At 34.4% G+C, this 72,089-nt stretch overlaps 3 protein-coding genes across 3 annotated transcripts; 2 read left to right on the top strand and 1 right to left on the bottom strand.

Moving 5' to 3' along the window:
• The first annotated feature begins 22,683 nt into the window (after positions 1-22,683).
• Positions 22,684-35,668, top strand: LOC139855494 (IQ domain-containing protein IQM3-like). Its single transcript, XM_071844722.1, has 9 exons — positions 22,684-22,984; positions 23,574-23,688; positions 23,898-23,963; positions 24,071-24,159; positions 24,778-24,865; positions 24,943-25,080; positions 25,452-25,544; positions 34,544-34,645; positions 35,084-35,668. The coding sequence occupies exons 1-9, from the start codon at positions 22,776-22,778 to the stop codon at positions 35,546-35,548; spliced, it is 1,365 nt and encodes a 454-aa protein (XP_071700823.1). The 5' UTR covers positions 22,684-22,775; the 3' UTR covers positions 35,549-35,668.
• Positions 35,669-35,855: 187 nt separating this feature from the next.
• LOC139855095 (subtilisin-like protease SBT4.15) lies at positions 35,856-40,182 on the bottom strand. Its single transcript, XM_071844345.1, has 11 exons — positions 40,090-40,182; positions 39,900-39,994; positions 39,714-39,811; positions 39,492-39,638; positions 39,301-39,406; positions 38,594-39,098; positions 38,403-38,500; positions 37,930-38,151; positions 37,660-37,771; positions 37,243-37,459; positions 35,856-36,409 (listed from the first exon to the last, which is right to left on the bottom strand). The coding sequence occupies exons 1-11, from the start codon at positions 40,180-40,182 to the stop codon at positions 35,856-35,858; spliced, it is 2,247 nt and encodes a 748-aa protein (XP_071700446.1).
• A 1,370-nt stretch (positions 40,183-41,552) lies between these two features.
• Positions 41,553-44,891, top strand: LOC139855493 (FRIGIDA-like protein 4b). Its single transcript, XM_071844721.1, has 3 exons — positions 41,553-42,482; positions 43,691-43,845; positions 44,321-44,891. Exons 1-3 carry the CDS (start codon positions 41,630-41,632, stop codon positions 44,681-44,683), a joined length of 1,371 nt encoding a protein of 456 aa, XP_071700822.1. The 5' UTR covers positions 41,553-41,629; the 3' UTR covers positions 44,684-44,891.
• The last annotated feature ends 27,198 nt before the right edge of the window (positions 44,892-72,089 follow it).

Below are 72,089 nucleotides of genomic sequence, written 5' to 3'. Positions count from 1 at the left end.
TTGTTGTTGGTATTATTGATGCCGGTGATTCTGCTGGTGCTTATAACCTTTGCACCATATTCTCCAAAGCCACTACCCGAGTGCGAAGCTCGTTGACTTCTTCTACTACACCGGGATGATTGTCGGTTCGGACGAGCAGATGAATAAGATTCAGAATTCGAGATAGTATATTATCGTGACGAGATACTCTGGAAATGAGAGAGAAAATAGTGCCTCGAACAGGTTCGCCGGTAAGTGCTTCAGGTTCTTCGCCAAGAGGGAAATGTGGTTAATGGAAGGGATCACCTTCTTCTTGTCTCCAATGACTAAGCAGGCTACGAACCCATCCCCAATTCATCCAGAATAGGTGATGGCTGATTGGTTGATCCATTCCGGTTACACTGTCTTCGGAATTCAGGTGAATATCCATATCGGAATAGCTGTCAAAGTTTAAGGAATTTGAACTAGATACTGGATCCATCTTGTATAATTAGGGAGATGATTTTTGATATGAATCATATTATAGAATTTAGTTTGGTATTCTTCAATACATAATTTACATATGTATATATAATACCAAATTCCATAAATCACGGAGAAATTTTCGGAAGATGTCAGGAAAAGTTTACAGTAACAGATACGCTAAGATATGAATTTTTGTCTATACACTATTTATGCAATAAATGCAGGAAAACGTGTCTAGACTTAAGAATGATAAGCATGTAATATCCGACAAGAAATGATAAGCAAAACTTTTAACATGCAGACACGGTCGAAGTCCAGACTTACTAATGCATCCTAACAACTATCAGTTAGACACACTCGTGCAAGACCTGGTTCACTAGGACCAACGCTCTGATACCAACTGTGACGATCGCTCCAAATCCATATGGACGAACACGTCATTCATCGATTTCATTGCGAGGTATTTGACCTCTATATGATACGTTTTGTAAACATTGCATTCTTTTGAAAAGGCACATCATAAATGAATATTTAAATCAAAGGTTTTCGACATCTGATGATTTCTACATATAGACAATCACCGTAAATAATAGTTTACAATAGTACTTCCATTGACAATGCAGTCAAAATAAGATACATGGTGATGATTTGGTGAATGCAACGTTTCCTTGATAAATATGCCATGTAAGACTCCATTCACATAGCTTGTCTAACATATAAGTAAACAGCGGAAGACTTCTAGGAACCTGAGAATAAACATGCTAACAAGTGTCAACACAAAGGTTGGTGAGTTCATAGTTTTAGTGTTTCGCATAATCTGTATATAAAGGTGGATCACAAGATTTCAGTTGTTCAATCCAGAAACGTTTATCAAAATATTCTGCGAAATTGAGCACCCTGGTAACTAAACTTAACGTATATATAATTTGTACCCTTTGTATAATCATCTTAATAATACACGCAAACCAACGTGTACGCTTCTCAAATAGCATACGTCTGTTAAAAGGCTAGTGCTCTAGCTCGGACGGGGATATCAAGCCCTATGGATCCATATACAACTACTCGCGCCCACCAGTTCTTATAACTGGCAGTTACTAGTTACCAAAGCTAAGGGATTTTCGGTTCAAACTCAGTGTAGAATTTAGTATGTACTTGTATCCATTGTGTTTAAAATAAAGTGCATGTATTCTCAGCCCAAAAATATATATTGCAAAAGCAATTAAAAAGGGAGCAATGAAACTCACGCATATAAATATTGTAAAACAGTTAATAAAGCATTTGCATGTATTCTCAGCCCAAAAATGTAGAGAGTAAAAGGGATCTTATGAAACTCACCTTAGCCGCATAAAAAGTCGTTCACCAAAATGTGACCGAAACTCGGATTACCAAATAACCGTAGATCTCAACCTAGAGAACATATGTTGGTCAATAATTGTTTATCAAGCTAGGTCAGGTCATAGTGTATCACAATCCTAATGCTCGAGATCGACATACAATAGTTATCAAAAGTTATTTCAAAAAGTCAATCTGACTCCATACAATAGTTGAATGATCATGGCAATCGAATCATTTTAATATTTTACATAGTTTTCCAATTCTTGTAAAATTAAACTATAGTTTTTATAAGGCTTTAAAATATGATAAAACAATCAGTTTTGACAATTGTTCAATAAAACGAGACGTGCCTTATATAAGATTTCAGTTACTCGGTTGGTAATATTTAAAAATCCATTTTATCAATCTCGTAAACAAGTTGTTTATATCTTAATTGCAGATTCAAAAGCAATTTCAATTAACGTCAATCATAATTCAGTTGATCATATCTTTTAATCCGTTCATCGAAGCTATTCGATATCTAAATGAAAAGTTATTGATTTTTCGCCAGCTTTCCAAAAACATGTATATCATATACCTTTTACCAGTAATATATGTATTTAATTCGTGATTCATTATAACTGTTTAACGATGAAATTTAGCATACAAGCATGTATAAATATATATACTCGAGCACTGGACATGGATACACAATTAATATATAAAAGATAAAATATGAGTGCTTACGTATCAATATTGAGATTCAATATTGTAGGAAAGTACGTAAACGTAACGGAGATGATAAACACTAGGTTTGACTTTACGAGCATAATCCCCAAATCATACCCATAAGTTCCATAGCTATAACTCATAATTTCCTTAGCTCTATCCCGCTCGAAAAACCATTTTGAAAGTGAGAAGCTCATGACCTCGTCGTAGTATTTTATGTATAATATTACTAAAAATATTAAGATTAATAATAATAATAATAATAATAATAATCTTAATAATATAATAATAATAATAATAATAATAATAATAATAATAATAATAATTAATATAAATAATAAATAATAATAATATTACACATGGAGTAATATGCAGAAACTGGACTTTTATAGGCAACTTTTTGAAATCTGATGCCCATGCGATCGCATGGGTTTTTAGTGTATTTGCCATGCGATCGCATGGCCGCCTGATCCAGCTCAAAATGTTTTTGTTTTCTTGTTTGTCGACATATTATTATATAATATATATAATATATATAATTTAAATAATTAATTATATATTATATTAAATTCATGTGCATAGTTGACTTGTAATTTTCGTTCCGATGACCCGTACGTTGTCACTCGACTTATGTCCCGGTTCCGGTTTCTCGAACGCATTTTTGTACGCTTAGAAAACTCGCAATTTACGTTTTGTGACTCGTACCTTTGTCAAAATATAGTCTTAAATTATCAATAAACTATATCATTCAAAGTGTATCTTAAACTTTCGAGTGTTTTGGTCATTTACTTCTATAAATCATTGTCTCGCTATTTGTTGATATATATATATATAATAACAAATCGTTTTATCACCAAGTTAATATATATTTTCAACATTCATAAACACGTTTTAAATATACGTCGCAAGTTATTCATACAATTAATATTCCATCTTATCATATATATTCAAATAAATATTTAAACCAATAAGTTTAATGTACGGTATTAAACAATTAAAACTTTATTACGTTTTCAAGTTATAGTATATATATGTATCTATTTACATGTAATGGTTCGCGAATCGGTGAGAACAACCGAAGGGTACTTGAATAGTTCAAAAATTTTGAGATTCGGTTTTACAGACTTTGCTTATCGTGTCGGAAACGTTAAATCATTTAAAGATAAAGTTTAAATTTGGTCAGAAATTTCTGGGTCATCACATCATGTCGACACATCTATATATATTTCGGAACAACCATAGACACTCTATATGTGAATGTTGGAGTTAGCTATACAGGGTTGAGGTTGATTCTAAAATATATATAGTTTGAGTTGTGATCAATACTGAGATACGTATACACTGGGTCGTGGATTGATTCAAGATAATATTTATCGATTTATTTCTGTACATCTAATTGTGGACAACTAGTTGTAGGTTACTAACGAGGACAGCTGACTTAATAAACTTAAAACATCAAAATATATTAAAAGTGTTGTAAATATATTTTGAACATACTTTGATATATATGTATATATTGTTATAGGTTCGTGAATCAACCAGTGGCCAAGTCTTACTTCCGGACGAAGTAAAAATCTGTGAAAGTGAGTTATAGTCCCACTTTTAAAATCTAATATTTTTGGGATGAGAATACATGCAGGTTTTATAAATGATTTACAAAATAGACACAAGTACGTGAAACTACATTCTATGGTTGAATTATCGAAATCGAATATGCCCCTTTTTATTAAGTCTGGTAATCTAAGAATTAGGGAACAGACACCCTAATTGACGCGAATCCTAAAGATAGATCTATTGGGCCTAACAAACCCCATCCAAAGTACCGGATGCTTTAGTACTTCGAAATTTATATCATATCCGAAGGGTGTCCCGGAATGATGGGGATATTCTTATATATGCATCTTGTTAATGTCGGTTACCAGGTGTTCACCATATGAATGATTTTTATCTCTATGTATGGGATGTGTATTGAAATATGAAATCTTGTGGTCTATTGTTACGATTTGATATATATAGGTTAAACCTATAACTCACCAACATTTTTGTTGACGTTTAAAGCATGTTTATTCTCAGGTGAATACTAAGAGCTTCCGCTGTTGCATACTAAAATAAGGACAAGATTTGGAGTCCATGTTTGTATGATATTGTGTAAAAACTGCATTCAAGAAACTGATTTCGATGTAATATATTTGTATTGTAAACCATTATGTAATGGTCGTGTGTAAACAGGATATTTTAGATTATCATTATTTGATAATCTACGTAAAGCTTTTTAAACCTTTATTTATGAAATAAAGGTTATGGTTTGTTTTAAAAATGAATGCAGTCTTTGAAAAACGTCTAATATAGAGGTCAAAACCTTGCAACGAAATCAATTAATATGGAACGTTTTTAATCAATAAGAACGGGACATTTCAAAAATCTTGTATGCGTGTCCCGATATTTAAATTGCGTAAAAAAATAACAGAAATTAAATGAAGATAAATAAAATTGCGAGAATTAAAATTGCGATAAATAAAATGCTATAATTAAATTGCGATAAATAAAATGTAATCAGTTAGCTAGGAACAGTTAGCGTGGATTCTTAACAAAATTTCTCATAATTAATTTGTTTATTTCTAACAAATTTTATTTTGTCCAATGTTTTTTTCATTATGCCACTTGTTGGATTCTGATAAATCAAAATCCAAATATGAAATTGAATGAAAATGGTTATTCTGTGGTGAACGGATTCGTATATCTATGGATGTAAGTAGGATAGTAATTAACTGTTGAATCACATTCGAAGAATGTAGAGTGTAACTTATTAATGTGAAATCCAAATATTCCTCGGGTATTACCTACCCGTTAAAATATTTTCACCATTAACAGTTTGTACAAAAGAATTTTTAATTACAATCTTTATGAAAACATATATACATATATATTTTTTTCAGATGTAATCATGGATTTAATGAGTTAATATGATATTAATCTCATTTGATTTATCGTTAGAACTAGAATACATAATCTCTAAAACATTAGAAATTATCTAATCTTCATGTAGAACGAAGATAAATGATGAAGAACGATTCGTAGAATGATGATTATGCTCGAGGTGCATAATGAGATGTTGAGACGCGTGATGTTAAAACTTGGGTTGTTGGTGGTACTGTTGATGCCGGTGATGTTGCTGAAGCTGGTACGTTTTGCACCATATTTTCCAAGGCTACAATTCAGGCGTGAAGCTCGTTGACTTCTGCTATTACTCTGGGATGATTGGCGGTTGAAACAAGCGGATGAATAAGGTTCAGAATTTGGGACATCATATAATCGTTGTGAGATATCCTGGCAATGAGAGTGAATATGGTGTTTCGTACAGGTTCGCCGGTAAGTGCTTCAGGTTCTCCACCAAGAGGTGAATTCGGTTGGTGGAAGGGATCGCCTTCTACGCGTCTCCATTGATTAAGTCGACTACGAACCCATCAGATGAATTGGGGATGGCTGATTGATTGATTCATTCTGGTGACACCGCTTTCGGAGCTTAGGTGAATATCCATGTCGGAATAGCTGTCGGAATAACTATCGGAATAGCTATCGAAATCTGAGGGACTCGAACTGGTCGAGGGATGCATCTCGTACAATCAAATGAAGGATTTTCGATAAGAAATAGATTATAGGATGTAGATTAGTACCCTGCAATACATAATTTACATATGCATATATAATACTAAAATCCCATAAGTTACGGAGGAATTTTCGGAATATGTCAGGCAAAGTTACAGTAACAGATACGCTAAGATATGAAGTAGCAGATACACTAAGATATGAATTTATCTATACACTATATATGCAATAGAGGTAGTAAGACGTGTCTAGACTTTAAGGATGATAAGCAAATAATTTTTCGACACTAAATGATAAGCAAAACTTTTGACATGCAGACACGGTCGAAGTCCAGACTCACTAATGCATCTAAACATCTATCAGTTAGACACACTAATGCAAGACCTGGTTCGCTAAGACCACCGCTCTGATACCAACTGAAAGGACCCGTCCTAATCCATCCGGACGAATACATTACATTTGGTTACATCGCGAGGTACTTGACCTCTATATGATACATTTTACAAACATTGTATTCGTTTTTAAAAGAAAAACTTTCTTTACATCGAAAGTTGACGGCAAGCATACTATTTCATAATACCTCCAACTATAATTGACTTAATAATAATCTTGATGAACTCAACGACTCGAATGCAACGTCTTTTGAAATATGTCATGAATGACTCCAAGTAATATCTCTAATATGAGCAAATGCACAGCGGAATATTTCTTTCATACCTGAGAATAAACATGCTTTCAAGTGTCAACCAAAAGGTTGGTGAGTTCATAGGTTTATCATAAAACAATAAAATTCATCATTTTGATAGACCACAAGATTTAAATCCTGCATGGTACAAATGGGCCCGAATCCTATACCCACCTGTAATGTACATGCGATATCTTTTAAATACAGTACACCTTTCTCGTGTACGAAATCATCTTTCATAAATCTTAGTAACCGTACACAAATCTCGTGCATAAAAATAACATACACATAACTTGTGTATAAAATCATTCTCTCGATACATAACATTCACTTTTCATTGCTTTCATAGCTTGGCTTGGTAACCGACCTTAACATATAATGCGCATAATAATATCCCCAAAACAGAACATCTCGTCTGTATAATAATCATATAAACTTCGAAGTACTAAACACCACGCCCACTAGCCCTTCCGTCTAGTGAACATTCTGGGTGGGGGTGTTAAACCTGGTAGCTACCTTTAGGATTCGCGTTAATTAGGCGTGCACAAATTCTCAAAATTAGTGATGTTCCCTAATTCTTAGGTTACCAAGCAATAATAATCTGGGGAAAATATTCATATCAATTGTGGCAATTATCACGTCCACATAATTCAATGGTGGCAATTATCACGTCCACATAATTCATTCGAGGAATGTATTGCTTGTGTCTATCTAGTCAAACATTTATAAAAGCATTTCATGTATTTGCAATTCAAAATATATTTCGAAAGCATTTAATAAAGCAGTTGTAAAAGTAGCGCATGTATTCTCAGTCCCAAAAATTTAAAGAGTAAAAGGGAATAAAATGAACTCACGCATAAAAATATTGTAAAACAGTTAATAAAGCATTTGCATGTATTATCAGCCCAAAAATGTAATGAGTAAAAAGGGAGCAAATGAACTCACCTAATGTATTTTGTAGTAAAAATACATATGACGACATTGAACAAGTATAGGGTTGGCCTCGGATTCACGACCCTATATCATTAACACATATAATTGTAATCGAACGAATTTATATATTATTAGTGATATACTTGTTATTTTAATAAATTTTATGTTATATGTATTAAATATAGTTTTATGTAGCTAATTATTATTTGGTAAAATAATATTAATAATAATAAATAAAAAGTTGTTTCATTCTATAATAATAATAATAATAATAATAATAATAATAATAATAATAATAATAATAATAATAATAATAATAATAATAATAATAATAATAGTTATAATAAAAATGATAATTTTTATAAAAATGATACTTTTAATAATAATGAATACTAATAATAATAACTACAAAAATAATGATTTTACTAATAATAATACTAATACTTATGATAATAATTATAAAAATAAAATGATAAGAATAATAATAATAATAATAATAATAATAATAATAATAATAATAATAATAATAATAATAATAATAATAATAATAATAATAATAATAATAATAATAATAATAATAATAATAATAATAATAATAATACTAATACTAATAATAATAATAAAAATGATAAAAAAGGCTACCTTAATGTAACAAGCCCAAAAAAATAAACACCTCTGCCCAGGCTCGAACCCGCGACCTCTCGCTTAACAAACACACTCTCAACCACTGCTCCACTGGTTACTTTTTGTTTTAACCCACTCGATTATATATTTATTGTATATGAACCAGCTTAATTTCCTCTTAAATTAAAACCCAAATCATCATCATCTAGCCACATCATCTTCTATCAATATCATTATCATCATTAATCTTTTCATTAAATAAAAAAAAAACGAGGTAGCAGTACTCGTCAAGCAACAATAGTCGACCCAAGGGGAGTGTTGGGCCAATTAGAAATAAATTTTAAAATTAAATGTATATTGGGCTTCGGCCCATGCTTCATTAAGGTCCAAAACATAGTAATCCAATTTACAAATTCGTGGGTTTTGAGTTTGGTAACAGAAGAAGTTTTTTTTTTTTTTTTTGAACGGTTGTGGAAGTAGAAAGAGGAATAATTTCATACTGTATATATAATCATCAACCTCGAGAAATCATCATCTTAATTGTATAGTGGTCATCATCACCCTTATTAGTAACCATCATCACTCTCAAATATCATTCTTCATCACTATAGAAACAGGAAACGAGTAGCAACTATTATCGTGAAATATTATTTTTTTCTTCTTTCATAATTTCAGAAAATAGGAATAGCAGTTGAGTGCGTACGTGGTGATGGTTTGTTTTGATGGTTGATCTTGATCAAGGATGGTGTTTGTAGGTGGCGATAGGTTCATGATCATAACAGAAACAGAATTTAGAAACTTAAGGTGGTGATAGTGATTTTGTTTAATTATAAACCGGAATAAAAAGGTGGCGTGACCATGGTGGTTAATCTTGCAGCTCACGGTGGTTTAGTGATTACTATGGTGGTTAAATGTTGTCTTTGTTCCTAATCTGTCAACCAACACAGAAATACAATCGAGGAGTAGTAGTAGTTTTCAATGGAGATTGTCATTCGACAAGAGGAGAGGGAAAAAGATGGCAAGGTTGTGGTAGTGATCGTGGTGGCTTATGTTGATGGGTTGTCGAACCAGTTGTTAAGTAGCAACAAGGTCGCAGCTGTAATTTAAGCAGTAATAGAAAAAGGGAGTTTCAGGCTGATCGAATAAAAGGCTAGTATACAGAACCGAACAACAGGTGATGTTGGTGTTGTATAGAGACGAAAAGCAGCAGTAGAGTAACCATTATTTGTGTGGTGTTCGATGGTGGAGTTGGGGAGGTGTCGTAGTACAGTTGTAGTAATGGTAATAAAAAGTAAACAAACCAAAACTCAATGGTTGTCATAGTCGAACCATAGCAGCCTTAATAGGTGGGTTTGGTCTTGCAATTGTAACAGGAACACAAGTATAGTTGTTTTGGTGATGATGAATTATAGAAGAAAGGTGATGGGTCTCAAGTAGTGCATAGCAAAAATAACACTATAATAATTGAATGATGATAAATGCATGTATGTGAAGGTACTTTTGTGATGGAGTCAACAATACAAAATAGCATAGAGAAAAATATAATGTGGTGGGGATATAATTTGGGATCTTTTCTTTTTCATTATGTGTCTTTTATAAGATTAAAGGTTACACTAAGAAATGTTAAAATCATACAATAATAGTAAGTCTTGTGATCCATATGCATGAATCTGTATTGGAAAGAAAAAATAATAATAATTTAACCATTCATCTATTTCCTTCGGTCCACCATTTAATTTAACTTATACATAAAAAAAATCTTTGCAACATGCTTTTAGAAAAGAAAAAAAAAATAATAGTTCATAGTGCAACAAAGGTATGAAAACAAAAGTAGAAACTAATTGTTAAAAGTATACACATGAGTAGAGATAACAAGGATGGTAGTGGGTTAATTTCATTCAATAACATAGTGATGCAGTGTATGTATATTATATTGGTTAAAGATTGAGTGCAACCAAAAATAATAATAATAATAATAATATTATAAATATCTAGGATAAAATAAATAAAAATGTGAATACAATTTAGATTTTAATATTATATGCCGACACTTTAATAGTTTCAATTTCACGGACTGAAATATCGGGGTTCGTTGTTAATCAGTGGTAGATAAAAGTCTTCGAAAAAATCCTAAATTTTTAAATTAACTATATTTATTTATTTTGGTCATTATGGTATAAAATTCAGTCATTAATTTAATAAATAAAAATTACATCAACTGTCCCTCTCATTTATGGGTAAAATATAAAAAGTGTTAAAATTAAATATTTAGATCCTAAATATACTTTTAATGAGCCTATAACTTATATAACTCATTTTCGGATCACCCTTTATTTAAAAATCATATAAGTTCGTTTTTAACTTGATTAATAACCACCAAGATGATAAACGAGTACTACGGGCGTTTATTAAATAAATTCTAAATTATATATATACAATGTACTTTTCATATATAGATAGATTTATAGTAATGTCATGTATTATTTTATTTACACCAATAAACTAACTCATATAAGTTTCTATTTCAATATATATATATATATATATATATATATATATATATATATATATATATATATATATATATATATATATATATACAGATAGTGGTTCGTGAATCGTCAGAAATAGTCGAAGGTCAAATGATTTCATAAACTGGTTCAAAAATTTTGAAATTCAATTTAATAATCTTTGCTTATCATGCCGAAACCATATAAAGATTAAGTTTAAATTTGATCGGAAATTTTCGGGTCGTCACAACTTCTAATGGTCAATCCAAGGCTTTGACTACTACTTATACTGATGAAGTGTGTGATTGGTCGATCTCAGTTGATACTGAAAAGGCTAACGTGGTTTTTGTTGGTAAGAGTGAAGCTGAAATAGAAGAAGAAAGGGTTATCAGAAGAAATGCTGGTTGTATAGGTAAAAATGATCCTGCTTGCACATGCTATGTATGCAAATGTGACGCACGTATGAAAAGGGTTGAAGCAATAATGTAGATGTGTCTTAGAAAGAGAATTAGTGATAGGTTGTATGATAAGTTCCACAAAGCCAAGGATATGTCTGATCTTGAATTCACAACTGACTCTTCAGATGATGATGAATCCTCAGGGATGAATTGTCATACAGGAACCTGGTTTAGAAAAGAACTTGCACATTTGATCAAGGGTGATGTTGAAGGTACTGATGAGAAGATAGTCACGGTGACAAGTTCGGATAATCCTGCTAAAGTTGAGGGCAAAGAAGGTTATGATGCTGATTATTCAGACAGTACAAGTTCAGAGTCAGAATCAGAATCAGATACAGATTCACTGGTCGGTAGAAAAGATTACGATTTTGTGGCTAACACATCCAGCAATGACAAGGTATGTAATGATTCCGATTCTTTATGTTTAAAATACACTGACCTTGAACAGGAAATAGCTAGACTTAAATGTGTGGTCTCTAAGCTTAACGAGATACCTGCTACTTGTGAAACTTGTCCGAAACTTAGACTTGAACTTAAGAACTTGAGTCTAGAAAATCAGACACATAGGAAGAATTATGATGATGCTCTTTTCTACCTTAATAAGCAGAAAGAGTATGTTGATGTTATTAAGTCCTTAGAGAATCAGGTAGGTCATTTAAAATCAACTATTGTAGATGATGAGAAAGTGATTCACCTGTATTTGAGCTAGATACAAGCACTTAAGGCTGAAAAAGATTCATACAAGTTAAAATATGAGTCAGAAAAGGCTAGGATCGATAACTGGCAGAGAATATCATACGTGACTCAAACTTTGAAACATCCAAAAAACCAAGGGATAGGCTATAATCAGGTTGCACCACCACTTCTAGGAGAGTTTGTAAATAAACCTGTTGAGAAAATTAGGGATCCGATTGTAGAACTGAAGTATGGTAAGCCTGAGAAAAATCCTGATGAGTGTAAAAGTGAGAATGGTGATGGTAAGAAGCCATTAGATGTTGTTTATGAGACGGAGTCCGACACTGATGTCGACACTGAAAAAGACGGGAAACCTTTTGTTGTTGTGACTAAGCCCATTACTATTTTGAAGAATCCAAAGAATGAGGCAAATAGGAGTGAGAGTCAGAAGTTTGAGAAAAGGAGTGTTAGAAAACCGAAACAACCTAGGAAGAAAAACACTCAGCTCACCTCTATTAAGTTTGTTAAGGATAGTAGTACTGTGAATACTCAGGTCATTGATTCCAAAGTTGAACTTCCACCAAAAGGTGAGAGTTCAAATTCAGGAAGCGTGACAAAATATATTCCGCCTAATCATCGACAGACCGTTAAACAGCAAGTCACGTCACCCCCTCCAGCTAGGCAACAGAATACACCCCCGAGGAGACAGTATTCAACTTCTAGGCGTCAAGTGTTTAATGCTAATGGTTTTGATAATGTTAACTGTTTCAATTGTGGGATATTGGGACACATGGCTATGAATTGCAAACCCATTCGACAGACACCACACAAGAAGATTGATCTTAGTCCCAAAAGTACTTTTGATAGAAGATCATCTCCACCTGTGTTTAAACCTACTTCTGTCAAATCAACTGAAACAAAAGTTTTTAAAACAAATGACTATTACAGGAAACCATTACCAAAAAATGTTGTTTGGAAACGTAAATCAGAAGTGAAATGTGTCCAAAACTCTGAAGGTCATATATATATTCTGGATCTAAGGGACAATGGGTGGAATTGCCAGTGGTTGGCATTGATGGGAAACCCACTGCCATTCGGGCATGGGTGGCCCTTTCTAACTAATCTCCTTATTTTTATGTGCAGGTCGCCTACAATCCTCGTTGCAGTACATGGATTGTTGATAGTGGGGCATCCAGGCATATGACAGGGAACTTGTCATTACTTTCTAATGTGAAAACAGTGGATGGAGGACCAGTTTCTTTTGCAGGTAGTGAAGGAGGTTTTATTACTGCGCAAAGGGTGATTGTTAATGAGAATGTTAGCTTCAATAAAGTCAATTTTGTGGAGTAAATGTCAAACAATTTGCTTTCAGTTTCACAGGTTGCTGACAAAAAGTATACGGTTGCTTTTGATGATAAATTGTGTTATATCTTGAGAAAAGAATTCGTAATTCTGGAAGACATGATTTTGATGACCGCTCCAAGATGTAAGGATCTCTATATTCTTGATATGCGAAAGGCTCATGTTAAAGTAGCTACAAGCCATCAGACTTTTGTTTTGAAAGCAACTGAACAGGAGTCCATCATTTGGCACAATCGTATGGGTCATCTGAGTCTAAGGAAGATGAATAATCTAGTTCACAATGGACTAGTTGATGGTGTTAATCTCAAGAGCTTTCATATTCTTGAAGGGTGTCTTCCTTGTAGGAAAGGGAAACAGACAAAGAAGTCTCATGTTACCAAGAAGCATCATTCTGTTAATATTCCTTTGGAGTTGTTGCATATGGATCTCTTTGGTACAGTTAATTGCATGACTATCACTCGAGAATCATATTGCTTGGTGGTTACAGACGAGTATTCACATTTCTCTTGGGTTGTGATGCTGAAGCATAAATCAGATACTTTCGAGCACATTAAAGTCTTGATTCTGAAGCTTGAAAGTTTGTATAAATTGAAGGTTAGAAAGATTCGTACCGACAATGGTACGGAGTTCAAGAATAACAACATGCTGCTGTTTTGTAATGAGAAGGGGATACAACAACAGTTCAGTCCTGCTTATACACCTCAGTCGAATGGGGTTGCTGAAAGAAAGAATAGGACGTTAATTGAAACTGCAAGAACTATGCTAGCTGATGCATGTTTACCTATTGTTTTCTGGGGAGAAGCCGTGAGCACAGCGTGTTATGTGATGAATAGAGTTCTAGTGGTGAAGAGACACGGTAAGACGTGTTATGAATTGTTGTACAAGAGAAAGCCTAACATTAAATATTTTGAACCCTTTGTTGCTCCTTGTACTATTCTAGTACGCGACATAGGGGGAAAATTCAATTCTAAGGTTATCTCAGGTATCTTCTTGGGTTATGGGAATCCAAATAAGCGAGTGTATAATATTGAGTCAAAATGCGTTGAAGAACGTTTCGAGGTTGATATTCAACGTAACGCTCCAGCTCGTGTTAGTAAAGGATTCGCATGGCAATTTGAATATGATAAACTGTTTGACTCTTTTAACTTTCCACTGGAGGCTACAGACGATGAGATACTAACTCATATGCTGTATGATTCTCAGAACTCCACAGAGAATGTTATCTCTATTCCTAGCCAGACTCATGTTCAGACTCGAAGTTCTCATCAGAGTCTGATTCAGAGTCCGCGGCAAAGTACGCAGTGACAATCCTAATGCTAATCCTAACGTGGAAATGGTGTATGCGACAGATGAAGATAGTGATTCAGAAGAAGATGAGGGTGTTAATTGAGCACGGTTGATAGAAGAGCATTTAAATCCTCTTTATAATCAACCTCCAACTATAACATGGTCTGAACAGCCAACTGAAGCAGGAGGAGTACGTAGGTCAAATCGTGTTATCATGCCTCCAAAACGTTTAGATGACTACTATGTTGATACATGAGGCATACCACATATTGGGATTCCTCATGCCACGACTAATGAAGCAACTACGTTTGAAGCTCCTACTACATCTGAGGCTCCTGTAGTATGTGAGAGTCAATCGGTAGCAGAAGGTGTCGAATCAGAAAGTGCGAATGTGGTAACAGCTTTCTATTCCTCGTTGAACAAGACATGGAAAGTATTTGTGCATGCTCATTCATGCTATGTGTGTCAAAATGAATCGAAAGATGCATTTGAAGCATTGAAATATGATGAGTGGGCTAGTGCTATGCAGGAAGAGCTGTTACAGTTTAAACATTTGAAAGTTTGGAGACTAGTCAATCTACCGCATGGTTGTGAACCCTATGGTCTTCGATGGGTGTTGAAGAATAAGAAAGATGAACAGGGTATCGTCATCAGAAATAAAGCTAGATTGGTGGTAAAGGGATATCAACAATCCCCGAGATTGACTATGATGAGGTTTTTGCTCCGGTTGCTAGACTGGAAGCAATTCGAATATTCTTGGCTTTTGCGTCCTTCATGGGTTTTAAAGTATTTCAGATGGATGTTAAAAGCGCATTTTTGTTTTGAGAAATTAACAAGACGGTCTATGTTGAGCAACCATCTGGTTTCGAAGATCCGCATTTCCCAGAAAAGGTTTATCGACTTGAAAAGGCACTTTATGGTCTTCACCAAGCTCCTAGAGCGTGGTATGCCACGTTATCCAATTATATGATTGAGAATGGTTTTAGGAGAGGTGTCATTGATCAGACACTTTTCATTAAGAAAAAGGGGCAACATCTTATGTTAGTGCAGGTTTATGTTGATGATATTATCTTCGGGTCAACGGATCAGGGAATGGTTGATGAATTTGAAAAGGTCATGCAGCGAAAGTTTCAAATGTGTTCCATGAGAACTATAAAGTTTTTCCTAGGTTTGTAGGTAGCTCAGACGGATAAAGGCATCTTCTTGCATCAGACCAAGTATGTTGCCGATATTCTGAAGAGCTTTTAAGTGGAAGCAGAAAGACTGGCTAAGACTCCGTTGTCAGTGAATCATGGGATCTCACTGGATTGTGAGGGTGCTCTTGTAGATCCTACGTTATACAGGGTGATCATAGGTTCTCTAATGTATCTAACTGCTTCTCGACCATATATTATGTTTGCGGTTTGCCTGTGTGCACGTTATCAGGTGAATCCGAATGTTCATCATATGCTTGTGGTTAAGAAGATTTTGAGGTATTTGAAAGATACACCGAGTTTAGGGTTATGGTATCCGTGTGAGGATGGTTTTGATCTCACAACTTATAGTGATTCTGACTATGGCGGCTGCAAGAAGGACTTCAAGTCAACATCAGGAGGTTGTCAGTTCCTTGGTAGCAAGCTAGTTACTTGGCAGTGTAAGAAGCAGACAGCAGTGGCGCAGTCCACTTGTGAAGCAGAATATATTGCCGCGGCCAGCTGTACATCACAGGTTATCTGGATTCAACAGCAGCTACGGGACTACGGTTTGCATATTTCTAACACTCCTATTTATGTTGATAATACTGCTGCTATAACTGTCACTAAAAATCCCGTAAATCATTCTAAAATGAAACATATAGGGATTAAATACCATTTCATTAGAGACTGCTATGAGAAAAAGTTAATAGATGTAGTGCAGATAGACACTTCAACCCAACGGGCTGATCTCTTCACTAAAGCTTTTGATAAACCACGCTTTGAGTTCTTGTTAAAAGAAATCGGAATTAAATTGCTAACTGATGTGGTTCCTGAAACTGAGGCTCCTAACACAGAGGAACCTCCCAAAGAAACTGAGTTGTGAATGCCCTAGAACTGGCTGTATAGTATGTGTACTTTGTGCATTTTGGTTAGTAGGTAATTTGCATGTTTAATTTTCGCTTGCATGATAGATATTTATTTTCTGATGGTATTACATGCTAGTTTCTGTTTTACTTTGTTTTTTGTATTTTTGTACAGATAAAATCAAAAAAACCCATAAAAAATTATAAAACCAGAAAATCAATTAAACAGTTGAATAATTGAAAAACCCATAAAAAGTGAAAAATTCAGAAAATGAGTTGTTTATTCTATTTGTGGGGAAGTGATTGCAATACTGAACTGACATATATAGAGAATGCTTAATAGTATATTGGTAAACTTTATTGATATAATTCTATATAGAGATGATGATAATAACAACGCGTAAATATCATGATGAGGAAATCATGGAAAGGTTTACAGCGGTTGAGGGTAGTCACCTACTTATCATTGAATATGTACTGAGAAATGATTGTTCAGAAACTCAACAGACAGTTGAGGTCTCCCCTATTACGATTTATACTCGGTAGCAAAGGATAATTTTGTGAGTCCCCAAGGTGAGCATACTTTGTCTAGAATGCATACTTGTTTCTATCTACCTTTATTACTTGGACCGAAAGTCAACAACATATATGTCGGGTATCCAAAGGGAGGTGTTCTCTCTAGATGGGTTGAGAAAAGAAATTCTGTATCACTGACATAGAATGATTTGAACAACGCAACGTCATCGGGTTATAGACTTCAACATCAGAAGATTGATTTTCTGTGCAGACACCACAAAAGTCAAAGACAATGGTGAATCATCATGTTCAGTTATATTTATTTTATTTATTTTGTTTACTTTTTGTAATCTAGTATGGAGATAATTGCAACATCAGAAAATAAAAAAAATAAAAAAAAAATGAACAAGTTTATGGTTTGTTACTCCAGTTGTAAATCCATCAATGCACCTTATTATTGCAAGAGAATCATGGATCAAGAATTGAACAAGTTTGAAGGAATCAAATACGATATTTACATGCGAAAACGGTTTTGATGATTTAGTTATCTACATCCGAGGGGGAGATATATAGCAGATCTTCAGATTTAGAGAACTTAAATCATTCTGTGATATGGGATTATACCTATTGACCTGGATAGCAGGGAATATCATCTGGAGGATACCTTAGCGTTCCATCACTCAAATATATATCACTACCATCCATCCAACATCATACATCATATGATTTCCGTTTAAGTATGGGGTTTATAGCGGCCGGTATGCGTCTTTTCAAAGTATGCAATAAATTTGAGATAAACAATGTTATCTGAAACGAAAGGTATAAGTTTAAGGTAGAAGCTCATGGCTGACAGGGTTGCTAGAAACATCGTGAGATGGTTCTGTTCAATCAAATTGAAAGTACATTGATGTGATAAGAGGACAACGTCAATATATTTTTGCTTAATTGTTCTACCTGAAACATCGTGCGATCTCAAATGAGGACTGACTTCGTGATCAAAATCTAACATTGTAAGATGTTAAAGTAATTAATCTAACGTGATCATCAAAGTCTAGGGTGAAAGTTGGTAAATGTTTATTGATATATTTGAAAGTTATTCTGTATATGTTTTATCATATACGTTATGAAGTGTGGAATAACATGTCAACATAGTTCAGTTCTGATCCCCGAATCAAAAGATTAAATCAATTTGATATGTCAACTCACAAAAATATGTGTTATGCTCCTCGTAGTGTGATTCATGATAAGCTGTATCACTTGTTTTCATGCTAATAACATCATTTATCTGCTTACGCCATCGTTTAATGAAATTGATGTTAGAAGGTGAATTATTACAGACCTGTAAGGTTAAATGTTATTTACTATGTCTGTCATAATACTGTTGATCATGACACGCTGGATCTTGTACAGTTGTTCGCTTTGTAAATTTGCATGTGCATACATATCTGAAAAATCAAAAATATTTGCATTCATAAGTTAGTTGCGTGTGCATTTCTGTTTTGTGTATTAAGCTTAGCAACTTAGTTCTAGGAAACGTTTACTGTGAAAGGAATCCTATGTTTTACGTTAAACTTGAAAATAAGTTGTTCGGATCTTAAAGGAACAAATCATGTTTGTTTTTATACTGTAGAGATCAGTCCCAGGGGGAGTGGACAGGAAAAGTCAGTGATGTAAAATGTTAAAGTTTTTAAGTTTTAAAGCTAAAAGACAGTCGGCTGAGTGAGTATACACACACGACCGTGTGACTCTCTCACACGACTGATTGAGTTGGTAAAATAATGTGTTTTATTTTATAAACACACTCGGCCGAGTATGTATACTCACATGGCCGAGTGAGTGACACACTCGACCGAGTGAGTGACACACTCGACCGAGTGTGTCTGAGGGTATAAAAAGGATTGAGTCACGAACGGCTCAGAACACTTGGTGATTTTGAGTCGAATTTTACCTAGATTTTTCGTTGTTAAGGAAGGAGGTTTTGATTCAGTATTCTAGATACAACTTTCTCTTGTAATTCCAGCGCCAGTAACGAGGTAATCTAACTCGTTTTCATGTGCCCTAAATCGTTGATTTTTTGTTCGATGTGTAAAACTCTAATCGAGTGCTTTTTAGACTTAAATTGCTAAAATTGATGATATAAGTGTGTTAATCGGCCTATTTAGAGGCTAATGTGACCAGAAATCGAATCAAAAACAACAGATTTGATCGATTTGAAAAGTTGGGTGAACACAGATCTGAAGAACACACTCGACCGAGTGTGTGACACACTCGACCGAGTGAGTTCACACACTCGACCGTTTGTCGACACACACGACTGTGTGTGTATACACACTCGACCGAGTGTATAGAAACCCTAATTTTTGAATTTTGCTATTTTTGATTATTTTGTTAAGTTCATGCCATATTATTCTGAATGTTCTGTATAGTATTGTGTAAGAATGTCAGGTGGTTCTTTTGTTGGACAATGGATGTTTGACATTGAGCGTAGGAGAATTCTAGCTAGTAATCGATGCATTCTAGTGGAACAGAAAGTCATTGCGACTCGACAAACCTATGCTCCTTGGGAACAAATTGAGTGTCAGGCATTCCTAGATATTGGAGATTACTTTTGTCCAGTATTGGTGCATGAATTCTATGCCAATGTGGCATTAGAAGATGGTAAGAGGAAGTTTATTCATTCCACACTGTTTGAGCAACAGTACAAATGGACCATGGAGGAATTTTCAACTTTGTTGAATGTTTCTCACACTAGTGTCAAGATACTGTATCCTAGCAAGAACATGAGAAAGATTCCTAACAACTTCAACCTGTCTGAGCTAATTGCAAAGATATGTAAGCCAGGGAAAGAAGTTAGTTCTAGTAGGATTGGGATTAATGACAACGAGGTGTTACCTCAACTTGAACTTCACCTAAGGATAATCAAGCAAAATGCCACTTTTAGGAATTATGAAGACAATCTATTGAGCGGTACTGAAGCTCTGCTATTGTATTGCTTACTAGAGGGTATTCAGGTGAATATGGGTCACTTTCTCATTAATGTGATGAAAGATTTTCTTGAGATGGAAGAACCATTTTTCTATGCAGCCTTATTACATAACTTGTTTGAAAAACTTGGCGTGGTGCAATATGCCACAAGGTTGGTGCCAGAGAATCCCATTGTGGGATAAGTGATTATGAGTTTCAGTTTTTATGCTTAGTTTGGTATATTGTGTAATTTGATAAGGCTAGTATGTTAGCCTTGGAACTATGGTTTGTAATAAACGATAAACTCTGAATGATGTATTTGTGCGTTTCTTAGTTAATGTGCTTATTATGTTTGTTTACCAACGGATTCATGAAATTAACTTGATACCCCATGATTCATGGTGGTAAACGCTTAATATTTATATTGTTTTGAGTTTCGTACAGATTATTTGAGATGTCTCAAGAACAACAACATATGGAAGAGGAAGTAGAAGAACAACAGATCCCGCTATCATCTGAACTACCAGGTCTAATCGGACGTGAAGATACTAATGTGCTTGCTTGTGTTGATGACACCGGAACAGAAGTTTAAAGAGGAGGTTTTGGTCCAATTATCGCATTTCTGAAGCGATCCAGAATCTTTAAGGCAATTACAGCTGAGTGCACTCCATACTATTCACATCAGAGAAAGTTTTGGGAAGTTGCTAGCATTGTTATTGAGAACAATCGGCAGGTGATTCTAAGCTCAGTCAACAATACCATTGTTCGGATCTCTGCTCAGACTATCAGGGAAGATTTGGGGTTCCCGGATGATGAAGATATGCCAACTTCTTTACCAGTTCTGAAGGTAAGAAGGTGTTTGAAGAGATGTGGTTATGCTGGTGATATAACCAAGGCTGTGAAACATACTAAGCTCCAAGGTAGTACAGATACTTTACATACGTTCTTCTAAGGTGCTTGAGCCCGATGCAGGGTGGTTTCGATGAGATGACTGCAAAATATAGTTCTATGTTTGTTGCGTTGGTCTTGAATGCTGATTTTAACTTTTCTCAAGTTATATTTGATGGAATGGTTCTGAATGTTAAAAGGAAGGTACATCTGGTGTTTCCGAGGTATCTTCAAATTATGCTAGAGAAGCAAGTTCAAGGGTTAGTGAAAATTTCTCAGGATGAACTGAAGCAGAATCATTCGAATGATCAGTCCTTCAATAGGTTTTTGCAGAACAGGGTTGAGGTTCCGGAGAAGAGGTTGATCGGCCATCTGGCTAATGAAAAGTACGTGTGTCCAGAAGGTTTAAGCTGCCGACATGAAAATAGTACTTCTAGAGATGAGACCGACATTACTATCGAAGGTGAGGAAGAGGTAAATCAGCCTCCACCGAAGCACACTGGTCTGATATGCAGTATATGTACGGGTTGAGACTTCTTTGTTGAGGTTACTGATCTCATTTACCCTAATCGACAGGTTTTCGTCTCTGCTGAACTCTAACACCAAATACCACCGAAATACTTCGTTTAGGCGTCGATCTAATCTAGTATTTGTCCTAGGTTTGATCTATTCGATCCCGATACGACCCATATCTCGGTTTAACCCAATTCTAGTGTATTCCGCCTCTAGGATTGTTAGCAAGCGACCTAAGATCCTTAAATCTTCGTCTACAGAAGGACACGTTATTCGATCAACAAATCTCTTTGTAAACTATTATAAAACGTAGAATGTTAGAGTCAGCACAATGATTTCTAACGTTTAGATCCTCGAATCTGGTTAAATTTTAATTTATTTATTTTATTAGAAATAAACTAAAAATGTTATATAAGATTTAACTTTTTAAGAAAATAGAGAAAACTTGAATACACTAATGAGAACTTCAACAAAAATTGAAGCCTTAAATAAACGTACAACCAAAGATAACCGAGCCCAAACTACAATTAATTAATACCTAACAAAGCTTGAACCAAAAATAAATATAGTGATCTCGTGCTACTAGAGTAAGAGTCCTCCCAATAGTAACATAATTCCTTCTCGGGACTAGTCGTCACATTAGTGCCAAATCAGCATTTTCCTTCCGAGACTAACCCTGGACTAAACACTACCAACAGTGATATATTTTCTCAAATATATTGGGACACGCTTAAATTTAATTAAAAATTTTACAAGCTTTAATGCTAATAGTACTATTAACATATACATATACATCCGTCCACAAACATTTCAAAGAAAGACAAGAAGGAAGGCGAAGGAGCTGGGCGGTGGCCTGGGAGCCTCGCTGCCAACAATGCCCAGGTGGGGCGAGAGGTTGGGCGGCCCTGAGGGTCCAACCGTTGGGACTACTCTAACAAATCTCCCATAAGTAAATAAATAAATAAATATAAATACGTTATATAAATAATAAATAAAATAAATACTCCGTATTTAATTTAATTTTTTTTAAAATGACGATGGTTGCCAGTTGGTAGGTTGGTTTATAAAAACACACAAATTAATACATTAAGCAGGTACATAGAGGCATTTGATCTCCATCAACCAATTATACTGCAATTTCTTTATTTCTTCTTCTGTAGTTCTGTTATCTTCTTATCATATTACCAGTTTCTCTTTCTAGGGTTTGTTTTCATCAGTGGTATTAATTAATGGAGGTCGAAACCTTCAATCTTAACTCAAACCCAAAACAATTTCAAAAACAAATGGGAGCAGCTAAAACTGACGATGAATTATTACGTCATAAAAGTCCTAATTCTTGTTATCATTTGGAAGCTGTTATGAGAGTTCAAAAATGTTATAGAGGTTATCGTACTCGTCGTCTTTTAGCTGATTCTGCTGTTGTTGCTGAAGAACTTTGGTATGATTCCACAATTATCTTTTTATTTTAAATTATTTTTTATATTATTTTCTGCTTGATGTGACTACAAAAGTCAACGGATTTCCACTTTGTTTGTGTGCCATTTTGTATGTGTGCGTTTTATAAGTGTTGATCACATTCGGAACTTTGTTTACTGGGAGCGAAAAAAAAAAAAATTAAGAGCATAGCTGCATAGCAACTTTTTTTTAGTCGAAATATGGAGATTTTTCGGCAAAATATGTAATCTTTTGGCAAAATATGAAGTCTTTCGAGCAAAATTTAGAAGCTTTGCGGACAAAATATAAAGATTTTTGGGAAAAATAAAAATCCACCCAGGCCAAAATGAAAAAAAAATCCAAATTTTCGCACTAAAAAATGAAAATACACAGTAGGTAGGTGCCCCTGCCCCTACCTGATCACATTATTATGGTGTTGTCAATATGTAAAATTAGTGGTACACATAATTTCCATGTGAGTTATTTACTGTTTAATCTAACATGTCTTGTTAGTGTTCTGCATATTCTTTTTATGAATGATTTTTTTTGAAGAAGAAGTAGTGAATGATGACGTGTCATGTGTGGTTATGTAGGTGGCAAGCTATTGATTTTGCAAGATTAAATCACAGCACAGTTTCCTTTTTCAATTTTGGAAAACAAGAATCAGCAGCATCAAGATGGAACAGGATCTCTTTGAATGCTTCCAAGGTATATACAGAGTATAATTTTATATTTATATTTATTTTGTACAACAAAAGAAGAAGAAGAAAAAACAATATGTAACAAATTGTTATTTTGTTTTATGTTAACTTATTAAGTTATTAAATGTGATTTTGATTGTTGTTGGTGAAAGGTAGCTGTTTTTTTCTCCATATTTGAACAAAAAGAAATGAACTTTAAATGGGTTGTTTTGACAGGTGGGTAAGGGTTTATCATTAGATGCCAAAGCTCATAAATTAGCATTTCAACACTGGATTGAAGCAGTAAGTATTTTTTTTTTTTTTTCCTCTTTCAAGAAAAGATCTTTTTTGTTTTTTATCATAAAAATAATTAAAAATGCACCTAATTATAAATTTTGAGTAAATTTCAGATTGACCCGCGACACCGGTATGGGCATAGTTTGCACATATATTTTGAAGAATGGCGTAAAGCTGATGCTGGCCAGCCTTTTTTCTACTGGTATATATATGTATACACTATATTAACTTGGAAAAATACTAATACACCTTACTACGATATTTTAGAACGTTTGATATTAATTGTCATATAAAATGATTGATAATATAAGTTCACCACTTAATGGTCAAGATTTAAGGAGTAAAGTTTTAAGGTTTATTGAGCACCACATGTTAGACATTAGTAACTTTAGTATTAAAAACCATGTAATGTGGGATTTGAGTGTGTGTTTAGAAATAGGAGTTGGTTTGTGAACAAGAATGATTGGTCATGTTCTTTGCCTCATGTTTTGGCCCCACTTGATAAAGTTTAAAGTTGGGGATGGATAATGGTCAAGTTTTGGTTTTTATTTTTTATTAGATGTGTATTTATGTTTATGAGAATGATGTTTTTGATTATTGCAACTATCAATTATTAATTTTCTTACTAAAGGGTAGAGTAAACTAATCTTATCTGCTATAGCTTCATGCAGTGTGAACACATTTTCTGGTCCATGTTGTAGTGTACATGGCATTTATATTTACAATTTTACAATTTGATTTATTATTAAATGAACTTATTTGGAACTGTGATAAATTTGTTGGTTCTATAAAATTGAAATTGTTTTTATTCTTTTTGAAGGTTGGATGTTGGAGACGGAAAAGAAGTCGATTTAAAAGAATGTCCAAGATCAAAGCTTCGGCAGCAGTGCATAAAATATCTCGGGCCTGTATGTTTGTATGATTTATTACGCTTACTTTTATTAAATTTTTTTTGAGAAATCTGACTCTAGTGTTATATGAACAGCAAGAAAGAGAGCATTACGAGTATATCATTGTTGAAGGAAAATTCGTGCACCGTCAAACCCAGCTCCCACTTGATACAAACAATGGTGAAAAGTGGATTTTCGTAACAAGTGCCTGTAACAGACTTTATGCCGGCGAGGTGAGATTTTCAAAAAGAAGTTAGAGTAGACAGAGGTGGAAATGGGTGGGTGATGGGTTTGGGTCAAAACAGACAGCTTTGGGAATGGGCTGGCTTGATCCAAAACACCTGTTGTCCAAACAGGTATAAAATTTTTTAAAAAGATAAATTAATCAGATGGTCAAATATGATTACAACACTTGTATATTTTCAATCACAATCTTTTTTATACTAAATGAGGCTTTATATGCTAAGAATACAATTTAGTAGTTGCACATCTTGGCATGACCCGTTTGACCTGTTAGTCATAAAGTAAATGGGTTGAAATTACCTCCAGTTCCATCTTTTATTGCTGCATGCATAGCTAGTAACTGGGTTAATGGTATCAACAGAAAAAGAAAGGAAGGTTTCATCATTCGAGCTTCCTCGCTGGAGGAGTTACTTTAGCTGCTGGAAGGCTTGATGTGGAGAATGGAACACTTAAGGTATAACACATAAATTATAAATTAAATTAAACATAATAAAGTTGATTAATTTAATTGGTTTATAATTAGATAAGAAACTAACTAGTGTTATAATTCAGTAGGCTTATAACTACCTTTAGTGGTTTGATTCTTGATGTTATAATTCAGTAGGCTTATAACTACCTTTAGTGATGTTATGACAACTTGCCTAGCACACCCACACCAGCGGAAGCGAGGATATAATTTGTTTGAGACAAACTTGCGAGAAATAATAGAAAGCAAATAAAGTAACTGATAACACGACGATTTAACGTGGTTCAGCAAAACCCTGCCTACATCCACCCCAAGAGTCTCCTTTATTCTTATAATATAAAAGAACCCGGTACAAGAAAAAAGTACACTATGAGTTAAACCCAAACCCAAGCCCCTTAGATTTTAGTATAAAATCTAAGTTTCTCGTACACTCTTTTACACTCCTTACAAGAATAAAACTCTCGACCTCACAAAGAAACACACTCCGTTGATATTATCGATCAACTATGTTTTTTTAGTTTTGTGATGATTTTCTGCTGAATGCATGGCCATCTATTTATACGTGAAGATGCATACACTTGCAATCATTCCCATCCACTTATTTCGTCATGTGAAAAGTAGCAACAATCCAAGACCACATGCTGCCTTTTACCATCTGACTTCACATCATTCCAAATGTGAAAGTAACTAGCTTGCCATGCTTGCCTTATTTGACTTTGTAACACGTATGCAACAATATCTTCAATCTTCAATAATAGTGGCTAACGCTATTTAGAAATAGAGACCCACATGCATTCCATGCATATTAACATTTTCAACTTAATGTTTGTCAACTTTGGACACAATTGTCCAACAATCTCCACCTTGACGAACATTTATCTTCTTCGTCTCCGGAAATACTATGACCAAGTACTTCCACCATTGGCCTCCTTATCCCCGCTGCACACACCTTGAATCACCTCAGTCCTGAACCCTGATTCAAATAAAACGGCCAATAATCGTGTACAGCTAACCCTGTCAGCTTACATAGTTAACTCCGGAAAGGAGTCTCGAATCACCTCTCCCTCGGTAGGATTTCCCTTCTCACCATCGTCTAACTTGATCAAACATGTCGTCACATGTTCCCGATCAATTTCCCGTGTGCACACTTTCCAAACCTTCGAGACACGAGTACATTTGGTACTCGCCACCAGACGATATAAACCCTCATACTTCTCTCCCTTCATCAGGACCTTCCTGCCACGTGTGATTTTCATAACTCCACCTACGGCCGAATAGCCGTATCCTTGAGAATCCAACTGGCTTAAGGAAATTAGATTCTTACACATCTTTGGTGCGTACGCCACACCACCAAAAGTGTAAGCAGCTCCGTGAAACAATTTTATTTTCACAATGCCAACACCCTCAACATCACATGTTGAACCATCACCTAAAGTCAGCACCTCCGCTTTCTTTAATATTAACTTATCAAAATAAGCTTTCTTGGAACACACATGCATCGTACAACCAGAATCTAAAATCCATTCATCTTGAGCAGAAGTAGAACCTTTGGAGACTATGAGAACATCTCCTAAATTAACCGACTCATTAACTGCTACTTCAGCCGATGAACCCCCAGATTTATCTTCACCATTCTTCCAGAGTGGACAATCCTTCTTGTAATGACCCCACTCTTGACATTTGAAGCACTGGACACCCTTCACACCGTCTCTTGATCTGAACCTACTTTTATTACCAGATCTCTTTTCGGCAAACCTTCCCTTTCCATGACCAACCATAGCAAACTCATGCTCATAACGGCCATCAGATCTTTGTCTCTTATCCTGAGATAAAAGTGCCGGTACTACCTCCTCCATCTTTACAGTAGCCTTTCCGTAAAGAACAGTAGTAACCAAAGTATCATACGAACTGGGAAGAGAGGTAAGAAGAATAAGGGCCTTATCTTCTTCCTCAATATTAACCTCAACTTTTGCAAGTTGATCCACGAGACCATTAAACACGTTCATGTGTTCAATGATATTCCCGCCATCCTCCATCTTCAACCGATAAAGATCACGCTTCAAGTTTAGCTTTGTGGTCATATTCTTCCCGAGATATAACTTCTCGAGGGCCACCCACAACCCTGTCGCAGTTGTCTCGCCACTGACATTATTAATGATCTTATCACTGATGGAAAGGCGAATGGTACTGACACATCTTTCCTCGATGTCATTCCAATCGTCATCCGTCATCTTTTCTGGCTTGCCGTCCTTTTTACCCTTTAACGGCTTTGCCAAGCCCTGCTGAACCAGGACATCCTTTACCCTTGCTTGCCACAAGGTGAAATTCCTGGTTCCATCAAATGGCTCCACCTTAAACTGCATACCGCTATTTCCCGCCATCTCAAACCAAAAAACTATCCGATAAACCTGGATACGCTCTGATACCACTTGTTATGACAACTTGCCTAGCACACCCACACCAGCGGAAGCGAGGATATAATTTGTTTGAGACAAACTTGCGAGAAATAATAGAAAGCAAATAAAGTAACTGATAACACGACGATTTAACGTGGTTCAGCAAAACCCTGCCTACATCCACCCCAAGAGTCTCCTTTATTCTTATAATATAAAAGAACCCGGTACAAGAAAAAAGTACACTATGAGTTAAACCCAAACCCAAGCCCCTTAGATTTTAGTATAAAATCTAAGTTTCTCGTACACTCTTTTACACTCCTTACAAGAATAAAACTCTCGACCTCACAAAGAAACACACTCCGTTGATATTATCGATCAACTATGTTTTTTTAGTTTTGTGATGATTTTCTGCTGAATGCATGGCCATCTATTTATACGTGAAGATGCATACACTTGCAATCATTCCCATCCACTTATTTCGTCATGTGAAAAGTAGCAACAATCCAAGACCACATGCTGCCTTTTACCATCTGACTTCACATCATTCCAAATGTGAAAGTAACTAGCTTGCCATGCTTGCCTTATTTGACTTTGTAACACGTATGCAACAATATCTTCAATCTTCAATAATAGTGGCTAACGCTATTTAGAAATAGAGACCCACATGCATTCCATGCATATTAACATTTTCAACTTAATGTTTGTCAACTTTGGACACAATTGTCCAACAAGTGATTTGATTCTTGATTAAGAATACTAATAATGAAGTGTAAGAACAAAGATGATAATGGAGAGAAAGAAAGAAAACACTTTGTAAGTGTGAGAAATGGTGCAAGTTTAATGCTTGCATTCATGGCTATTTATAGCAAAAATATCACAAGTTTAGGTAATACAATAATATTACTTTTGTGTATCAATAATTGACTATCCATTTATATATATATATATTTATATATTATAACACTCCCCCTTGGATAGCAATTTTGTTTGTTGAAGATCAACTGTAAGTTACTGCCTCGTTAAAAACCTTGCTAAAGAAAACCCAGTGGGAAAAACTTTAGCTAAGGGAAAAAGAGTGCAGCATGGAGTTGACTCCCCCTCAAGTAGACATCGCTTCGGTTGTTACATCTTTTGAACATGTCTCATGCCAATGTTATGAACGTGTGTTCTGAAAATAGCAGTTGGAAGTGCTTTCGTGAAAAGATCAGCAGAGTTTTTGCTGGATTGAACATATCTCATTTCAATCTCGTTGTCCTTAATGAGATTTTGAGTGTATGAGAAAAATCTAGGAGGTATGTGTTTGGTTCGGTCACTTTTGATATACCCTTCTTTCATCTGTGCTATGCAAGCTGCATTATCTTCATAGATAATTGTTGGACTTTTATCGCGTTCTAGTCCACAAGAATCAGTAATGATTTGTGTCATTGATCTCAACCAAAAACATTCCCGAGTAGCTTCATGTAATGCAATCACTTCGGCATGATTTGATGATGTAGCAACAAGTGTTTGTTTTTGAGAACGCCATGATATTGCAGTACCTCCATTTAGGAATACATATCCAGTTTGAGATTTAGCTTTATGTGGATCAGATAAATAACCTGCATCAGCATAACCAACCAAATCTTGTTTTGATTCGTTAGAATAAAATAATCCTAAATCAGTAGTTCCTCGAAGGTATCGAAATATGTGTTTGATCCCATTCCAGTGTCTTTTGGTAGGAGCAGAACTGAACCTTGCCAACAAATTAACTGCAAAAGAAATGTCAGGTCTTGTACAATTTGTAAGATACATAAGAGCTCCAATTGCACTAAGATATGGTACTTCTGGTCCAAGAATATCTTCATGATCTTCACATGGACGAAATGGATCAGTTTCAACATTGAGTGATCTAACAACCATAGGAGTACTTAATGGTTTTGCCTTGTCCATATTGAAACGTTTCAAAATCTTTTCAGTATATGTTGTTTGATGTACAAGTAAACCATTAGGCATATGCTCAATTTGTAAACCAAGGCAATACTTGATTTTTCCGAGATCTTTCATTTCAAATTCTTTCTTTAGAAGTTGAATGACTTCATAGATCTCTTTATTTGTACCTATGATGTTAAGATCATCAACATAAACAGCTATGATCACATATCCGGATGTTGTTTTCTTAATGAAAACACAAGGGCAAGTAAGGTTATTTGTATACCCTTTGCTTATCAAGTAATCATTTAATCGGTTATACCACATACGTCCCGATTGTTTTAACCCATATAAAGATCTTTGTAATTTAATCGAATACATTTCTTTGGGTTTTGCATTTGATGCTTCTGGTACCTTAAATCCTTCAGGTATCTTCATATATATATCACTATCAAGTGATCCATATAGGTAAGCAGTCACAACATCCATGAGATACATTTCTAAATTTTTAGAAAATGCCAGGCTGATTAAGTACCTAAAAGTAATTGCATCCATAACAGGGGAATAAGTTTCTTCATAATCAATTCCCAGTCTTTGAGAAAAACCTTGAGCTACAAGTCTAGCTTTATACCTTGTAACTTCATTTTTCTCATTTCTTTTTCGGACAAAAATCCATCTGTATCCTACAGGTTTCACATCTTTAGGAGTGAGAATGATGGATCCGAAAACTTTTCTTTTATTGAGTGATTCTAATTCAGCTCGTATTGCTTCTTTCCATTGAGCCCAATCATGTCTATTTTGACATTCAACCATAGATGTTGGTTCTGGATCATCATCATTATTCATGATGTCATATGCAACATTAAATGAAAATTTCTCATCAAGATTTTTCATTTCATTTCGGTTCCATAATATTTTTGAATATGCATAATTGATTGCAATTTCTGTATTGACATCATCAATCTCCTCTGCAGTAGGAGTACTGATTTGTGGTTCTTCTTGAACACTTTCTTTTACTTCATTATCAGCTGATTTTCTTTTTCGAGGATTTTTATCCTTTGAACCAATTGGTCTTCCACGTTTCTGACGTGGCAAAGATTCATGAGTGACGTTATTGCCAGCTTTTGGAATTTCAATTCGAGCTGGAGTATTTACTGCTGATATATATGATTTTGTCACCGTTTTTGTATCTGTAAATGCATCAGGCAATTGATTTGCAAGTTCTTGTATATGCATTATCTTTTGAACTTCTGTCTCGCATTCTTTTGTGCGAGGATCAAGATACTTTAATTGAGGTTCACACCATGAAACATCATTTTCTTTATTTTTCATTTCTCCCCCTAATCTAGGGAACAATGTTTCATTAAAATGACAATCAGCAAAACGTGCTGTAAAAACGTCACCTGTCATAGGTTCAATATACCTTAATATTGAAGATGTTTCATATCCAACATATATTCCCAACCTCCTTTGAGGACCCATTTTTGTATGTTGTGGTGTCGCAATTGGAACATACACTGCACAACCAAATGTTCTAAGATGGGAAATATTTGGCTCTTGACCAAAAGCAAGTTGTAGGGGGAATATTTATGACTTGCACTTGGTCTGATGCGAATCAATGCAGCAGCATGTAAAATTGCATGACCCCATATAGATACAGGGAGTTTTGTTCTCATTATCAATGGTCTAGCGATTAACTTAAACGTTTAATCAATGACTCGGCTAAACCATTTTGTGTATGCACATGAGCAACAGAATGTTCAACAACAATTCCTATAGACATGCAATAGTCATTAAATGCTTGAGATGTAAATTCACCAGCATTATCAAGTCTCGCCCTTTTAATGGTGTACTCAGGAAAATGAGCTCTCAATTTAATAATTTGGGCAAGAAATTTTGCAAATGCCACATTACGGCTTGATAACAGACAAACATGAGACCATCTGATAGATGCGTCTATTAGAATCATGAAATATCTAAATGGTCCACATGGTGGATGAATTGGTCCACATATATCACCTTGAATTCTTTCAAGAAACATTGGTGATTCTTTCTCAACCTTAAGTGGTGAGGGTCTAGTTATCAATTTTCCAAGAGAGCAAGATGTACATGGAACCATTGTATCATGATGGATTTTTCTATCCTTTAGTGGATGTCCATGAGTACATTCAATAATCCTTTTCATCATTGTTGATCCTGGATGGCCTAATCTGTTATGCCATAAACTGAATACACCAGGATCAATATATTTTTCGTTAACTACCATATGTATTTCTGGTACATTTATATGTGTATAATGTAATCCAGAACTAAGTCTTGGCAGTTTTTCAACCACATGACTCTTGTCAGTGATACTTAAATATTTCTCATTTTCTGTTGTCACTGACTGATAATCATACCCGTTAAGGTATATGTCGGAGAAACTCAATAAATTTCTGCTTGACTTGGGAGAAAATAAGGCATCATTTATTAAAAATTTTGTACCATTTGGTAGTATGAAATTTGCCTTTCCTATCCCTTTTATCAAGTTAGCAGGTCCTGATATTGTATGTATAGTTCCTCCCGTTGGTTTTAGATCAATAAAATATTTCTCGGATTTAAGTATAGTGTGTGTAGTTCCACTGTCTGCTATACAGAGATCTCCACCACTTGATTGATGTTGTATTCCAGCAAAATTCATATTGAACTTCATATATAAGAAATAAATAGTGAGTACATTAATATTACACAATATTTTAAACGCAAATAGATAGTACTGAAACATTTAGCAAACATAATGACAAAGACAGACGATATTAAATCGTTTATTTTTCGAAAGACACACAACTTAAACATTCAAGAAATCTTCATATAAATCAGATGGTTTCTCAGTGACTGTTGGATCGACGTTATCCACAAAGTTTACTTCCTTTTCTTTATCTTTCAGCGAATCCTGATACATCTTAACAAGATGTTTAGATGTTCGGCAAGTATTAGCCCAGTGGCCCATTCTACCACATCTGTAGCAAGATTCTTCAGAATTTTTAGAAGAATTTTCTTCAACATCTTGTTTAGTGGGCTTGTTTTGTGGTTGATATTTATATTTTCGTGGATTATTATTTCTTTGACCACCACGGCCACGACCACGACCACGTCCTCGCCCATTACCATTACCATAAGGATGGTTTCTACCATAGTTATGGCTTTTGGCATGATGATGGTGATGGTTATTATAATCACGACCTTGCCCGCGTCCTTGTCCCTGTTTATAATTATTTGTAGTATTTGCTTCAGGGATTGCAAGTGTACCAGTAGGACGGGATTGCTGATTTTTCATTACTAGCTCATCATTTTGCTCTGCAACTAAGAGATATGAATTAAGTTCAGGATATGTTTTGAACTTTAGCATTCTCAAATTTCTTTGCACTGTGATGTTTGCAGCATTCATTGTGAAGAAAGTTTTCTCCATCATGTCTGCATCACTTATTTCATGTCCACAGAATTTAAGTTGTGAACATGTATTATACAGAGCTGAGCTATATTCATTTACTTTCTTAAAGTCTTGGAACCTTAATGTTCTCCATTGTTCCATAGCAGCTGGAAGTAAAATTTCTCTTTGATTATTGAATCTGCTTTTGAGACATTCCCATAAAACATGGGGATCTTCTACAGTCACATAATTATTTTGTAAGCATTCATCAATATGTTGATGAATAAAGCAACATGCCGTTGCTTGTTCTTTTTCAGAACAAGTGTTGTTTTCATTTATGGCTTCAAGAATGCCTATTGATTTAAGATGCATTTTTACTTTTATAACCAATGGCATGTAGTTGTTTCCAGTTGATTCTAAAGGAGTAAATTTAAGCTTTTCCAGATTCGACATTTTCTATTAAAACAAACAACATGATAAATTATAGTCACTTTATATTCATAAGTATATAAACATTAAACATAAATTTAATATAACATAAATGATAAGTAGGTGACAGTGTCGACCATATGTAAGCAATCATTAATAAATGTTATATAACATAAATATAAATATTAGTAAACATAAATGATAATTAGGCGACAGTGTCGGCCATATAAATGTTAGATAATAGAAATATAAATGTTAATAACATAAATGATAATTAGGCGACAGTGTCGGCCATATAAATGTTAGATAATTGAAATATAAATGTTAGTAACATAAATGATAATTAGACGACAGTGTCGACCATATATTATTCAGGTGGTATAACCGACCATATATCATTTAGGTGGCAGAGCCAACCATAATTAGTATTAAGATTATCGTGCTGATAACGTGTTATAATTTAGTAGGCTTATAACTACCTTTAGTGGTTTGATTCTTGATGTTATAATTCAGTAGGCTTATAACTACCTTTAGTGATTTGATTCTTGATTAAGAATACTAATAATGAAGTGTAAGAACAAAGATGATAATGGAGAGAAAGAAAGAAAACACTTTGTAAGTGTGAGAAATGGTGCAAGTTTAATGCTTGCATTCATGGCTATTTATAGCAAAAATATTACAAGTTTAGGTAATACAATAATATTACTTTTGTGTATCAATAATTGACTATCCATTTATATATATATATATATATGTTATAACAACTAGGTGCTTATAACTATGACACTTATTTTATTATATAAACTTATATTAACTTCTGCTTTTGTTGACTATTTCATTTGCAGACTATTTCTCCCTATAGTGGACATTACCGTCCAACCGAGGAGACACTAAAGTGCTTCTTATCATTTCTCACAGAAAAGGGTGTTGATCTTGCCAATGTTGAAGTATGCAAAGTTTTTACCTTTTTCATTAATTTAGTTTAACAGTTTAATCTAAATGAACAGGATGGGTTATAGTCATAAGGGGCAAAAAAATTGTACTTTTTGAAATGGGTCAGGTTGGGTTGATCCTAAGTTTTTAATAAATTAGCATGTCAGATGTGGTTCACAGAAAAGTACGAAGTATATCATTTTGTTAATGATAATATTTTGAATTATATCATTACTGAGATAGAGATTAATGTTTATAATACAGTGTGTGTGTGTGTGTAATGGATGATTTGATCCAGATTGATGGGTCGTGTAACCTGTCAAAAGTAGTAGCTTTTGTTACTGTTTGAAAGTGAAAACGGGTCAGGATGGGTAAACATTACTTAGCGCACATTTTAATATGCTTACAGGAAATTGCATCATGTTAACGTTAATATATTTTTTTGTGATTAGGTAAAGAAGGCAAACGAAGATTATGAGACCAATGAATATAAAGAAGCTGCTAAAAATGGGCTTAAACATGCACTTCCCATTTCTTCAAATACTTTACCATCTGAAACTAATGATCATGAACAAGAAGTTGATGAAACGGTAAAGAAAAATGTGAGTTACAAAAGGAGTCTTTCGGGCGGTCTTAATAGCCCAAAATCTAATGTGCCAGAGAAATCGATACTAGAAAGGATCAACTCCAAGAAAGAAGCTTGTTCGTACCAATTAGGAAACCAGGTTTCACTGAAATGGTCAAGTGGAGTGGGACCACGAATCGGTTGTATTGCAGATTACCCAGTTGAACTCAGATTACAAGCATTGGATTTTACTAATCTCTCTCCAACATCAAGATCTTCAGTTTATAACAAGAGGATTAATGATGGTCATGCCTGGCCAATGGCTGGTCCATCACCTCAACCTACTGCTTAGAATCACAATTTATTTTCCATCTTTTTAAGGATTGTAAGTGAAGTTAATGAATTTTGTAGTAGTTTGGATCAATATGTATCTATATATATCTATATGGTATGTTATATAATGTTTTGTTGGCTGGTGAAATCTCGAATCTAAGTTTACTTAAAAAGACAGAGTGAAGTTCATTAAATTTTTCATAAATTTTTCTGATATAAAAAGTACCATTGAATAACTACATCATCTCAAATTTATCGGTCAAAATTGTTCTGAAGCACAAGAAACAAATCTAACATGCTTCTACACCTTTTTAAATTAATTTATATTACCATATTGGAGGTAAATACCTATATACAACAACGGGGCTCACTACAGAATGCTTAGAATCCTTCCAAACAATCGATCCAGACGACAAAAAAGCGTCCTTATGATCAAACGTCCCGTCCAAACTAACTGTAAACGATCTTTTCTCATTCAATTGTTTGAACGTTAAGCTACTGGGGTCAACCTTAATCGAAAGACCCTTTTGACTAACCACTTCTGCGTTGTATGTAGCATTTCTGGTTCCAACGTTTTTCACAATTCGTTTAAAGACTGCAGAAAAAGTTGTGACATTTTGTTCAACCTGCAAATGCATTGAAGGGTAGTTGAGCCCATCAGCACCTTTTGTTGGTTTGAAGTTCTTGCAATCGTATTGTTTCTTGCCGCCAATCAGTACGCTAAGCATTGTGCTGTTGTAGCCTGATCTGCATAGGTAGCGAATGTAGGCGCTTATATTGATGTCATACACGAGACCAGGATCTATCGCTTTCGTTGGGTTTATCAGACCCGAACCCGATGCCAATTCTTTGTCTGCTGTATTCACTTTAACTGGCGTTGCTGAAAGTTTGAATTCAAAAGGGACATCATTTTAGTGGTTGTTAGTATAGAAAAAGGTAGAACGTTTTCCCTGTTCGGGTTACCCTGGAGGGCGAGTAATCCGACCCAATACTCTAATGTATGCAGCCCAGCAGGATTACTCCCTGGCTGTTTCCAACCCATCCTTGGCCACCACTAAATATTCGCCCTATGCGGGATTTGAACCTGAGACCTCTTGCAAGGAACTCAGGGCCCAACCATTGGGCTATCTAGTGATGGTTAGTGGTTGTTAGTATAAATGTATATATTTTTGACCCATGTTGCAAAATTCGCTACTCGGGGAGTACTCGGTCCTGGACTTTTGAGGGAGTACTCGGATGTTGACCAAGTTTGACTTTGACTGATTTATGACCGAGTTGGACTGGATTTGACCGAGTACTTGACGGGTACTCCCAGAATTGCAAAAACCGAGTACTCGCCGAGTAATTCTGATTTCCGAGTTCTGCAAAAATGTTTCTTATAGTTGAGTGTGACTACTTCGTACAGTAAGTACTCGATTAGGATTTTTGAGGGAGTACTCGGAAACTAGGGGAGTACTAGGATGTTGACCAACTTTAACTTTGACTGATTTTTCGAGTAATTCCTTTTGGATGAGTTTGACCGATTTTTGACCGAGTTTGACCGATTTTTCACCGAGTTGCAAAAACCGAGTAATTCCGAGTTTTGGATGAGTTTGGCCGAGTTTGACCAAGTACTTGTCGAGTACTCCCCAAGAAACCGAGTACTCGCTGATTAAGAATTCTGCATCATTGTTTCTGACATTTGAGTGTGACTACTTGCTTAAAAAAACGTACCAGTCGTCATGAGTGCCGATTTGATCGCGGCTGGTGACCAAGTGGGGTGAAAGGATTTAACATAGGCTGCAGCCGCAGCCACATGTGGGCAAGACATTGAAGTTCCAGACGCTATTTTGTAATCCACGAACCGTTTGTCATAGTTTGGATCACCCGTCATACTAGCAAGTTTAGAGTATGCAGCTAATATGCCCAGTCCAGGTGCAACAATATCAGGCTGTACCAGTGCACCATAAATCTTGTTATACCACATTATCATAAACTAAAACTGGTTTCAGTTACTTTCTGACCTCAAGAAACAAAAAGGTACAAACTTTACATTCAGTTTCTTTTAACAGTTGAATCAACTTATTGCATTTTTATCAAATCATCAATCACTTGTTGTGAGAAATGATATATATAGAGCAATAATAATACCTTAAGAACGTTGGGTGTTATCAGCTGTGGTCCTCTGGAAGAGAAAGAAGCTACAAACGGTGCATCGTCGATCTTAACAGGTTTAGATTTTTGTATGACAGCGACTGGCATTCTGTGATTGAGACATCGTTTTAATCATCAAATACTTGAATTATAAAGATTATGAACCATTCAACGCTTAATCATTCAGTTTTATCAAATACAGCCTAAATAAATCAAGATAAATTACATTTTTGTTGTTGTTGTTGTGAGAATTAACTAATGGCATACCTGGTTGAGTTGATGTAGCGATCGATATTTCTACCCTCCTCCATACTTACAGTAGTCCCCGGGATGAGAAACGAAGAAGGTGTATCGAAATCTTTATCTCTCGACACTATTATCCCCGCCACATTTTTGTCGTATAAATTATAATCTTGTGAGTTTTTTCCTAAACAATACACAATTTTCCCCTTCACCATTTGATCCACCAACGACCCATAGTCGCAAGCACTACAAAGTATCCAAAATTCCAATCATTAAGTACAGATTTTCATATTCTATTTTTTCAGCGACAGTTATCATTAACGTGCATTAATATCTTGTACATAGCGGTTACTGTTGACCTTTTAATGACAGTTATTAAAGTGTACAAGCCTTTTTTGCATGTTAACGATGACCCTTAGGACTGTCGTTAAAAAAATCTTTTCATATTATTCTCAGACGTACCAACTACTAAAGTATCATCTACTACATGCGCGTACCTTGCGTTTCTGTAAGCTTGACTTGCATTAGCTGCAAGCGTACCACTTATTAACGGATACATTTTCTTCTTAGACGAAAATGTATTTACAGCAATTCCCTATCAGTAAACACAACTACTAATAGTTATAATTAGCAAATAGTATCATTCATAAAGTCTTTTCGAAAGATTAAGAAGAAAAAGAAGAATAACCATGATGGTTTCACCGTTTCCCAGCTTAACATCCGATATAAACTGCCGATCACTACTTGATGCAGCAACAGTTGTAATCCAAGGTGCTATGTTTTGTACCGTAAGCTGAATAGGACCATCGTTACCACCCGAACACGCAGTAAAAATCCCTTTTTTCATCGCGTGAAATGCTCCAATCGCCATTGAATCTTCGAAAAACGGTCTAGGAGAACCACCAATCGATACTGATATTACGTCCACACCATCAGCGATTGCCATGTCGAACGCGGCTAACATATCCATGTCTGAACAACCACCACCCCAACATACTTTGTAAGCTGCTATACGAGCCGAATCAACCCCACCTCGCGCCACGCCTTTTCCAATACCGTAAAGGCTAGCACTTTTCACCTTGACACCGCCAGCTGTCGAAGCTGTGTGGGTCCCGTGACCTTCTGTGTCTACAGGGGACAGTGATGGGTCAGGTGTAGTGCCAATGTAGGAATATTGTGCACCAATGAGTTTGCTGTTCATTAAACAACCACATAAAAACAATCAGAAGTATAATTCTGTATACCTTTTCCACTCATTTTTTTTTTATAAATACACCATCTGACATGCATTAAGTACTTGTACTAGTACAGTACAAGTACATAATGCATGATAATGGTGAATTTATCAAAATCATAAGTGGATATATCATCACCCGAAAGAAAAGAGAGCTGTACTTGTTGCAACCGGTGAAGTTCGCGCCCAAAACGCATTTACCCTTCCATTTTGGAGGAGGTGGGCCATAGCCTTTGTCATCAAAGCTAGGTGATTCGGGCCAAATTCCTGAACTTGCAATATGGGTTTCGATCAAGAATTGTATTCGTTCTATAAAAACTAAAACTTTTCGAATACAGATCAGTTGAATCACCTGTATCAATAACGCCAATAATCAGATTGCTTTCGACTTTTAGGTTCCTTTTTGTTCCTTTCAAAGGCATTCCCATAAAATCCCATGATCTTGTCGTATGAAGAGGTCTTATGGTGTTTGGGAACACAGATAAAACCCCTTCTCTCTCTGCAAGAAAATCAAAATCCGTCGTTATATTTTTGTGATGGTGAAATAAATCAATAATTCAATAATATAACTTACGTAACAGTTGATCTGCTTCTTGAGGTAACAAATTTGCTACAAAACCGTTAAAGCTCCTTCCATAACTATGCAACTTCGATTCTCTAGCTACTATTTCACTGCAAAGTCGGAACTCGTTAAGCCAACGTTATATAAAATAAAATAAAAACAAAAAAAAAACTGACAAAAATGTATTAAATTTCCTACTCTCCGATCGTCTCTGCAAGAAGATTATGGTGATCGAGCGCTAGTGTGTTTAATGTCCTCTCAACTGGAGAAGCACCCATGTATACAATGTATGGCTATAAAACACAATTGGGACAACAAAAGAAGATTAAAACACATATCAGACGTTAAAAATCCCGAACATGGCAATGTTTCTTGAATATTAGTGTACCTTTCTTTCATTATTGACAGGTGCAGCAATAACTATGGTGTCAAGATATACACAGAACAAGATTAAAAGCAGTAATTTTTTTAAAGTTCCCATTGAGTTACTGTGCCCTTTGCCTAAGTTGTTAGAAATTGAACTTAATTTGTTTGTTATGTGTATGTATATATATGTATGTATGTAGTTATATTAAGTGATATATCTAAAATGTCTCCATGTTTCTCTCTATTTTAAGAAGACTGAGTTTTATGTGGCCTCAAATGTGGATCTTTAGAGTGTAAACTAACACTTTTGTAATCTTGCAGAACATCACTAGTGTGTGTTTTGATAAGAAGTGAGAAAACATCTAAATGAGAATGTTTAGGTGAATGTTTTTCCTTTAATTTCTTAATAATGACAAGCTCCCACATATAAAACACAGAGTTTTTACAAGAATATATACGTATTGTCCATTAATGAATTTGAATTATAACCTGATTCTAAATGACAACATCATTTTTAATAATTATTATGAATGAACACTTACAAATAATGTGTCAATAGATAAAAGAATATAATTCTTTTGTAACTTATTATAATTTAACGAGACTATTAAAGTAAAAATTAAAGATGTTAAATAATAAAAGAATAGTTCAACTCTAATGATAATACGATGAATACTGAACAATTAAGCATAATGCTAATAATTTAATCAAGAGTACATTAAATATAATCTAAATCCTAAACCAGATAAATTTAAAATTTTTATTTAAATACTTGACTATTGTTATTGTTAATTTAATTTTAATATAATATAATATAATATAATGTAATATTAAATACTCCATATAAAATTAATTTCGAAACAATCTTTTCAACCAATTGCAAACTTACTCGGCCCTTAGTTGTCCGTGTGCTTTTTATCCCCCGTTGATTGTTGATTTGGTTCAGGTAACTTACTTGGCCTTTAATTTGGTTTGCTTTGTATAGGTTGCGTCAGAGTTTACTTCCCTTTCTTGTATGTTTTGGACGACCTTCATCATCGTGATGAGTCTCATCGTTTTAATAAAGTGTTACTTCTGTTACATAAAAGTTTTGTTTTATGGGGAATTTATCAAAGACGCCCGAATTCCTTGTTCGCGAGAAGACAGTCGATTATTGTGGTCGGTAGATTGCTCTTAATCTACCGGTTGTCGGTTAGATTGGTCTTCATCTTTGTTTTTGTATTTTTTTCGTGTTGTTCCCGTTGTTTACACCTCTTCCCATCATTGTTTGTTTGTGAGAGCATAGGTTGCGTTGTGTTTAGTTTGCTCGGTTGTATTCTTGGATCGTTAAAGGAGGATTCATTTTTTGATCATCTTTTGGTTTATATAAAAGTTTATGTTTTTTACCAAAAAAAAAAAAATATAAGTTTTTTTTTTTTTGGAAATTATTTATTTATTTATATATTTTTTGACCAAACTTACTACTCCGTAACTCATCTTCGAGAATCAGATACCCATCTTCAATAAAAATCCCAACTTTAGGGTTTTCTTTTTCATCTGATCAAATTTCACCTCTGAGAAACATGACAATAGAATACCCAGATAGATTCAAGAACTTTTTCAACGATTTAGAAACTCGTAGAACCCTACTCACCTCAATTACCGAAACCCACAACAAACTAATCAACACTTTCACATCTTTAGATGAAAACCTCACACAAAAGTCACAAACTTTAGACACCGAAATCGAAAATCTCAAGAAAAACACAGAAGAAACCCTAGAAGCGATCAAAATCCGTGAAGATAGCCTTCTTGAAAAGGAAGTTACATTGTCAGCCGATGTAGAACGGTTAAAAGATAACGCAATTAAGGGTATGGTAGAAGGGACTGATTCGGAGGCCAAAACGACACCGGATTTGTTCAAAATGTGGTTTAGGAGGATGGATTTTAATGGGTTGTTAAACTGTTTGTTGGATAGAAGGAAGGATTCGATTGCGGTGAGGGAGGAGATTATGGTGGCAATGACTGAATCTGTGGATGTATTAGGGTTTGTGTTGGATGCAATTGAGGATTTTGTTCAGATAAAAGTGAGTGGGAAAAAGCTTAATAGGATGGCTGATAGACGGTGGGTTTACGGAATGCTGATACAAGCTGCATTGCCTATTGGCGGCGATGGCGGCGGTGTTGTGGTTGCGAAAAGTTTGAAGGAGCGGGCGATGGCGGTTTTGGAGATTTGGAAAGGGGTTTTGGGTGGTGGTGAAGGTAGTGATGGAGTGGGTTCAGTTGAAGCTGCAATGTTTTTGGAAATTGTGATTGGGTTTGGATTGAAGGATAAGTGGGATGATGAGTTTTTGATGAAGTTGATTATGGAGTATTCGGGTCGGAAGGAGATGCCTAAGCTTGCATTGGCTTTAGGTTATGGTGATAAAATGAAAGGTTACTTTTGTTTATATTTGAATTTACATTGGTTATTTTGACTTGTTAATAGTATCGATTTCACATATTTTTGTGTAGTATTGTTGTTAATGATATGGTCATTATAATAGCCTAATCTTGCCAGTAACACTATCATAGCTATAGGAAACGGGTCAAGTTATAAGTTTTTTCGTGTTCAGGCAACCCTTAAGTGGCCCCTAACCTTGTTTTTACCGTTTTTGACCCTTTTTTCCTTGCCAACTCAATAGATGTCTAAATAGTACTCCCTCATTCCCACAAAGTGCGCCCACTAGAATTTTTTGTTGGATTTAAGATAAGTACGATAAATCTGAGGTTTGCCTTTATATATAAGGTTAGTTTGATTGAATTTACCTAAGTTATAAATGACTGAGAGTAATAAATGACGATAAATTGGGGGGGTTTTATTATATTTGATAGCTATTATTTTTTTGAGCAGATAATTATTTTGGGTTAGATTTAAGTAGTAAGGTGGACGTATTTTTGGAGACGGAGGGAGTATTGTTTATGTTCTAGTTATGTTCTATATATAAACGTAGTGCCTACTAATCGAGTATTATAAATGAATCCTTGAATGTATAATTCACTTCAACTCGAAAAAGAATAGGATAATAAAGTTGGTGAATTGGCATGTTATGGTTTATAACATGCAAGTTATTGTTTATAACCTGTATAGGTTTCTCTTAAATGGCGACTGCATCAGATATTTTCTGCTATGCAGGGTCAAATCGATATCTAATTACATCCTTAAAAACTTTTTTTGTGTCTATGTCTGTGTGTCAAATTGCATAGAAGGGGCATGTGCTTGAATTGCATATCCGATGTATGATTTATACTCTCAATATCATCTTAGGTTTCACTCTGCTGATACTTAGAGTCTATACTCCCATTAAGAAATACTATAGGGTAATTCATGCTTACAGTTATCGTAGATTTGAGTCATACATATCTGAAAAAGTCATATAATTGATCTCCGGTATAAAACATGCTTTGTGGTAATGAAGTTTTGCCTTCCACATTCTTATATCTCTTTGAACCAAAGCTAGTGACCATATATATATGCATGGAAATTTCACTTATTTTCTAGACAAAGAGTTCACAAACAACAAATTTCATTTACTGATTGGTGGTTGTAAACTCAACGAAAAAAGTTTATGATCCTCACTTGTTTATGTTTGCTTTGCTGACAGATATAATTGACGAGTTGATGAAGACAGGTAAGGAGGCCGATGCTGTTTATTTTGCTTGCGAGACTGGGTTGACCGAGCAATATCCTCCAGTTCCACTACTCAAAGCGTGTCTTAGGAAATATCGGGAGATAACCTGCAAACTTACGTCATCTTTGGTACGTTGATCTTAACAACGTGATTTTTATGCCAAATTGATATTAAGTGATCAATAGCAAGCGTTTTATCCAAAATATGTGTTTCGCCATTTCTAGAATAACATGAGTATTATATTTAAACCTATATACCATTGTTGTAAAAACCTCGATTACTCCTCCTTAAGAATAGACCGATCCGATTTTTCAAAATTTGTTTGATTAGTCGGTCAACGTCGGTTAATGGGTCAAAATCGGATTTGTTGGTCATAGTCGCTCAAAGTCAAAATTGGCCAAATTTTAGTATGAATTTAAATTTAAACTAAAATTTTACAGTTTTGAACAAATGAACGATTATGTTTATGGTTTTCATCTATTATGTTAAAATCTATGGTTATGCTTATGGTTTTCATCTACATTTACATATATAATTTTGAAATTTATTATTAAATGTATAAAAGTCATCCGATTAGTCCTCGAAATGACATTTATTTTTCAGGAGGATGTCAACAACGAAGTTAATTGCGTGAAAGCGGCCATAAAATGTGTTGAAGACCACAAACTCGAATCCCACTTCACGATTGCTAACTTGAAGCAGCGTCTAAAGGAGTTGGATAGGATCAGATCAAGAAGGATGTATATTGCATCTTTCGCAACCAGCAACCCGTCGAATAAACGGGCCCGCCACGGACGGGGTTCTCGACCACCCAAATTCGTAAGGATGGCATTGGCTGCCCGCCAAAAAAAAGAAAGTCAGAGCCCAACTGTCACCTCGTATGGCAGTCAGAGTCCAACTGTCGGACATGGGCTTCAGTATGCCTACCCCTCTAATGTGGCTTCATCATCGGCACCTACTTACTAACCCTCATTTGCAATTAGAGTTGAAAAGATGTTATGAATTTGTGAGATTGTTTCTCGAAGCTGCGGTATCAAAAATCCTTTTGTTCGATTTTGCACCGCTTTTGTATGTTGCTACTTTCATATGGTCCGTTGACTGTCTAAAGTTTGGTTTCCATAAAGTATACGGTATCATTTAACATTCAGATTTGTTTATTTATGATTTGAAAACATGGTAGTCATATACAATCTGCAAATGCTGTCCCAAACAACATTTTAATAAATTTTTTAACATGTATTGGGGTTAACTGGGATAAGACCAGTTTCAACGGTGCGTCAGACCACGGATGATAATGGGGCGTTAGTTTTCGTCAGCCTGGAGCGTCAGTTGGACTTCTGACGCAAAAAAAAAAAATCGTCAGTTTTCGTCAGCCTGGAGCGTCAGTTGGACTTCTGACGAAAAAAAAAAAATCGTCACTTCCTCCTTCAACCATTCACTGATTTTTCTGATTTAATAAATATACATCTTTAATAATTAATTAATTTATTTTTTCTTGCCCAATTTTCAATCAGATTTTACCACATCACCGTATCCAATATTTGCCTAGTCACAGGTAGATTGCACTTTTTGATTAAAAAGTGTATAAATTGCCCGTGATATCACATAAACCATTAGAAATGGTCTAAGTGATTCATTCGGGGATATTAACTAAAGCGTCATTTTTAAAATGTTACTACGTATAAGAAGTAACCAATTTTTTATTCTATTTTTTTTACCAAAACGCCTTGTGATTTGCGAATGGCCAGACACACACATCATTACTCGTTAATCACAAATTGCAAGTCGATTTTTGTGCATTTTATAAAAGTTACACATTGTACAATACACAATAAGGAATTTATAATGGAAAAGAAAAGATGATAAAAGGCAAATGTATGATGATATGCAGATTCATAACTGAACTGATGAAATCCACTAATGTAGAATTAAGAAACTCGAGGTTTTTCTGCAAGAAACAAATAAAGGAATAACAAAACTGGGAACCAATGTTTGACAATAAATTAGAAGCCAGATGATTTTGAAAGGCGAAAAAGGAGTTGTTTTCTAGAACCCAAATTTCTGCAAAATGGACATGCCAGAAATAACAACTACTGAATAGATGCATGAATCCATGAAGAAAGCACTTAAACCGGTTTTGAACAGCATACCCCACTCAAACGGCGAACCCAGATTATCCGGTATATCAACCTCATTTGTTACCGAGCCATTGTTTGCCTCCTGCTGAATCATTTTCATTGCATCCAAAAGAAGTGGTCCGAAAATTATAGTAGCATTAATTAGTAAAAGTAGAAGAAGTGGCCTCGATAATATTATGCTCCGTATAATGTAGCAGCCTAAAATAGGAAATCCTGTATGCGACAGCAGAGCCACAAGTCCAGCAAAAAAGGAAAGCTTGCGTCGGGTCTCTTGTGAAGCTAAAATGGCTGGACGTAATTGGCTCGGACTCACAGTTTTGTAGAGATAGATTTTCTGTTTTGAAATAGTCTGATTTGTTGATTTCTTGGTAGATGAATGAATATCACTGGATTCGGGGAATAATTCTCTAGAAGATTCCGCTTTAGTTGACCCAGAATTGCGTGTAACTGGTTGAACGTTGCTCCCTGCAGTTTCAGTCCTGTTTTCATCTGAAAATATATTGACGTAAGTGGGTTAGAATTGCCACCTTTAGGCTTGTGATATGAACAATGCAGGACTTTGATGTTTTTTTTTTATTTTTATTGAATAGCGGTTAGAGAGTCGGTGACGGATCCCACCAGAAGTGGAGTCACTCACCCGATCATATCCGTGCCACAAGTCGGGTGGAAACCACGGACCCGCACCCAGAAGGTATCATGTCCAACTGGGATGTAGGACTTTGATGTAGATATTAACTTGATGACTTTTGGTTTAAATGGTGTGCAAGAGTAATTACAGACCTAGATTATTAGAACTAAATAACTCTAATGTTTGTAAATCACCATTTGTTGTATAATGTATGAAGCTATGAGTGCAGAGTGTTATCTATTCATGTATTTTAGTCATACTAATGATAACATTGGCTCTATCAGAGAAAGCACAAAATTTATATGTGTGCCCAAGTCATTCGACCAAAAACGAAGTTATATATGAGCATAGATAAGCTTCTGACCCTCCTGTACAGCTTAAGGGTGCGTTTAAAGTTTAGTTGCAGAAATTAGAGGTGTTCTGCAGAAAAATTTTCAAGGTGGAGACATAGAACGCGTATAAATGTGATTTTTCAAGAAAATTCACACTGAAAATGGCAAACCCAAACAATTTATAACTAAATATTACATAAGGTAGAGTTAGGATCCCTTTGGACAAGGTTAGGGTGCGGTCGAAACAACCTTTTCGTGAAAATGGCTAACCCATTTATCTACTTTGGACCAGGTTAGGGTGCCGTCGAAACAACCTTTTTGTGAAAATGATTAACCCATTCATCTATTGCAGCTACACTTTTGACCATGTGTTCAGAATTGACACTAGTTTTCAAAGGAATGGTTTTATATACAATTCTTATCCTATACAAGCTGCACATTAAACAATGGTCACCAGCATATAGTGCGTTCTTTTAGAACAGCAAATTCACGCACTCTACATAATTTAATTCTACACGAATAATGTCTTAAACAGGACTCGAAACCATAACCCCAAGGTCAGAGGGCTCTTCGATACCGCTAGGCCAAATGCCCTTTAGTCACCAGCAGTGGTAGGCTTAATTTTATCTAATTAATCTAATCTAAATAACATAATTAAAATAATACATATAACCTGCTGTAACAAATTTATGATTGTGTAAGTGTGGACACACAATGCAATTGGAATCAACAACAATGACAACAAATATAACGGATCTATACATACACCATATACATCCCACTACAGAAATATAAATGAATAGTGAGCAAGAAACAAAGATTAACTATTAATTTACATTTAATAGAAATAGTAATTACGGTGAAGAAAGAATGATAAATACAGACCGGGTTGATCAGTAATTGAGGGAGGACATGATGCATTATAAGAATGATGACTAGTTTCAGAAGAAGAAGATGAAGAGGGTTGGTTTGTGACACGAGCGCCTGTGATCAGAGCCAAACGATCTGATCCTCTCTCTGCGATTCTCCTACGTCTAGCGATTGCGTCATTGGTGTCATTTGTCATCCTCAAATTCCTGAGATCACACAATAATTTATTGTTTGTATGATCAATGATCATCAGATCTGAAATTTACACACAAATGTGAAAGACACTCCCATGCAGAGTTTAATATACAAATTTAGTTATAACGATTTTAATTCTCTCTTTTCTTCTTAATAAGACTACAGATAACGCAGGCGTTTGTCGCCATTTTTCGCTCACAAACGCCCCACAAACGCCCGGAATGGGCGTTTGTGGGCGTTTCTAACGGGGCGTTTGTCACGAAAAAACGCTGGTACAAACGCATAAGTAGGGGACGTGGCACGTTTTGATTGGTCTAAATTTCATAGCCGTTGGAGAGCTAGCCGTTGGTTTTTTTTTTTTTTTTTTTTTTTTTTTTTTTTTTCTCTTTTTCTTCTATAAATACACACTCTTTATTTTCATTTTTCACACACTTTTATTCACTACACACTCACATATATATAAAAGTTTATGTCTTCTTTTTGTTTTAGAAACTAAAAAATATGGATTTTTTAGCCTTAAGTATCGATTTGTTATTCGATTCAACGTCGTCCGAAGAAGAGGAAGAAATCCAACCAAGAACTCGTTTTCAAAGACAACCATGACGTTTTTTAAATAGAGATCGTGAAGCAGCGGGTCAATTATTGTGGAACGATTACTTTGGTGAAAATCCGACGTTTCCGGACGACATTTTCAAGAGACGATTTCGGATGCGCAAAGTTTTATTTCTCCGTATCCGAGACGGTATTCTTCAACACTCTTTTACTCCTAATGCCCCCGATCATTTTACTTTTTTCCAACAACGTCCGGATGCACTTGGACGTCTTGGTTTCTCAACTATTCAAAAAATAACTTGCGCGTTACGGCAATTGTCGTATGGGATGACCGCGGATATATTTGATGAATATATTAAAATGGCGGAAAAAACGGGTTATGTTACTTTAAATAATTTTTGCAAGTGTATAATTGACTTATATGGGCGGGAATATTTGAGGAAGCCTAATGCAACTGGCATTGCTCGGTTGTATTCGGCACACGAGGAGAAACATGGTTTCAAGGGAATGTTGGGTAGTATTGACTGTATGCATTGGGCATGGAAAAATTGTCCCGTTGCATGGAAAGGTCAATATACGAGAGGTTGTCACGACCCTACTTTTTCCGTTATCTTTTACCGTTAATTATTTAACGACCGTTAACTGTTATTTGTGCCACGTCATTTCTATGACCTATATGATTATTTTTATAATTATATATATATATATATATATATATATATATATATATATATATATATATATATATATATATATATATATATATATATATATATATATATATATATATTAATTATTATGTGTTATATGAATATTTGTATTCATATTTTGAGTTATATGTTTCTACGTGTCGCAGATTTCTATCCGGCGAATCTTTTCGGTTTTCAAACCAACGGTCGAGTTTTTGGGATATTTAAATCCTAATTATTTTAAATATGATATTTTAAGATCATATTATTATATATAGTATTTATATTTATTTTTCGTCGCGTAAATGTTATCTCTCCGGATTTTTAATCGCGTAAGCGTGTTTTCGCGTTTCGGGTTTCGTTCGGGCTTTCGGGCCATATGTAAATCAACAGCTAAGTGAGATGGGCCAAGTGGGGCCCACCCCACCCCTAGTTTCGGCCGATTGGATGGAGGGGAGTATACTCCCACTTAATTTTCATTTTTGTAAAATTTATTTCATTTCACAATTACACTACTAAACCTAATATCTAATTTGCTCTCTCCCTCTTTTTCTTCTCCCCTTGCCGTCACCAATCCCATCCCTAAGATCATCATCATCAACCAATTTTAAAGCTTGGATCAAGGATTAATTAACACCAACGCGTTCTACTAATCGTCCTCTACGCGATTATACTTCTTGATTATCGTTTAGGGTATAAACCCTAACCCTAGAACTTTTAATTTTTCATTATTTTTCTGTATTTTGATTATATATTGATAGTATGATGATTACTTGTTGTTGTAATGGTGTTTGTATGCGTAGAATTACTCGAATACATATGTTTTCGGTTTGATCTAATTGGGACAGCAGCTTTTTGTTTAATTCTGGAATTGTGACTGATATAAAAGTGAAAATAAAGTAGTTAGATGAGTTCCTCTCATCAAGACATTAATTTTAGACTCCGGATTCATGTCGTTTCGATTCCCGGAACCCTAGATATGATCAAAATGGTATTTTGTTAAAATTGAAATGTGATATTGATATGAACCAGGTTTAGTCCGACTTTGTGACCATATTTGGTGACTTTAGGGTGTGTTAGTGCGTTAAGAGTAATGATGGGAAGAACTTTCATGTTCGGGTCATCTAAATCCAAGCCACGAATCACCCGTTATGGCTAAAACACGATTTTGATTGAATTGAAGTTCCAAGTGGTGTCATGGCTGATCACCACGACTTGTGGAGTGTTCTTGAGTGCACCAATGTGTCGGGTGGTTTGATTAGGCGGAGATATATATAAGGCTCGCCGAAAACCGACACCCGGGGCTCAAGATACGACTCGATGAACTTTTGATTTAAACTTATGATTAATTATTAAACTTATGATATAAATAATGAATTTCATTATCATTTAATTACTTATGATATAAAAAGTAATTATTAAATTTTAAGACTTATGATATATATTTATTATATCATTTAATTATTACTTATGATTTAATTAATATTTTAATTAAACTTATGATTAATAATACTTTTATTATTAATGGAAAATACTTATGATAAGTATTAAACTTATATTACGAGATTATTATAATAAGACTTATAATAAGGATTAATTAATTATTTATTTATTATAAGGCTTAGTTATTATTTATTTATAATTTAATTATTAAATACTTATGATTTAATAATTATAATTAGAAACTTATGATATGATTAATAATTCATTATTAATTAATAATACTTACGATATGATTTAAAATTTATTATTGATTAATAATACTTATATTATGACTAATATTTAATTAATTAATTAAATACTTATGTTATATTAATTATATCATTTAAACTTATGTTATGACATAATTAGACATATTTAACTTTAATAAACATTATAACTTACATTATATTTACAACTTACACTTTTAAAATTAACGTTGACTATGTTTGACCAAGTTTGACTTTTGAGTAGACTTTCGGTTGACTTTGACTTTCATTTGACTTTTGTTGACTTTCTAATTAAGGAAACTTTCCTAACTTATAAACTTTCCTAAAATAGCAACTTTCTAAATTTAGAAACTTTCCAAAAATAGAAACTTTCCAAAAATGGAAACCTGCTAAAAATAGAAACTTCCTAATAATAGAAAATGTGTGTCCGTAAGCTGTTCCGATCAAACCAATGCATATTGAGTATTGTTCTATGTCTACTTGCAACATGTACAATAGCTATCATACTAAGACTTGACCTAAGTTAGTTATTTATATCGATCTGCTTTATTTATAAGTCGGCGTTGTGATCATTCCTGATCACTGTACTCCATTTGCTGTTCGCTTATTTGTGTTGGTTACTTCGTTACTATTAAGGTGAGTTATAGTCCCGGTTTTACATACTTTTCAAAGTATATTTTTGGGATGTGATTACATGCATTTTATTTTACGTTTAGACACAAGTGACAATTAAATTTAAATTATTCATTGTGAGTTGGACAAAAATATTCCCTAGTCTGGTAACTTTAATCATTGGTTTCTACCGGTGAACGCGAATCCTACAGATAGATCTATCGGGTTTGACAACCCCATTTTGAGCTAGTCGCGCTAGCAATTTATAATCGGAATGTTTAGTACTTCGTATTTTGTTGTAGATACACTGTCCAGTGTATATTATTATTGTATTTGGCAAGGGTAAATAAAGGGTTAAGTGGTTACCAGGTGGCTCATTGATAATGGAATAATGTTTAATGTTTTCTAACATTTTTAAATCCTGTGGTCTAAAGTTTATTCAATTATTTAAACCTATAATTCACTCAACCTTTGTGTTGACAGTTTACTCGCATGTTTTCACAGGTACTTGAGTTTATGTGATGCTTCCGCTGTGTTTAGAAGAGTCTGCATGCATTTGGGCAGATGTTAATGAAACAATTTATGAAACTTAAGCTTGCATTCTGATTTTGGATAATTTAAATTGTGGGTTTGTTGACAGTGTTTTGTGTCAACTTTGGTTAATTAATATGTTGGGTTACTTTTAAACTACATATTTTGGTATGCTTTCCTTTTGAGAAACTTTTGAAATAAAAGAATGCAATATCGTTTGTTAAATTCATTTAAGTTCGATCAAGCTGTGGGACCAAGTGACGGAGCCGTTAAGTGTTTTGATGGGGCCATCACAGTTGGTATCAGAGCTCTGGTTGTAGGGAACTAGGCAGTCTTAATGTGGTCAACCCGTGGTTCTTAGGGTGCATTAGAGTCTAGTCTACAGCCCGACCCTTCTGCTATAGCATTATTATGCATTTCATTTCGTATGAGATATATCGTAAGCATTTATTCCTATTTGGTATATGGTTTGTGGTTTTATTGTTTGCAGATGTCGACTTCGAGCAACAACTCCGTTCCTGCTCCTGCTCCTTCGACTGCTAAAAGATGCCGTGCTGATCAACCTTTGATCGATGATCCCGTTCACTACTACTTTTCCACTCTCACTCACATGAACAGAGCTTACACTAGCAAGACGCGTATTAATGCGCTTAGTGATTGTATACGTACTTTACCACATAACGAGATGATGGACCAAATTCGAGCTAGTATGGATTCGTTTGTTAGCTTCAAGAATAATGTTGGGTTCGAGAATCGTAAGCGTAACCGTGAAGTTGACGCTAAGTTCGAGGCTCTAGAGAGCACAGTTCGTGATTTGAGGGCAGAGTTGGAAGAAGTGAAAGGAAAGTTGCGGAAGTATGAGCCTCCTGCCAAGACTCATGCCGGCCCAGTTTATCACACCCGCTCTAAGCAGATGTGATATGATGATTCATGATTGATAATTTATTTCATAAGACTTAATGTCCTTTCATACATACATTTTTGGGATATGTACGGCGTTTTGCCGAGGATTTTATTAAGGTTTTGTTATGGGATGTTTTCATTATGTATGAATGGTTATTTTTATGACATCTATTATCACTATCACATTTTATTTCTGATGTTGTGACTCTTGGCATGTTATATTATGCGTAATGTAGATCATGTATGTTAGGTGCTATGTATGTTGTATGATGTTATCATAAAATATGTATGCATGTGGTGGTTATTTCTATAACAATCATAACTGTAATGTTATTACTCATAGTGTTTACTGACCATTATTTTAATGGTTAATCTTTTCGTGTTCGATCTATTCCTTTATAACACTGGTATTATTCTTAGTACTAACGGTTGTGTTATTCTGTTTTGAAGATCATGCCTCCTAGAGAGTCCAACGAAGCCCGTATGCAACGTCTTATCACCGAAGGAATAGCTGCTGCTATGGCAGCAAATGCTAATGTTAATGCAAATAATAACAATCAGGTGGAATGCTCCCACAAAACGCTCATGGCAAGTCGTCCACAGGAATTCAGTGGTACGGAAGGACCCATAGGACTTACCCACTGGTTCGAGAAAATCGAGTCTATTTTCTGGGTTAGCCGAGTCCAAGAGGAGGACAAGGTTAGTTTTGCTAGCTGCACTCTTAAGGATAGTGCATTGACCTGGTGGAACAACTTGGTTAATAATTTGGGAAATGATGTGACTTATGGTTTAACTTGGAATAATTTCAAGAAAAGAATGATCACCCGCTATCGACCTAGGGGTGAGCTTAAGAAGCTAGAGGTTGAACTTAAGAACTTGAAAATGAAGGGCACCGAATTAGATGCCTACGAGCAAAGGTTCTTTGAGTTGACTTTGTTGTGTCCTAATGTTTATGCGGATGAGAATCTTAAGATTGAAGCTTACATTGATGGATTATCTGAGAAAATCGAGCATGGGGTTGAGTCTAGTGAGCCCCAGACAATTGAGGCCGCGATGTCTATGGCTCATAAGTTGAATGATAAGATCTTAAGAAGAAGCAAGGCTGCTGTAACCGAACCAAGTGAAGAGACTGTTAAGAAATCTGATAATGGGAAGAGAAAGTGGGATAATAACCGCAATCAAAGCCAAAGTCAGCAGAAAAAGCAGGATACTTCTGGTTCGAATAACCGCAGTCAGCGTGTGTGTCCTCGATGTTACAAAGTTCATGATGGTTACTGTACCGTGTTCTGCTACTCCTGCTGCAGGTGGTAATAGTGGTAATAATGCTGGTAATAGAGGTGGGAATGGTAATGGTAATGGAAAGTCAAATAATGGTGGTAATCAGAGAGTTTGTTACGAGTGTGGGAAGCCAGGGCATTTCCGTGATGCCTGTCCTAACAAGAAGACTGCAGAGACTGCATGTGGTAGAGCGTTTAACATTAACGCCAGGGATGCTGAGGAAGATCCTAAACTTGTTATTGGTACGTTCTCGGTCAACGATTTATCAGTTTATGTACTATTTGATTCAGGGGCTGATTTGAGTTTCGTGTCGAGTAAATTAAGTCCAAAAATCAAAACAACGTTAACTCCTTTAGACAATACTTATGTTGTTGAAATAGCTAATGGTAAAGTGCTTACTGCTAAGACTGTGCATCGTAAATGCAACATTAGTTTGGCTGGTAGGGATTTTGAGGTAGATTTGGTACCGATTGAACTTGGTAGTTTTGACATTGTTATTGGGATGGATTGGTTATCTGCGAATCGTGCTGAGATTGTGTGTTATGATAAAGCTATTCGTATTACTAATGTGGTTGGAGAGCCGCTGATGGTTTTTGGAGATAAGAAATGCCGACAGTTAAATCTTATTAGCTGTTTGAAAGTTCTTAAACATCTTCGCAAGGGCTGTCATGCTATTTTGGCCCATGTTGTTGATTCCGATAAAGAAACGAAGAGCGTTGGTGATGTTCATGTTGTTAGAGATTTTTCTGAGGTATTTCCTGAAGATTTACCTGGCCTTCCGCCGCAACGCGCGGTAGAATTTCAAATTGATCTTGTTCCCGGTGCTGCTCCTTTAGCACGTGCTCCTTATCGTCTTGCACCTTCCGAACTTCAAGAATTGTCGAGTCAACTCCGTGAGTTGTTGGACAAAGGTTTCATTCGTCCTAGTTCGTCCCCTTAGGGAGCTCCTATCCTGTTTGTTAAGAAGAAGGATGGTTCTTTCCGTTTGTGCATTGATTATCGTGAGTTGAACAAGCTTACTATTAAAAATCGATACCCTCTTCCGAGAATTGATGATCTGTTCGATCAACTTCAGGGTTCATCTGTTTATTCAAAAATCGATCTTCGTTCCGGCTATCATCAGTTGTGTGTTAAAGAATCTGATGTTTCGAAAACTGCTTTTCGCACCCGTTACGGTCACTTTGAGTTTCTTGTTATGCCGTTCGGATTGGCAAATGCACCTGATGTGTTCATGGACCTCATGAACCGTGTGTGTAGACCCTATATGGACAAGTTCGTTATTGTGTTCATCGATGACATCCTTATTTATTCGAAGAGTGATGAAGAGCAAGAAGAACATTTGAAGTTGGTGCTCGATCTGTTAAGAAAAGAAGAGTTGTACGCTAAGTTCTCTAAGTGTGCATTCTGGTTACGAGAAGTTCAATTCCTTGGACATATTGTTAGTAAACAAGGGATACAAGTTGATCCTGCTAAGATTGAGGCGATTGAAAAGTGGGAAACTCCGAAAACTCCTACTCAGATTCGTCAGTTCCTAGGATTAGCAGGTTACTATAGAAGGTTCATTCAAGATTTCTCTCATATAGCGAAACCTCTGACTGCTTTAACACACAAGGGGAAGAAGTATGAGTGGAAGGATGAACAAGAGACTGCTTTTCAGATTTTAAAGAAGAAGTTGACTACCGCTCCGATATTGCCACTACCTGAGGGTAATGATGATTTTGTTATTTATTATGATGCTTCGCGTCAAGGCTTTGGTTGTGTTTTGATGCAACGAAAGAAAGTTATCGTGTACGCGTCACGTCAATTGAAGATTCACGAGCAGAACTATACAACTCATGATTTAGAGTTGGGGGCCGTTGTTTTTGCGCTTAAGATTTGGAGACATTATTTATATGGGGTCAAGAGTACTGTGTACACAGATCACAAAAGTCTTCAACATATCCTCGATCAGAAACAGTTGAACATGAGACAACGAAGATGGATTGAGACGTTGAATGATTATGATTGTGAACTTTTATATCATCCGGGTAAGGCCAATGTTGTGGCAGATGCGTTGAGTCGTAAAGAAAGGGCTGAACCTCGCAGGTTTAGGGCCTTGAATATGACAATTAGAACAAACTTCGCAAGGCAGATTCTTGAGGCACAACAAGAAGCCTTAAAGGAAGAGAATTTTGTGAATGAGAACATACGAGGTATGGCTAAGAAGTTTGAGGTACGAGCAGATGGTACTAGATACTTTGCAGGACGTCTTTGGGTTCCGAAGTTTGGTGAACTGCGAAAACTTGTTTTAGATGAGGCTCATAAATCTAGATACTCTATTCATCCTGGTTTAGGAAAGATGTATCATGATCTTAAGGAGCTGTATTGGTGGCCTAATTTGAAAGGTGATGTGGCTACGTATGTGGCTAAGTGTTTAACCTGTGCTAAGGTTAAAGCTGAACATCAAAAACCATCTGGACTTTTGGTGCAACCTGAGATTCCCGAGTGGAAGTGGGAAGGGATTACAATGGATTTTATTACTAAGTTACCGAGAGTTACGGGTGGCTATGACACTATTTGGGTGATTGTAGATCGACTCACTAAGTCGGCTCACTTTTTGCCGATTAAGGAAACAGATTCAATGGAGAAGCTTACTCGGTTGTACTTGAAGGAGATTGTTTCTAGGCATGGTGTTCCTGTATCCATTATTTTAGACCGAGACAGTCGATTTGTATCGAGGTTTTGGCGATCCTTACAGGAAGCCTTGGGAACTAGGTTAGATATGAGCACCGCTTATCATTCTCAAACAGATGGTCAGAGTGAAAGGACCATTCAGACGTTAGAAGATATGTTACGGGCGTGTGTTATTGATTTTGGTAATGGGTGGGATAAATATTTGCCGCTATCTGAGTTTCCTTATAACAACAGTTATCATGCAAGTATTAAAGCCGCACCGTTTGAAGCTCTGTATGGTAGAAAGTGTAGGTCTCCTGTCTGTTGGAATGAGGTTGGGGATGCTCAACTCACAGGTCCAGAAATTATTCATGAGACTACCGAGAAGATTGTACAGATTAAGGAAAGATTGAGAACCGCTAGAAGTCGGCAAAAGAGTTATGCTAATAAGGGAAGGAAAGATGTGGAATTTCAAGTTGGTGATCGTGTTATGTTAAAGGTTTCACCTTGAAAAGGTGTGATACGTTTTGGTAAAAGAGGAAAGTTGAGTCCTCGTTTTGTTGGACCGTTTGAGATCAATAAGAGAGTTGGACCGTCGGCTTATCATTTGAAGTTGCTGATAATGCTAAAAACGAACATATATTTCATAGCATTATCCCTCAAGAAAGACAAGCTTTTAGTTTCAATTGTCCTATTTACAAGTGATATTCGTTTAAATAATAAAAGGTGAAGACAAAAGACAGATTCGACGAATTGAAGACGCAAACGACCAAAAAGCTCAAAAGTACAAAATACAATCAAAGAGGTTCCAATTATTGATAAGAAACGTCTCAGAATTACAAGAGTACAAGATTCAAAACGCAAAGTACAAGATATTAAATTGTACGCAAGGACGTTCGAAAATCCGAAACCGGGACCAGAGTCAACTCTCAACGCTCGACGCAACGGACTAAAAATTACAAGTTAACTATGTATATAAATATAATATAATATATAATTAATTATATAAATTATATATATATATATATATATATATATATATATATATATATATATATATATATATATATATATATATATATATATATATATATATATATATATTTATATATTAAAACCGTCGGCAAAGAAGATCCAAAAAGGGATGAGCTGTAAAAGCAAACTCCGAGACTTGCGGAGTTTGGAGGGCAAAAATACCGCGACTCGCGGAGCCCCAAATTCTGAAAATGCCTATAAAAGCTCGCGCATTCTGAACGTTTTATATATCCTTTAATCTCTCTATCTAAACGTATATATATATATATATATATATATATATATTTATATTTTAATTTTAATTTTAATTTTAATTCTAATAATAAGGGTATGTTAGCGAATGTTGTAAGGGTGTAAGTCGAAATTCTGTCCGTGTAACGCTACGATATTTTTAATCATTGTAAGTTATGTTCAACCTTTTTAATTTAATGTCTCGTAGCTAAGTTATTATTATGCTTATTTAAATCGAAGTAATCATGATGTTGGGCTAATTACTAAAATTGGGTAATTGGACTTTGTACCATAATTGGGATTTGGACAAAAGAACGACACTTGTGGAAATTAGACTATGGGCTATTAATGGGCTTTATATTTGTTTAACTAAATGATAGTTTGTTAATTTTAATATAAAGATTTACAATTGGATGTACCCATAAATAACCATATACACTCGATCGGACACGATGGGCGGGGTATTTATATTTACGAATAATCGTTCATTTAACCGGACACGGGAATGGATTAATAGTCTATGGAATTATTAAAACAGGGGTGAAATTATGTACAAGGACACTTGGCATAATTGATAACAAAGTATTAAAACCTTGGGTTACACGCAGTCGATAACCTGGTGTAATTATTAAACAAAGTATTAAAATCTTGTTACAGTTTAAGTCCCCAATTAGTTGGAATATTTGACTTCGGGTATAAGGATAATTTGACGAGGATACTCGCACTTTATATTTATGACTGATGGACTGTTATGGACAAAAACCAGACGGACATATTAAATAATCCAGGACAAAGGACAATTAACCCATGGGCATAAAACTAAAATCAACACGTCAAACATCATGATTACGAAAGTTTAAATAAGCATAATTATTTTATTTCATATTTAATTTCCTTTATTTTACATTTAATTGCACTTCTAATTATCGCACTTTTATTTATTGTCATTGTATTTAATTGCATTTTTAATTATCGTACTTTTTAATTATCGCAATTTTATTTTATCGCACTTTTATTTATCGCAATTTCCTTATCGTTATTTACTTTACGCTTTAAATTAAGTTATATTTATTTTTATTATTTTACATTAGGTTTTAACTGCGACTAAAGTTTTTAAAATCGACAAACCGGTCATTAAACGGTAAAAACCCCCCTTTTATAATAATAATATTACTTATTTATATATTTGTATTTTTATAAATTAAAACTAATATAGCGTTAAGCTTTGTTTAAAGATTTTTCCTGTGGAACGAACTGGACTTACTAAAAACTACACTACTGTACGATTAGGTACACTGCCTATAAGTGTTGTCGCAAGGTTTAAGTATATCCATTCTATAAATAAATAAATATCTTGTGTAAAATTGTATCGTATTTAATATTTTTTTCGTTGTAAAAATAAAGCTATTTTATATACACCTCGCATAACAACAAGTATTTTTGGCGCCGTTGTCGGGGAACGCCGAAGCGAAACGCCACATAAAAAAAAAGAGATTTTTATTAAGTTTTATTTAGTTTTTGTAAAAATACATTTTAAATATTAAAAAATATAAGACTAGGGCTGTTCTTTATTATCAGAGAGCACTAGATTCTAATATAACTACTGTGTTACTAGTATTTTTAATGGTAACCAAGTGTTTAAGTTAAAAAATTTTAAAAATCCGAAAGAATTTAACCCCTTCCCACACTTAAGATCTTCCCAAAAATACTTGATGTTATGCGAGGTGTATATAAAATAGCTTTATTTTTACAACGAAAAAAATATTAAATACGATACAATTTTACACAAGATATTTATTTATTTATAGAATGGATATACTTAAACCTTGCTACAACACTTATAGGCAGTGTACCAAATCGTACAGTAGTTTAGTTTTTAGTAAGTCCGGTTCGTTCCACAGGGAAAATCTTTAAACAAAGCTTAACGCTATATTAGTTTTAATTTATAAAAATACAAATATATAAATAAGTAATATTATTATTATAAAAGGGGGTTTTTACCGTTTAATGACCGGTTTATCGATTTTAAAAACTTTAGTCGCAGTTAAAACCTAATGTAAAATAATAAAAATAAATACAACTTAATTTAAAGCGTAAAGTAAATAACGATAAGGAAATTGCGATAAATAAAAGTGCGATAAAATAAAATTGCGATAATTAAAAAGTACGATAATTAAAAGTGCAATTAAATACAATGACAATAAATAAAAGTGCGATAATTAGAAGTGCAATTAAATGTAAAATAAAGGAAATTAAATATGAAATAAAATAATTATGCTTATTTAAACTTCCGTAATCATGATGTTTGACGTGTTGATTTTAGTTTTATGCCCATGGGTTAATTGTCCTTTGTCCTGGATTATTTAATATGTCCGTCTGGTTTTTGTCCATAACAGTCCATCAGTCATAAATATAAAGTGCGAGTATCCTCGTCAAATTATCCTTATACCCGAAGTCAAATATTCCAACTAATTGGGGACTTAAACTGTAACAAGATTTTAATACTTTGTTTAATAATTACACCAGGTTATCGACTGCGTGTAATCCAAGGTTTTAATACTTTGTTATCAATTATGCCAAGTGTTCTTGTACATAATTTCACCCCTGTTTTAATAATTCCATAGACTATTAATCCATTCCCGTGTCCGGTTAAATGAACGATTATTCGTACATATAAATACCCCGCCCATCGTGTTCGATCGAGTGTATATGGTTATTTATGGGTACGTCCAATTGTAAATCTTTATATTAAAATTAACAAACTATCATTTAGTTAAACAAATATAAAACCCATTAATAGCCCATAGTCTAATTTCCACAAGTGTCGTTCTTTTGTCCAAACCCCAATTATGGTACAAAGTCCAATTACCCAATTTTAGTAATTAGCCCAACATCGTGATTACTTCAATTTAAATAAGCATAATAATAACTTAGCTACGAGACATTAAATTAAAAAGGTTGAACATAACTTATAATGATTAAAAATAGCGTAGCGTTACACGGACAGAATTTTGACTTACACCCTTACAACATTCGCTAACATACCCTTATTATTAGAATTAAAATTAAAATTAAAATTAATATATATATATATATATATATATATATATATATATATATATATATATATATACGTTTAGATAGAGAGATTAAAGGATATATAAAACGTTCAGAATGCGCGAGCTTTTATAGGCATTTTCAGAATTTGGGGCTCCGCGAGTCGCGGTATTTTTGCCCTTCAAACTCCGCAAGTCGCGGAGTTTTCTTTTACAGCTCATCCCTTTTTGGATCTTCTTTGCCGACGGTTTTAATATATAAATATAATATATATATAATTTATATAATTAATTATATATTATATTATATTTATATACATAGTTAACTTGTAATTTTTAGTCCGTTGCGTCGAGCGTTGAGAGTTGACTCTGGTCCCGGTTTCGGATTTTCGAACGTCCTTGCGTACAACTTAATATCTTGTACTTTGCGTTTTGAATCTTGTACTCTTGTAATTCTGAGACGTTTCTTATCAATAATTGGAACCTCTTTGATTGTATTTTGTACTTTTGAGCTTTTTTGTCGTTTGCGTCTTCAATTCATCGAATCTGTCTTTTGTCTTCACCTTTTATTATTTAAACGAATATCACTTGTAAATAGGACAATTGCAACTAAAAGCTTGTCTTTCTTGAGGGATAATGCTATGAAATATATGTTCGTTTTTAGCATTATCAGTTGCCGCAAGAACTCAGTGCTGTTCACGATGTCTTTCATGTATCGAATCTGAAGAAGTGTTTGACCGAGGCCGATAAGACTATTCCACTAGAGGAACTTCTTGTGGATAAGCAACTACATTTTATTGAGGAGCCTGTTGAAATTATGGATCGAGAAGTTAAGACTCTTAAGCAGAGCCGAATTACTATTGTCCGGGTTAGATGGAATGCCAGACGCGGTCCCGAGTTCACTTGGGAGCGTGAAGATCAGATGAAGCAGAAGTACCCGCATTTGTTCCCAGATGCTGAGTCAACCCCTGCACCTGCTTAAATTTCGGGATGAAATTTCCGTAACGGGAAGGTACTGTCACGACCCTACTTTTTCCGTTATCTTTTACCGTTAATTATTTAACGACCGTTGACTGTTATTTGTGCCACGTTATTTCTATGACCTATATGATTATTTTTAAAATAATATATATATTAATTATTATGTGTTACGTGAATATGTGTATTCATATTTTGAGTTATACGTTTCTACGTGTCGCGAATTACTATCCGGCGAATCTTTTCGGTTTTCAAACCAACGGTCGAGTTTTTGGGATATTTAAATCCTAATTATTTTAAATATGATATTTTAAGATCATATTATTATATATAGTATTTATATTTATTTTTCGTCGCGTAAATGTTATCTCTCCGGATTTTTAATCGCGTAAGCGTGTTTTTGCGTTTCGGGTTTCGTTCGAGCTTTCGGGCCATATGTAAATCAACAACTAAGTGAGATGGGCCAAGTGGGGCCTACCCCACCCCTAGTTTCGGCCGATTGGATGGAGGGGAGTATACTCCCACTTAATTTTCATTTTTGTAAAATTTATTTCATTTCACAATTACACTACTAAACCTAATATCTAATTTGCTCTCTCCCTCTTTTTCTTCTCCCCTTGCCGTCGCCAATCCTATCCCCAAGATCATCATCATCAACCAATTTTAAAGCTTGGATCAAGGATTAATTAACACCAACGCGTTCTACTAATCGTCCTCTACGCGATTATACTTCTTGATTATCGTTTAGGGTATAACCCCTAACCCTAGAACTTTTGATTTTTTATTATTTTTCTGTATTTTGATTATATATTGATAGTATGATGATTACTTATTGTTGCAATGGTGTTTGTATGCGTAGAATTACTCGAATACATATGTTTTCGGTTTGATCTAATTGGGACAGCAGCTTTTTGTTTAATTCTGGAATTGTGACTGATATAAAAGTGAAAATAAAGTAGTTAGATGAGTTCCTCTCATCAATACATTAATTTTAGACTCCGGATTCATGTCGTTTCGATTCCCGGAGCCCTAGATATGATCAAAATGGTATTTTGTTAAAATTGAAATGTGATATTGATATGAACCAGGTTTGGTCCAACTTTGTGACCATATTTGGTGACTTTAGGGTGTGTTAGTGCGTTAGGATTAACGATGGGACGAACTTTCATGTTCAGGTCATCTAAATCCGAGCCACGAATCACCCGTTATGGCTAAAACACGATTTTGATTGAATTGAAGTTCCAAGTGGTGTCATGGCTGATCACCACGACTTGTGGACTGTTCTTTGTGTGTTCTTGAGTGCAGCAATGTGTCGGGTGGTTTGATTAGGCGGAGATATATATAAGGCTCGCCGAAAATCCACACCCGGGGCTCAAGATACGACCCGACGAACTTTTGATTTAAACTTATGATTAATTATTAAACTTATGATATAAATAATGAATTTCATTATCATTTAATTACTTATGATATAAAAAGTAATTATTAAATTTTAAGACTTATGAAATATATTTATTATATCATTTAATTATTACTTATGATTTAATTAACATTTTAATTAAACTTATGATTAATAATACTTTTATTATTAATGGAAAATACTTATGATAAGTATTAAACTTATATTATGAGATTATTATAACAAGACTTATAATAAGGATTAATTAATTATTTATTTATTATAAGGCTTAGTTATTATTTATTTATAATTTAATTATTAAATACTTATGATTTAATAATTATAATTAGAAACTTATGATATGATTAATAATTCATTATTAATTAATAATACTTACGATATGATTTAAAATTTATTATTAATTAATAATACTTATATTATGACTAATATTTAATTAATTAATTAAATACTTATGTTATATTAATTATATCATTTAAACTTATGTTATGACATAATAAGACATATTTAACTTTAATAAACATTATAACTTACATTATATTTACAACTTACACTTTTAAAATTAACGTTGACTATGTTTGACCAAGGTTGACTTTTGAGTTGACTTTCGGTTGACTTTGACTTTCAGTTGACTTTTGTTGACTTTCTAATTAAGGAAACTTTCCTAACTTATAAACTTTCCTAAAATAGTAACTTTCTAAATTTGGAAACTTTCCAAAAATAGAAACTTTCCAAAAATAGAAACTTTCCAAAAATAGAAACCTGCTAAAAATAGAAACTTCCTAATAATAGAAAGTGTGTGTCAGTAAGCTGTTCCGATCAAACCAATGCATATTGACTATTGTTCTATGTCTACTTGTAACATGTACAATAGCTATCATACTAAGACTTGACCTAAGTTAGTTATTTATATCGATCTGCTTTATTTATAGGTCGGCGTTGTGATCATTCCTGATCACTGTACTCTATTTGCTGTCGCTTATTTGTGTTGGTTACTTCGTTACTATTAAGGTGAGTTATAGTCCCGGTTTCTACCGGTGAACGCGAATCCTACAGATAGATCTATCGGGTTTGACAACCCCATTTCGAGCTAGTCGCGCTAGCAATTTATAATCGAAATGTTTAGTACTTCGTATTTTGTTGTAGATACACTGTCCAGTGTATATTATTATTGTATTTGGCAAGGGTAAATAAAGGGTTAAGTGGTTACCAGGTGGCTCATTGATAATGGAATAATGTTTAATGTTTTCTAACATTTTTAAATCTTGTGGTCTAAAGTTTATTCAATTATTTAAACCTATAATTCACTCAACCTTTGTGTTGACAGTTTACTCGCATGTTTTCACAGATACTTGAGTTTATGTGATGCTTCCGCTGTGTTTAGAAGAGTCTGCATGCATTTGGGCAGATGTTAATGAAACAATTTATGAAACTTAAGCTTGCATTCTGATTTTGGATAATTTAAATTGTGGGTTTGTTGACAGTGTTTTGTGTCAACTTTGGTTAATTAATATGTTGGGTTACTTTTAAACTGCATATTTTGGTATGCTTTCCTTTTGGGAAACTTTTGAAATAAAAGAATGCAATATCGTTTGTTAAATTCATTTAAGTTCGATCAAGCTGTGGGACCAAGTGACGGAGCCGTTAAGTGTTTTGATGGGGCCATCACAGTTGGTATCAGAGCTCTGGTTGTAGGGAACTAGGCAGTCTTAATGTGGTCAACCCGTGGTTCTTAGGGTGCATTAGAGTCTAGTCTACAGCCCGACCCTTCTGCTATAGCATTATTATGCATTTCATTTCGTATGAGATATATCGTAAGCATTTATTCCTATTTGGTATATGATTTGTGGTTTTATTGTTTGCAGATGTCGACTTTGAGCAACAACTCTGTTCCTGCTCCTGCTCCTTCGGCTGCTGAAAGACGCCGTGCTGATCAACCTTTGATCGATGATCCCGTTCACTACTACTTTTCCACTCTCACTCACATGAACAGAGCTTACACCGGCAAGACGCGTATTAATGCACTTAGTGATTGTATGCGTACTTTACCACATAACGAGATGATGGACCAGATTCGAGCTAGTATGGATTCGTTTGTTAGCTTCAAGAATAATGTTGGGTTCGAGAATCGTAAGCGTAACCGTGAAGTTGATGCTAAGTTCGAGGCTCTAGAGAGCACAGTTCGTGATTTGAGGGCAGAGTTGGAAGAAGTGAAAGGAAAGTTGCGGAAGTATGAGCCTCCTGCCAAGACTCATGCCGGCCCAGTTTATCACACCCGCTCTAAGCAGATATGATATGATGATTCATGATTGATAATTTATTTCATAAGACTTAATGTCCTTTCATACATACATTTTTGGGATATGTACGGCGTTTTGCCGAGGATTTTATTAAGGTTTTGTTATGGGATGTTTTCATTATGTATGAATGGTTATTTTTATGACATCTATTATCACTATCACATTTTATTTCTGATGTTGTGACTCTTGGCATGTTATATTATGCGTAATGTAGATCATGTATGTTAGGTGCTATGTATGTTGTATGATGTTATCATAAAATATGTATGCATGTGGTGGTTATTTCTATAACAATCATAACTGTAATGTTATTACTCATAGTGTTTACTGTGATGACCCGGGAATTTTCGATCAATTTTAAACTTAATCTTTATATCATTTCAAAACGATAAGCAAAGTCTGTAATGTTGCGTCTCAAAAATGTTTGAACTGTTTCATATATTTATTTGACCTTCGACCAGTATCGACGATTCACAAACGATTAATTGTAACTTGATATGTGTGTATATATATATATATATATATATATAAATAATAATTGGTAGTATAATTTTAAATATTGTATATTGTAAATGTTAGAATTAATTATGTAAAATAATAATAACATATAATAATTATTATCTATATATATAAATAAAGTATATAGAATATATATAAATAGGGTTTCGAAGTTTAAATGAAAGTAATGCTCAATTGTCATTTGATTGATAGTAAACAAGTTAAAATGAAACTTATGTGATTTTAAAATAAACGGTTAGCTGAAATTGAGTTTTATAAGTTATAGGCTTATTAAAAAAAATGTATTTAGGAACTACGGTGTAATTGTTGAATTATTAAAGCTGCTGTTTCTATCAACTTGTCAAATGAGATTGTTATATCATTACTAATTTTATATATATGTATGTCGTAATTGCCTGCATCTTTCATATACCATATTCATTCACAAAACCAATTTAAACCCACTTGTTATAATTTAGATTATTATTCGATCACCTCCATAAGCCATTTAACTATCCGATCGATACACATACCCAAAACTTTTTGTGTTTCCACATGATCACCTTTCCACTTGCAATATTAAAAACACCTTTCATTTTCTACTTTGTTTACAAGACTATATATAAATCTTTTATATATATCGACATACATATATGGGTAAACATCAATTGAAGCCAAACATCAACCATCAACACAAATCACTATCATATTTAGTTATTTTTATGTAATTCATGGTCGACAAAAACAAAAGGGAGATGATCATTTTGATTTTTGTCATATGGAAATAATTGATATTTACTTTGTTGACTCTTTGACACAAACATACAAACCCACACTTACATCTATGAATGCATACACGTCATATATTACATACATTCAGTGATTGTTTTTCTTTTAACTTATCCCCACCATCACAAACTTACAAGCACAACCATCACCTATCTTTCTCTCTATCTCTATATCTCTTCCTCTTATATCTTGATAACCGAGAACTAAACATTTACCATCGACACAATCACCTTCCTTAACCGGCATACCACTTTATTAAACACTACCCTTGAAAGATAACCACAACCATCGCAGAACCAAGACCAAACTAATCAATTATTCGATTATGCTTTCTATTTTTCATTCGAACTATTACTTCTACTATTTCCTTATTAAAACCGGTACACCAACTTCATCATATTAAACCGAACATCCACTTGCTTTGTTCCTTTTTCTGACGAGCAAATCCATTAAAATATTCATTCCAAACCAGCACCGGTCCATGACGAGGAAATCCAAGCTTACAAAGCTAATACTGAGATACGTGATTGTAGCGATACTTCACCACCTTAATTACAATTACAGTTCCATTATCGTTGCTATACGTTTCAGTGTTCAACCATCCACCCATCACGTGAACCGCCACCTTAAAAATTTCTGTTTCAACTCCAATGGTTTTCTATTTCTGCTCGATTTACCCAAATAACCATCTTAATGCTACACATTTAAAACTAAGATCACCACCACTAACTTCGCTTATTTTCTTACTCAAGTTTCGATCACCACAAGGATCATCACAACATTTTTTGCTTTTATTGTTAACCGAAAACCAAACTCAAGAACCACCTTGTTTCTTTTTTCATCTTCGAGAACCATGTTGAAACCCATATAGACATCATGAGCATCACTACCACTAATACTACACTATTTCTCTCTATCACCAATTGCATCATCTTACTGCTATTAGTTGTGTTTCCTATTTTCTGTGATACTGCAGCTGAGTGACTGCTGCTGCAGACGTTCTTCTGTCCAAAAGACGCCACACAAAAACTTCTTTTATTATTATATTATCACCAATCGACAAATTGATATTGACAAGAGGTATGTGGACTCTTTAATTATTATATACACAAGTAAGTCACAACTTGATGATGTAAAGTTTCCACCAAGACATATGTACGTTCCTTTTTCTTTGATGGCCGACCAATGGATTTGGAATGAGGCCTAATTACATTAAAATATGTGAAGCATATCATAGAGACGTGTTTGGTGTTGCTTTTCTAGTTAAACCGAACCCCACTCGTTATTAAATATTAAGACGGCTAAGGATTTTGTCAAATCCATTTAATTGTTCTACTTGGGCTTGTTAAGACATAAGCCTACTATGAGTGTGATTACTTGTTTACAGTTGGGCCGAGGTTTTACAGTTGGGCCGAGATTTCCTGCTTGCTTCCTATTTAAGTTTAAAACGCAGTTGGGAAAGAGATGGTGATAACAAATGAAAAATTTAGTTGATGATCTTATACATAACAACAACGATGATACATGATGATAATGATATTATCATGATGATGACCGATGACCATGATGATGATGAAATATTGATGATGATGAATATGATACACGATATAACGAGAAGAATGATCAAGGTGATGATAGGATTTGACGATTGATAATGTTAATGATGATGACGGTTATAATCGTAATTATAAAAAGTGTTTATGTTGAGGAAGATTAATTGATAACGATGATATGGTGGAGTAATAATCAAAAACAATAATTAAATTAATGAAAAAGGAAAACAGATAGATATATACTGTATATAGATATGAGATGGGTATAAATAAAAAAAACTAAACCGGATGAGTGGTTTAGGGGTGTTTGTGATAAGCGAGTGGTCGCGGGTTCAAACCTGGTTGAAGACAATTTTTTTTAGAAAAGCCTTTGGAAGGTATATTTCACTACCAAAATTATTTATTTATTATTATTATTATTATTGTTATTATTTTGATTATCATTTATATTATTATTATTATTATTACCAATAAAAGCTAGCATTTGTTATTATTAACCCAATTAAAATTTTAATTATAATTACTATTATTATTATTATTATTATTATTATTATTATTATTATTATTATTATTATTATTATATTATCACTAGTATTATTAGAAAGTAATATTATTAATATTATCATTAGTATTATGTTATAAATATTAGTATTATTAGGATTGACATAAGTATTATTATTATTAATATTATGAGTATCATTAATATAATTATCATAACCAGTATTATATTATTAAAGATTAACATAATTATTATTAAAAGTATCATTACTTTTAATCTATCATTTTTGTTAAAACTACTATTAATACTATCATTATTATCACTAGTACTATTAAAATTATTTTTATTATCATTATACTTATTTTATTACTATTATAACTGGTACTTTGTAAATAAAAAAGTATTTATATAAAAATATATTTAATGTCCATATTTTAAATATATAAATATTTTCATATATAAAATGAATATATAATGAAGTGGATGAGTTAGTAATATAAAAATTATATCACAACTAATAATATATATATATATAATTATTCGATTACAAGTATGTGTGTTAATATATATACGAATGATATAGGTTCGTGAATCCAAGGCCAACCCTGCATTGTTCAATATCGTCATATGTATTTTTACTACAAAATACAGTATTGTGAGTTCATTTAATCCCTTTTTACTCATTTCATTTTTGGGCTGAGAATACATGCAAATGCTTCATTAACTGTTTTACAATATTTATATGCGTGAGTTTCATTTGCTCCCTTTTTAAATGCTTTTGCAATATATATTTTTGGGACTGAGAATACATGCGCTGCTTTTATAAATGTTTGACGAAATAGACACAAGTACTTAAAACTACATTCTATGGTTAGATTATTAAACCGAATATGCCCCTTTTTATTAAGTCTGGTAATCTAAGAATTAGGGAACAGACACCCTAATTGACGCGAACTCTAAAGATAGATCTATCGGGTCCAACAAGCCCCATCCAAAGTACCGGATGCTTTAGTACTTCGAAATTTATATCATGTCCGAAGGAGGATCCCGGAATGATGGGGATATTCTTATATGCATATTGTGAATGTCGGTTACCAGGTGTTCAATCCATATGAATGATATTTTTGTCTCTATGCATGGGACGTATGTTTATGAGAAATGGAAATTATGAAATCTTGTGGTCTATTAAAATGATGGAAATGATTATTTATGTTAAACCAATGAACTCACCAACCTTTTGGTTGACACTTTAAAGCATGTTTATTCTCAGGTATGAAAGAAATCTTTCGTTGTGCATTTGCTCATTTTAAGGACATTACTTGGAGTCGATCATTGCTCTGGAATCAAATGTTGATGACTTCGTCCAGATGGATTAGGACGGGGCATTTCAGTTGGTATCAGAGAAGTGGTCTTAGTGAACCAGGTCTTGCATTAGTATGTCTAACTGATAGTCGTTAGGATATATTAGTGAGTCTGGACTTCGACGGTGTCTGCATGTCAAAAGTTTTGCTTACCATTTTTGTCGGAAATCATCTGCTTATCATCCTTAGGATATTACCTGCTTATCATTCCTAGTCTAGACACATCTTACTGCAATGATTGCATGAATAGTGTATAGACAAAATTCGTATCTTAGCGTATCTGCTAATTCATATCTTAGCATATCTGTTACTGTAGACTTTGCCTGACATCTTCCGTAGATTCCTCTATAACTTATGGGATTTTAGTATTATATATGCATATGTAAATTATGTATTGTAGGGTACTAATCTACATCCTATAATCTACTTCTTATCGAAAATCCTTCATCTGATCGTACGAGATGAATCCCTCAACCAGTTCGAGTCCCTCGGATTCCGACAACTATTCCGATAGTTATCCCGACAGTTATTCCAAATGGATAGTCATCTAAGCTCCGGAAACAACGTCACCAGAATGAAGCAACCAATCATCCATCCCCAATTCATCTGATGGATTTGTAGTCGACCTAATCAATGGAGACGAGAAGAAGGCGATCCTTTCCACCAACCAAATTCACCTTTTGACGAAGAACCTGAAACACTTACCGGTGAACCTATTAGAAACACCACTTTCACTTTCATTTCCCGAATATCTCGCCACGAACATATCATATCTCATATTCTAAACTTTATTCATTCACTTGTTCCTACCGACAATCATTCTGGAGTAATAAGCCAACGAGCTTCGCGCACGAGTTGTAGCCTTGAAAAGTATGGTGCAAAATGTACCAGCTTCAGCAACATTACCGGCACCAACAATACCACCAACAACAATATCCGCATCCCACACCTCAATATCACAATCTGTTCCACGAACATCAACATCATACGCACCATGGACACCAAGGAGTACCAACAGCAATTAACAATGAAGTATTGAACCATAACTTCATTAATATTCTGCGAAGAATATGTGGATCCTAATAGTTTTAGAGATGACTTATTCTAGCTCAAATCGAAATCAAATGAGTCTAATATTATATTGACTCATTAAATCCATGATTACATCTGAATAAAATATATATGTTTATATATTTTCATAAAGATTGTGATTGAAAATTCTTTCGTACAAACTGTTAATGATGAAAATATTTTAACGGGTAGGTAATACCCGAGGAATACTTAAGTTTTCACATTAATAAGTTACACTGTATATTCTTCAATTCAGATTCAGCAGTCATTAACAACGCTGCTCAAATTCACACATATACGTATCCGTTCACCAAAGAACAACTATTTTCATCCAAGTTCAATTTCATATTTGGATTTTGATCTATCAGAATCCAACAAGTGGCATAATGAAGAAAATATTTGACGGAATAAAATTTGTTAGAAACAAACAAATTAACTATGAGAAATTTTGTTAAGAATCCACGCTAACAAAATCCTAGCTAACTGTTCCTAGCT

Source organism: Rutidosis leptorrhynchoides, chromosome 6 (assembly GCF_046630445.1).
Source record: "Rutidosis leptorrhynchoides isolate AG116_Rl617_1_P2 chromosome 6, CSIRO_AGI_Rlap_v1, whole genome shotgun sequence".
NCBI lineage: Eukaryota > Viridiplantae > Streptophyta > Magnoliopsida > Asterales > Asteraceae > Rutidosis > Rutidosis leptorrhynchoides.
This window is presented reverse-complemented; position numbering and strand designations above follow the sequence as displayed.

Coding starts and splice junctions, on each gene's coding strand:
- LOC139855095 (XM_071844345.1), bottom strand. CDS start 40,182: ATGGGAACTTTAAAAAAATTACTGCTTTTAATCTTGTTCTGTGTATAT. Junction 38,501..38,593: donor GAAACGGTGAAACCATCATG/GTTATTCTTCTT, acceptor GTTTACTGATAG/GGAATTGCTGTAAATACATT. Junction 37,460..37,659: donor TAACACCCAACGTTCTTAAG/GTATTATTATTG, acceptor GCACTGGTACAG/CCTGATATTGTTGCACCTGG.
- LOC139855493 (XM_071844721.1), top strand. CDS start 41,630: ATGACAATAGAATACCCAGATAGATTCAAGAACTTTTTCAACGATTTA. Junction 42,483..43,690: donor TTATGGTGATAAAATGAAAG/GTTACTTTTGTT, acceptor CTTTGCTGACAG/ATATAATTGACGAGTTGATG. Junction 43,846..44,320: donor GCAAACTTACGTCATCTTTG/GTACGTTGATCT, acceptor TTTATTTTTCAG/GAGGATGTCAACAACGAAGT.
- LOC139855494 (XM_071844722.1), top strand. CDS start 22,776: ATGGAGGTCGAAACCTTCAATCTTAACTCAAACCCAAAACAATTTCAA. Junction 22,985..23,573: donor GTTGTTGCTGAAGAACTTTG/GTATGATTCCAC, acceptor GTGGTTATGTAG/GTGGCAAGCTATTGATTTTG. Junction 24,866..24,942: donor GCATAAAATATCTCGGGCCT/GTATGTTTGTAT, acceptor TTATATGAACAG/CAAGAAAGAGAGCATTACGA.